This window comes from Lutjanus erythropterus, chromosome 4 (assembly GCF_056507025.1).
Source record: "Lutjanus erythropterus isolate fLutEry1 chromosome 4, fLutEry1.hap2, whole genome shotgun sequence".
NCBI lineage: Eukaryota > Metazoa > Chordata > Actinopteri > Lutjaniformes > Lutjanidae > Lutjanus > Lutjanus erythropterus.
In genome coordinates, this window is record NC_139320.1 from 13,963,973 (window position 1) to 14,035,572 (window position 71,600).

General features: G+C 40.3%; 1 protein-coding gene across 2 annotated transcripts; it reads right to left on the reverse strand.

Annotated features, from left to right (window-relative positions):
- Positions 1 to 31,154: 31,154 nt before the first annotated feature.
- On the reverse strand, positions 31,155 to 59,515 carry pxylp1 (2-phosphoxylose phosphatase 1). 2 transcript variants are annotated; one of them, XM_084717036.1, is made up of 6 exons: positions 59,412 to 59,515; positions 56,611 to 56,757; positions 43,455 to 43,643; positions 42,097 to 42,223; positions 33,922 to 34,061; positions 31,155 to 33,297 (listed from the first exon to the last, which is right to left on the reverse strand). In XM_084717036.1, the coding sequence occupies exons 2-6, from the start codon at positions 56,690 to 56,692 to the stop codon at positions 32,273 to 32,275; spliced, it is 1,563 nt and encodes a 520-aa protein (XP_084573162.1). In that variant the 5' UTR covers positions 56,693 to 56,757; positions 59,412 to 59,515; the 3' UTR covers positions 31,155 to 32,272. The 2 variants fall into 2 exon arrangements, with proteins under 2 accessions (XP_084573162.1, XP_084573161.1); XM_084717035.1 differs by lacking the exons at positions 56,611 to 56,757; positions 59,412 to 59,515 and adding an exon at positions 46,973 to 47,100.
- Between the last annotated feature and the right edge of the window lie 12,085 nt (positions 59,516 to 71,600).

Consider the following 71,600-nt stretch of genomic DNA (forward strand, 5'->3'; position numbering starts at 1 on the left):
ATGTCAGGTTTCAGGTGCTCATTTCCAACCAAAATTCAACCTCTAACATGTCAACCCACTCTTCGGTTTGAATGAAAATCTGATTTTGATTTCCAACTAAAATTTAACTCCTGTCCAATCTTAGAGTCTAACGTCTTTCTGACGTCAAATTGACGTCCTGTACCAGCTGGGTAATGTGCGTTCCTGCCCTTGAGATGATTTGTTTTGTATTACGTACAGTTTTATTGCTGTATAAAAGTCCGTACCAGCCCATATCTACTTCTAATTGGGTTCTTTGGGATGCCATCTGACCAACTGGGCATCGGTGGTCTAATCCTGGCAGCCCTCAATATGAAAAAGTTTAGGAACGACTGCTGTCAGTCTCTGACAAACATTATACTTTCAACAGATTGTGTAAGTGTCCTGTTAGGAATGATACACCCGGGTGTTCTTGCATGCGGTCAGCGTATCCTCGAAGCACAAAGGCCCATAGTTCTTACAGGACCCCTGGGTGTGAACGGGATGTTCCTGCTGACAGGGGAGGGATGGAGGGGGCGGGAAGACCAGAGCAGGACAGCGGGTGGGGTGGCAGAGGGTCTCCTCTGATCTCCCATAATCCCCCACTTTGTTTTGGACCCACTCGAAAGCTCTTGCTTGAACAAATACACACTTCTCTGACCGTCTAGCTTTCCGAGACACCTTCCCCCCTCCTCCCTGTTTCTCCCTCTCGTTTTCTCCTCCCTCCCTCATCCCTCTATCCCGAGACCCCATAGAGGGCCTGTCACCAGCACTGTTTTCATACTTTCATTTTTTTAGCCTCTTTTGTTTGTTTTCCAAAATAAAAGGCTCATTGAGTAGAGCGGTAAATGTGTGCGTGCGTGTGTGTGTATGGTTGTTTTTGCTCTTGCCAGTAGAACCTTAATGACCTGAGTTCCACTCTGCCCAGCTGTCTCCACTCTGCATCAGCATTTAATCTGCACAAAGGCTACAGGACCACCCCAATGGGTCACACACCACGCACACACACACACACACACACACACCTCGCTCACCAGGTAATTATGAACCAAGGGAGAGAACAGGAGAACAGTCATCCTTTCCTCTCCCCCCTCCCACCGTCTCTCTGTCTGTACTTCCCTGCTTCCCTAAGTCTATTCCCAAGGTTGAACACAGAAGCAATAAGTGTGTGTGGGGGTTTTTAAAGCAAACTTTGTGAATTATGAGGAGTAGGGGAGGCTGCACTGCAACTTAAAGAGCTGAGTTAGCAGATGGGAGACAATGCACCTCAGGGAGATGGCGGGGAGAGAAATGAAGGCCTGGAGATCAAATCAAGACCTCTAGAATCTCATTCGGAGAGCAGAGGAAGCACATCGCATTGGGGGAGACACAATAGAAAAACAAATCATGCACAGGAAGAAAGAAAACCTCCTTGGTGATATTTCCTGTCTTCAGGATATTGTTCCGAGGTGTTTTTATAAGGTTGAGGTGTGCTGTTGGCTTAATAGTGCATCCACACTGCAAAGAACTGCGGACACTGCGCAGTTCTTTCCTGTGAGCTTAAACAAACTGACCTGCACTCCTCGACACAGTTTGTCAACATCAGGAAGCTAACAGCCCTCTGTCACTGAGACATAAGCTGTGCAATATCAGTGATCGGGTTTCCATTAATGTATTTTACATGCATTTTGAAGTACTGCATTTGAAAGGGTTGATGGAATCAGTAAAATTTGAAAAAAAAAGTCCTCAATTTGACAAAAACCTTTTTACACTCACTTGAGGTGGTTTTCACTTTTTTTGAAAAAGAATTAATGTGCTTAAAAGGAGATGGAAACACTTTTTTCTGAATAAGCCCTCCAAAAAAGTCAAACGTCACCAGTGAAAAATACAAACAAATTACGAGACAGTTTTTAACATTTACAGCTATTTTTTTTTTTCATTTATTGTGTATATACAAATCTAATCTTGTTAACATGGACTGAAATGAACTTCTCCTGCATCTGAAAAATATTGACCGCCAAAAAGAATATGGCTGAAAGGTTTGTCAAAGATCAAAGATACGAATCATGCCTCCATATTCATATCTGCACAACACACACATGCACACAAGTTCAAAACTAAGTTAAATATGACTAAATATAGCTGAACGTTTGGATTCCTCTGAAGGCGGACGTGGGCAGGAGTCTTTTGTGAGGTATTAAGGCTCATTGGCGACATGTTTTTGAGCGATTATTTCCTTGAGGAGATTTCCATTTCTTCCTGTGGGTGTCAGTGATTGTTAGGAAGCAGAATGTAACATAATGCTGCACTGATATGAAAACACCAACAATGAAATACAGATAAAAAAAACAAACTAAATCATAGCTTTATGTTTACTGAAATAGATGACCTTGTTTTGTGGAAGCTGTTTTACATACTGAGAAAAAGTGAATGAAAGAAAAGAAAAATGAGGAATATCTGTAGGTTATGAGTGGGACTCATTATTTAGTGGCTCCTCTGCTTGTGTGGTCACCATTTAATTATTCTTGCCTTGATTTTGTAGCAGTACTGTCTGTTTCATGATATTTTTAAATCATTTGGGCTACAAAAGGATTGTGCTTGAGGACAACTGTGCAAAATGTACCCCTTAACACAGCTTAAGAATTAGAGTGCTTTAAGGGGAACTCAGGGCTTCAGAGACTGTTCTCTTATGAAACACAACAGCGTCAGTCAAAGATCTGGATGTGACGAGGTTTGGACTTCTGATGAGCTCAACCGGGGCAACTGATTAGAAGAACTGGAGGAGAGCCGCAACAATTCTGTGCAGAGATGACAGCTGAAAGTGGCAGGGAAGAGAACAGATTTAAAGTTTTGACACAACAACATGATTGGCTGAGGAAGACTGTGACTAAGTCTGGTTGGTTAACTTAAAAAGTGAGCACTGGCTGATTGAGAATAAGTGGGTAAAGAGAGAGAGGGGGAGAGAGAGACAGTTAGGGTGAATGAAGCATAAAGATGATCTCCTGATTGAATTTACGCTGAGCCTCAATTGTTTGCTAACCTTGACTAAGTAGCTTTTGGTGACTTTTATGTCTTTAATGGATAGGACAGCTAAAGTGAGGACAGTAAAGGGGGAAAGAGAGTGTAGGCATGACATGCAGCAAAGGGCTGCATGTGTGAGTCGAAACCACAGCCGCTGCCATGGACTCACAGCCTCGGCACATAGTACACATGTTCTATGTACTAAGCTACCTGGCCACCAGTAGTTATTATTTAAAATGTGATGAAGACAGTCCCCAAACTTTACTGATGTGATCTGACTTTATTCATGACATTGGTTTTATTTTTGCAACTTGATTTCTAACAAGTTTTGAAGGCACTGACAAATGATGTCTTCCTGCCGAAAGGGGCCCCAAGCACCTGGACAATTACTGTCTAGAGTGGATGTGATTGTCAGATTTTCTTGTTTCGGGAAGTTACAAAAGTCCCTCTTTGATTCAGCCATCAGAAAGGGGGTGGCAGACGCTTTCTTGTACCAAGACCAATCTCAAAACCACTTTTTAATGGTCTCCTCTTGGAAATGACTGCACTTTTACTTAGTCTTGTCTCAGTCTCAGAACAAAAGAACTTTAATTTTCTTTCAAGACCACAGCTGTGGGGATATCACTGAATTTCCTTCGCCTCGTCTCATATCAGTATTTGTCAACATCATTAATGTGACTGGACGTAAAACTTCCTGCTGCAAATGCAAGCAATAACTCATCTCTAATTTTAGAATTTTGTTACCATCACCAGCTGTCACCCCTCACCCTCCCCTTCACATGCACTCAAACAAAGTGAAAAATTTTAAATTTGGCTACCTAAACAACAAAAAATTCATTTACAAAACAGTGTTGAAAAGAAAACACACAGCAGAATGTTTTATTGGCACTTTGAAAGGAAGCACAAAGAAAGGTAAATTAAGTGTAAGTGAAGCTAGCAAAGATAGCTAGATAAGATATATTTTTGCTTGTAATAAATAATGACCAGACAGGCGATTTAAAGCTATGTAGCAAATGTATATATAGTTATATTACATCAGCATTTGCTAACGTCAGCTCCGATATAAACGCTACGCACTGAGGTAGAGCTCCCTCACTTGGGTGAGAGAGCTAGAGATGTGACAGCACTTGGCCTTAACTCGGTCTCAATTCAATCTGGTCTTGGTCATGATTTGTCTTAGTATAGGTGGTACTGACTACGACACTTTGTCTGAAGTTTACTGAAGTTTGAAGTTTTCAGGCTCCCATCCACACATAAACAGTAACACCACTTTAAACTAATTCTTAGTGAAGCACTGAAATTTAAGTACACAGAATATTTGACATTGTGCTAAAGCAGTGTCCATAATAAGTATTGTGGCAAACGTTCAGCAGCTTTTCATAAATCAAATGTTAATATGAGATTGCTGTGAATTAATGACAGACAGCATGTGGTTTATGCCATAATGGAGTTATGGTTTCATGATCAAATGTTTTAGTTTGCACACACATGCACACAGTGGGATGGATGTAATAGTCCCTACAGTGTGATCAATTGGTGGTCCACTGCAGAGCATTGATTGATCCCATGTTGAATGCTGTGTGTGTGTGTGTGTGTGTGTGTGTGTGTGTGTGTGTGTGTGTGTGTGTGTGTGTGTGTGTGTGTGTCTGCATGTGTATGATAGAGTCATTGTTGATATCATATGGCTGCCTGCTGCTCAGATCAATAGCTGTTTCTCTTCATAAAGTTGTTTTGACTGCATGTGCTATATGAAACCCATCTATACACCAGCCGGCCTCAGTCTATGCACTCCTCACACACACACACACACACACACACACACACACACACACACACACACACACACACACACACAGGGACAAAGCAGCCAACACTTATAAAAGCATGCTGTTTCTTCTTGAAGGCCAATTAAAATTCTCATTCTCGGTTCTTAAAGCGGCTCCACAGTAAAATTCCAAAGCATGTTTTTCATTATAGACCCATTGTTTTAGATTCATAACTTATGCAGAGCTTATAGACTCTGAGGTTTACACCAACAAGTTCAAATGTGTGGATAAAGTCTGTAGTCCTCTCCTGAGCTTTGACCTCATGACCCCTGATCATTCATTCATTCCTGACAATATAAAGACCTGACTGTCAACTCCTTCCTCACTTTGCTGTCTGTCCACCACCTCTGCTTCCTGGCTAGACGAGAGGAGAGACGGATGCAGTTACTAGGTTTTGAAGGATCTTGTTGATTATATGTTTTCAATTTTTGCGCTTGCTTTTTGAGGTTATGTTTAGCTTTGTTTTGTGGTCAGAGAGTTAGCAGGATATTTCGAAAACGTGTGAACAGATTTAAATTGTATTTGATGGAAAGTTGGGCCCCAGGCAAAAAAACAGCTAGTTTTTGGTGGGGGTCCAAGAGCTTTTGAAAATATTTCCTTTAAATAGCAAAATGGCATTTTCAAACACATCCAGTGGTTTCTCATGCACTACAGTCCTGCACTTACTTAAAGTGAAGAACCACTGAGCACGATGCAGCATAAAGATCAGCTCTATTTAGTTTTTGTGGAATCATCGTGCGTTTACATTTGATGCAAGACTGACTGGAGTCATGAAAAAAGAGAGAGGAGGGGGCCAAAAATTAAAACCTTTTCACTTCATGCCAATGACAGAAAAAAAAAATCAACTAGCAGCTCCACTGTCATTTGCAGAAAAAATAAAAACAAGAAAGTGATGGGACAAGATGTTGAGTCTTCACCTGCTGTCTGTAGAGAAGAACTGTTGTTTTTTCTGGGATCCCTCTTTTATATGTCAATGGCCAAATACAGAGATGGGACCAAGTCCTTCTTTTGCATGTCACAAGCAAGTCCTGAGTCCTGCAGAATAAGTCTCAACTCGCTGGGAATGAAAAGGATCAAGTGTCTGATAGGCACTTGAATAGACTTCATTTGGCACTTAGCAGATGATCATTTCAGATGCTGTTAGTTTTTAAAGAGGTTTACTTAAATACTTTTGAATCTTTGGGTTTGGGGGAAGGTATCAAACGTTTTAAATCAAAAGGCTCAAGTCCAAGTGAAGTTATGAGTCACTGAGTTGAAGTCCGAGTCAAGTTGTACGCCTTTTTGATTTTGTCAAGTCTAAAGTCTTCAAATTTGTTACTAGGGTCTCTCTCAAGTCTCGGTCATGCAACTCAAATCCACACCTCTGACAAACAACAAGTGCCGTCAGTCACAAAGTCCCATGAATAATCAGGGAAAATTGTTGATTGCTTATTTGCACAACATTTACAAATGAGCAAGCTACTCATTGACAAATTAACAGCAGCAAGTGAGACATGCTGGAGGTGATGTCATGCAATTTGTTTGTTACCGTTGGGTCTTCATCATTAAATAAGAAAACATCTTGCATGTCATGAGTCTGATACAGATAGATTAAATATTAAACATGATTTACTAGGTTGACACCAAAATAGATATTCAATAGCTTAAACCCTGATAACAATATTTTAGCAAATATTTATGAGGGATAAGGTAAAGACAAGGAGCTACAGACCATCTGGCTGAGACATTAGACTCCCACTGACCCGTCACCCAGCCAGAGCTAAGAGATGGATAACCCTGTACTGGATCAGAGTCAAACACGAAACACACTCCACTTACATCAGAAAACTATACAAAAAAACATCCTCCAGCCAAACAACATACCTAGTTGAACTACATCTTGTGGCCTACTGTCAGACAATCACACATGAATAGCGATGTTGTTGCAGTCAGCAGGCTTCTATTCGTATCACCGCTTCTCTGTATCTGTTTTCATCCGTGGCGGTCGGTTGTTTCCCCTCCCATCAGCAGCTCCAGCTATGCACTGTACAAACATGGTGCTGAAAAGCCATCCATCACCTCCTGCCTCTCACCCTCCCAACGCTACCTCGAACCTCTCTTTCCTGTAGTTGTGATTGGAACAAGGCAGAGAATTCCTGGGAAGAAAATGTCAGAGGGGAGAAAGTTAAGTTTAATTTGAGTGGATCTGCTTCCTGTACTTTCTCGCTCTCAATGGGGGAAAAAGTGGGGATAAAATGGATTGAAGAAATAATGAGATGAGAATGAGGGGACGTAAGATTGGTGTTAAGGTGTGAGGTGGAATGTCATCCCTCAGTTCTTATTAGTTTTATTTGTTTATGCTGCCTTTTTATCATTTGTTATATTTCTAAAGTTGCATCTGATGTTATGTTTTTCAATTTTTATGAGCTTCTTCCTCCAATGGCCCTTATCAACTTGTCCGCATATTCAATCATGATGATTAAACAGTTCATTTAATCACAGCAATTTAGCTCTTCATCCATCAACGCTGCTCTGACTGACAGTGATGAAGTATGAAACGTCTGTCACTGCTGCTGCCAGGACCAAACTCTGGATGAAGTTGATGGATCTATCTCGCTGCGGGCTGGATGGGGGGAATATGTTGTTTTCACACCAGGCCTGTCAAGCTGGCACGGCCCAGGGGTACAGCAGGTAACATATTCGCATTGGCATCCGGGCCCCAGGACAACAGCCTCAACCTGCGCTGACCCGGGCTCCTGTCAGACAGTGAGAACGCCATAGCCGAATTTCTGACAAGAGAAAATGACACAGCTGCCACGGTAAGATTTCTCTTTTAATTTAAGGTTTGAATGCAGAGCAAGTTTTTGAGCATGATAACTTTTGAACTTAAAAGGCTCAAGTCCAAGTAAAGTCACAAGTCATTGCTATTAAAAGTCCAAGTCGAGATGCAAGTCTGTCTTGATTATATCAGCTGAGTCTGAAGTCGTCAAATTTGTACCTTGAGAGTTATGTGACTCGAGTCCACACCTCTGGAATTTAACACAGCCTTGACAGCACCATTAGCATGGCTGTTTAGCCTTAGTCTAAACCCTTATGTCTAAAGCACCTGAATCTCTAAAAAAATCACCACATATCCATTGCAATATTTAAAACCACACATATTTTTCTTGCTGTCCTTGAAAATTGTCACAAACACTTATGATTTGTGAGACTTATTTCATTGATTGTTGTTATTTTAGCAGCAGGAGACTCCTGGGTAGCTTACATAGAAATGTCCAACCTCAAGAGGAACTTAACCTTTAAAACGTTACACGTCTGCTTAACCTGGGGAATGCTTGGTAGTATCTAACTCTCCCCCAATCAGTCTAACAGACCTAATGGGAAAAAGCCATGTGGCCAACCTTGGGGCCTGACTGTGTTGCATATCTTTAAAAAACACAAGTGAAATCTATTCTCCTCCATGTCTGGGGCCGTGCTCAATAACCACACTATAACTCTGAGCCACAAAAGCGGTAAAAAATATAAAGAGCATTACAGGATATGCATTTAGCAGCGTTCTCCAGTCTGAACGGCAGCCATTGCGGACAGGCTATCCATCCTGTGTTTGCCGAGGCCGCATTAGCGTAATAAGACAAGGTCGCTATCACGTTCCCCGCAGTCAATTCCCATCGTGAGCGCCCATGGCCAGACAAGGACAGCTGCCAAAGCCTCTCATGCAGCGGCTGCTCGTGTGTCCCAGGCAAAGCATGATGGAATCGGATGGTTGTTGTAAAGATTCCGAAGCAGACTGAGTTGAAAGGTATTCCCTGTAAAATCACAGAGGGCCTTTGGCTTTTTCTCACACACTACTCACTGAACATACTCTTTCACCTCTCTGGCTGGGAGAGACAGAGTGTGTGTGTGTGCGTCTCTGAAGGCTGAGAACAGAGAAGTAGAGAGGATGATACAGCATGCGTGTGTCTGCGCATTCATCCGTGCATGGCTGTGTATGTGAAAAGAGTGAGGATTGGGAGTTTCAGTGAACACATACAGGCTCTTTCCCTGACTTACACACATCCACTCGCTGTCTCTCTCCCTTCTATCTCTCTCACGCGGGCTCTCCTGTTGGGCCGGCTGACAGATCCGACCTGGCACTTTGGACTTAGTGTTTTCAAAGCACAAGACAACTTAGCGGGTTGCGTCGCTGTAACATGACCTAGAAAGGCATAAAACATAAAACACAGGCTTTCAGAGCTCCGTGCCGTCTCACTTTGTCCATTTCTATGGCTCTCTTGCTCCTTATTTCTGCCTCCTCTCCTCTTCTGCAGCTTAATGAGGTGAGGAAAAGTCAGAATGTGTAAGCTGGACCTAAAAATGCATGTGTGTAAGGGTGTGTGTGTTGGCTATGTGTGCATGTAAGGTGAAATACAGCGGCGGAGTGCTTGTTATGACAGGGTAACGAGTGAGACAGGCCAGAAGCAACTGGTCATGGAGAGAAAGAAACACATGCACGCTGCTACACTGGCACACACTCACATACCAACAGCACATGACAGATTTGAATCACATGCCCACTTGAGGTGCACACTCATTTTCTCACACATAACAGCAATAAATAAGCATGAACAGAGGGATTTTTAGAAACAGAGTTGGACCTTTTTCTAATGAGAAAACCAATACTCTTGCTCCCAAGCCAACATGGGACTGAAATATGTTATTGAGCTCTCCAGAAGGGATAAAAGAGATGGAAAGTTGACCCAAAAAGGTAGTAGAGTGTACTGCCACGGCCAAGTGTCTAGGTAAAGAAAATTAATCGTAAATTGTGTCGCTAACCACACCATAAGGACCTGTTTGAGTGCACACATCAGCAGTCGAGCTGCCTCGTAAAGATGGCTAATTCTGAGTGACAAATAGTTCAACACATGCAAACCAAAATGCGAGTCAGCACTCAATATCAATTACAGAAAATCCTAAACAGAGGCAAATAAAGACATACAAGTGAGCGGTATCGACAGAAAGTCCAATGAGTCATTAGAGGCCCCCGTGGGCTGTGGCTACTCAACGATCTGAAATGGCCACCGTGCACAGATGAGAGCCAGTGGCCTAATGAGAAGTGAAGGGTAAATAAACTGCACGAGTGGTGAGACAGGACAGACCGCTGCTTTGGTTCTTCTTTCAGCGTGAAGCTCATCATGAAGAAGGCAACTCAGACTCTTATAAATTAGGATCCAAAAAAGGGTTCTACCTGAAGGGCTGAGGTTCTACCCTTGGACTAGGGGTTCCATTAAGACGCCTTTTCATCCAAAGAACCCTTTTTTGAAGAAAGATTTCTCAATTTAAAGATTGTTAAAATGATGGATGACCATGGTATTCAATCTGTGGGAATCAATAATTTTGTGCCTCATCTGTTGAATACAATGTGGTTCTTTGTAGAACATGTGGAAGACAAAAGGGCTATGAGGGAAACCCTTACAAAATATATTTTTTGGATTCTTGGTAGAACACCCTATGTGGTTTTTTGTTAGCAGACTTAGGCTGCTAAATCATGGTTTAACTTTAAATTTTGTTGCACCAAACTTTAAATTATCTTAAAATTGGAAAGATTAAACTTAAGCCTCTCTTTAAACCTCAGTTTATTTTTTGCTCTTAATATTGGTTAAATTTAATTCTGTTGCACCAAAACTTTCAACTCCAATTTAAAATGTGGTCTAGAATTATCTTTAAACTTATACTTGAGGAGATTTACCTTTCAAAATGTCTGCCTTTTTGAGTTTTCTCCCAAAAGAGGAGAAATCAGTGCTTCTCTGCTGAGGTATTTAGCTAGCTAGGAAAGATAGCAAACAGTAGAGCTTTTTTTAAATTTACTTTTTAGCTAGCTAGCAAACAATACAACGTTTAGTTAGGAAAAGAGCAGCTGAAAGTCAGATCTTTTATACTTACTATGTACCAACAGCACTCAAACTTATTTTTCTTTGTATTTAAATTTGGGTAAGTAAGCATCTCCATATTGATTAAACTCTATTTAATTTTGGTTTGGATCATTAAAACCTGGATTTACTGATCTGAGATTACTTTTAAATCGTGCAACAGAGCTCTGCTTTAATTTAAATCTGGATTTTAAACTTAGTTTTGCTAAACTCTGATCAGAACTAAGCTAAGATTAAATAAATTTTTGTTGGTGCATCCCAGTTTTAGAAGGTTGAAAGGTTTGGATAGAGCCCTCAGAGAGGGTTCTTGGTGGAGCCATTTCACAAGTGTTACTTGTAGAACCTCTCACAGGGGGTTCTGGATGGAACTTTTCACAGATGGTTGTAGGTATAATCCTTTATGTTGGGTTCTAGGTGGAACCCTCTGAAAAGGTTCCAAGAGGAACCTTTATAAAAAGTCACCAGGAGCCAAAAAAGGTTCCTCTGTGGGGACAAGCTAAAGAAATCTATATGGTTCTACTTGGCACTTTTATTTCTAAGAGTGCACAAATGCAATCTGTCATCAAGTGTAATGACTCACTGCAGACACTCATCAAATGCCGACATGCTTGTAAAGACCATAATGTTCTCTAACGAAGCTCTGATGATGGTAACGATGACTGGTCAAGCATTAAGTGAGACATGGAGACAGGCAGTATTGCTCCTATGTACACTGAGTAAGCACCATCTCCCAGCACACACACATACACACATATTTCAGATGTCATTGGTACTGACGGGGCGGACGTGAGTCAGGATGAGACTAGGCAGAGTAGCCGACTCTCCCATTTGGGGAGCAGTGGTGGAATGTCAGGCTAAATAAACAGGGTGTCTGCTGGAGAACTGAACCAGCCCTCCCAACTCCTCTACACTCCCTATACAGCCAGGAGGAAGGGAGGATGGGGGAGTAGAGGGGTGGGGGGTTGCATAGAAAGGCACTTAACATTAAACATCACTTCATACATACACATGTCTGGGAACATGTAGACATACAAGGATTCGAGCGATATGGGTTTTGAAGGCAGATGCCAGTGTGTTTAGACTGAAAGCTGATAGTATCTGCGACATTTGACCATTTAAAAAAAAGCACAAAGAATCAGTGTTTCTATATTTTTTTCATGTTGGGATGAAAAAAACTTTTATATCATAAAGTGATGCTGCACCTTTTTTAATCCACACAGGCTGATGGGCTAAAGAGTCTCACCCATGAAAAATACACAGAGGAACTTTCTGCCCATGTCTATAATGCATTATCATGGATTATAACATGCTTTTTAAAACGGTCCCAGTTTAATTGTGCTAGTGGTCCTAGGTGTGACTTATGTGTTCATTTTTTGTAATTTCTTTTGTTTATTGTATGTTTGATGGTGCTGCATTAGGTTGTTCTGCCTACATCTGGTCTTTATCAGAGTTAATACATGATGTTATTATTACTGTTCTGTGTGCATATATCCTGTTTCAATAACTTTTGTTTAAAGCTGGATCGATATTGTTTGGCCATTTTTTGTTTTGGCAGAACAAGCAAAAAATCGACATTCAATATCACCTTTAAAAATTGGCAGCAGGTTAGCAAACACCAGCAACATTAGTATTCATATGGATGTTTTACACGTTTGGAAAAACAGCTGCCTGCTGCAGCTGGAAACTAGGTGGATGAGACCTGAGTTTGCAGACCGGAAAACTAAAACAATGAACTCGCCAAGAGTGGATGTTTATTGAATGTGCTCATGTTTTTAGTGAAAGGTGAAAGGGACAGATCAGTTCGCTACAAATGAAGATGAAAGTGATCGTTGTGCACTCCTGAGAAGGTTAATGATGCTAATATTGTCAGTTTCTTTAAGAAAGTGTGATGCAGAGAGAGCACAAATATGGACAGAAGTGTTGATGTGATAGAGTCAAAAAACTCCTTTGATCATGACTTAGACTTACATGACTTAAACTGCGCTACAGTGAGGAATGGAACCTGTGTTACAGTGACAGACAGAGAGATCTGTGCTGTATAAGCTTGTCTCTGCCATGTCATCTCCCTCTTCATCTCCTTGCAGCTCTCATGTATTATGGTGGGTTCCACTGAACAGGAAAGTCTGAATTTCCCAGTTCCTTATTGGCACTTTCACCAGTATGTTGATGTACAAGTTTGCTGTCTGTAGTAGTGGAAAACATTGTCAAATTGTTGTTAATAATTTTAGATATAAAGTATCCTTGTCATTTAAATTTATACAAAAAACCCTGAATATAATGCACAGTCCCTGTGAAGTAAACCAATTAGTGCATTAATAAAATATACTGGATAAACGAAGGGCTAAACCACCAGGATTTAGTGGCATATAGCAGTGAGGTTTCAGATTGCAACCAAGTCGCCTCACCCTCCCCTTCAAAGCATGTTGGTGAAGCTATGGTGGCTGCGAAAATTGAAAAAAAAAAACACAAAAGGGCCTCCCTCTAGCTAGTTTGTCTGTACTGGACTACTGTAGAAACACTGCAGTGCAACATGGTGGACTCTGTGGAGAGGACCCACACCTTCTGCAGATATGAGCAGCTCATTTGAGTAACAAAAACAAAGAATACATACAGAACTCTGTATGTGATTGACTCATTAGAAATACGAAAGACATGTGCACTTACATTCTGGTCGTACAGTATGTCAACACCATTCTCTCTCGTCTCTCCGTCCATTAGTACTGTACATCGGCTCAAACCACAGTCCCAAATCTATTTCTACATACAAATGCATCAGCACCACAATACATCATCCTGTGGTTTACACAGCACATAAAGGAAGACGGCAGCTGCCCAGTGAAAACATACAGTTGCACATATCAAACACACATCTCAAACACAGGGTCTGTTTAATGTCTTCGGCTGGGGGCTGAAATTGAGTAATTTCACAGAGAGAAAGTGAAAAACAGAGCATTGATATTTTTATGTGGGAGTATGTCATCTCACTGTCACATGACACAGACTGTTGTGTGTGCACGAATGTCTTAATACAACTGTGTTTACATACAGAGATGTGATAGCACCAGAGGTGTGTGTATGTTCATATGTATGAGTTATTGGTGTGTTATCAGCGGCTGTATTCTGGTCATGGAGGTCTCTACTTTCTGTGCTTGACTCCCACACGACCGACACTCTCTCCCATGCCTCTGCTTTGTGTCACTCTGCCACAAACTGACATATTTAGGCAAAGTCATGACTAATAGTCTGCCTGAAACATTAGCTAAAAGGATGAAAAAGCTCAAGACTGAAATACAGCGAGAGGGAAAATGAGGGAATTCACCAAAACAGTGATAATAGTCTTATTTGGATGAAGTGTTAAGACAAGGTGAGTGTTGTTATCCTCCTTGCTGGTAAGTGCTCAGTAAGTATGTAGACATCAGATTGAAAATTGTTTCCATGTAGAAACCTGAGCTATAGAAGAGGAGCTGTAAAGATTAATAATCTGCTGCTATAATGGGCATGAGGGCTCTTTAACATGAAGTTTGACCTTTTAAATTTTTAATTGGCCTATTTCTATTGTTAATGATAATGCTATTTGTGTATGTATGTGTGTTGTATAGTATAGGACAACAGGATTTGGCAATACTGTGCCAATACAGTAGGGTGATGTTAGTAAAACAAATTTGACAATCAAAGAAAACAAACCTAACCAAATCCAACATGCAAAAGTGAGGTTTTAAAAAGGACGGGCCTGTCCAACAAGGACCCAAACAAAACTGAACCTGACCAAAGATACTGACACACAGCTCAGAAACCCAGTGTAGTAAAGTGAGACCACACCTCATCATATTAGATTGAGGGTAATTTGGATCTGGTTCTAGCTGGTCTGCTAGTCTTGGTTCTGCAGAACTGAGTAGCCTCCAGGATTCTCTAGGACATGCAGATAAACATATCGGCAGTTATAACTGCCACTTAGCTAGTGGCCCCTTAAATAACATCCACTGAACAAGTGTTCAGTCCACCTTGTATGTGATGTCACTCCAGGTCCAAGTTACTTGGCTGGATGGATTTGTCAAATTGTCATGGATATGGTTTGACTTCAGTATGTCATTTTGATAACAGGTGGTCATGTATGCAGGCGTCCTACCTTTGTCTCTGTTTAAAGATGGCCTCTGATAGAGAGGATGCTTTCAGTTCTTTTAAACAGTCAGTCAATTAAGTTATGCTGCTGTACCCCGTGTATAAATGCACACAGTGTCTCTCTTAATGGGGAGCACTTCACCCACTTGTAACCTAATTTAACCTTAATTTTAATAACCCAAAGATTAACTGTAGTGCCCTAGAAACAGAGTGTACGCATGTAGTGAATTTGCCTATGCAGGCACATCTTACTATATGACTAAAGTGTTCTTTAAATAGCAGGAAAATGCTGTGCCATTGACTTTAGACCAGGTTTTTGTTTGTCAATGGTGCAATAACTTTCTGCTGCCTCAAGATAGAAATGCACCAACAATGCATCTGATCATACCTCACACAAATTAAGCCCAATACGCTCATGGGTGCAAGTACATTTGCTACAACGAGGGTGATGGGTGTGAAAATGGAAAACTAGCAATGACACTTTTGTGGCACTGCGCACTGTATGTAAGATAGGGATGTAATTTTTTGCCCACAATAGTCATCCCAGTAACACTGTGCTTCAGTGTTCCTACCAAGAATGTCACGTGTTTCTATTTTTAAATTAAAATGCATCACCTTATGTTGACAAAATACCGATTTTTACATCAAAGGCCTGGGTCAAAAGGTCAAGTCGTGAAGAGGAACAGATGAGTGAGAAGAAAAAAAATCTCTGATCTTGAACTTCATTGAAGCACAATGGATGCAAAGCACGCCCAGCACACACACACACACACACACACACACACACACACACACACACACACACAAATTCCTAAATTAAGTCTTCACCTCTAGTTTGCCTGTGACACATCTTCATGACAGTAAACCCCAGGACGGGGGGGTGAGGCGGAAACATCCTTGAAGCGCATTTTCAGCAGCCTGGAATGAGCAGATAAGCGAAAGCAAGTTCGCTAAAAGTGAAATATGGGAAGAGTTGACATGTAACCCGAGCGCGTTTCTCTCAAGAGCCCCGCTGGATCACTGCCCCGGGGCTGCATCCAACAAGGTGAATGGGAGAATCCTAATGAAGCTGTGAGGACTCAATCAATACCAGCTCAGGATGGGGGTGAGGGGGGGTCTGCAGAGAGACAGAGGGGAGGAGCAGAGAAGGGGAGAATGTACAAGGAAGGCAAAGACGGAGAGGGATGAATGAAAGCAGAAAAGGCAAGTGAGTAAGCAAGATAAAAGGAAGGGAAGTACAGGAGACAGTGAGGGAAACTGAAAGAGGAAGGAAAGAGAAGGAGAAGTAGAAAACATGTAGGGGAGAGAAGGGGAAAATAATGACATGTAACAAACAAAGAGAGAAGTAAAGAGAGAAAAACAAGAAAATGAGAAAGAGAAAATTAATGTTACAGGGAAAAGGAAGAAAAAAACATGATTAAGGGAGGAATAAAGAGGAGAGAAAAAAGGAGGCAAGGATGATGAGGCAGGAAAAGAGAGAAGAAGGTGAGAAGAAAGTAAAGAGTAACAAAAGAGAGACAAATAGGAAAGCATGGAGGGAGAGACGGAAGGAAAGAAAACGAGAAAGTTGATATATATAGATATAGAGGGAAAGATGGAGAGATGCAGAAAGAGATTGCAGTGGAGAGAGGAGTGTGAGTCTAAATCGAAGACACTTAGAGAAAGCCCATTGATTGTGGTCACGGCTGGCTGGGCCCTCCTATTTGGTTAGTCATCTATTTCTCCTGTATGCTGAGATCAAGCCTTTCTCCTCCTCCTCCTCTTTTATCTCTCCATCAGAGATGACTGGACCAACTAGACCTGCAACTTTCTACAGGGAGGAGGGCAAACTTATAATTACTCCCTCCAACTTTCTATAAGCAATTCTCTCAAGATCAGCGGGGGGCCTGCAGAAGGTTAACAAATCAGGCAACATCAGAGCTCTCTCCGTGATGTGTCAAGTAGTTGAACACACAGATTCATTCAGACTAACAGTGGGTGGAGAGGACTGATTGTGTCATGTTGTGTTAATACTCATTTATTCGTTCATTTTGTTCCATCTATCTGGGATCAGGTTGTGGTGGCAGCAGGCTAAGCGAGTATTCCGGAAGTCCTTCTCCCCAGAAATGCTTTCCAGCTCCTCTTAAAGGATCCCGAGTCATTCCCAGGCCAGATGAGATATCCAGCTAGTTCTGGTTCTACCCTTCTCCTCCCAGTTGGGTGTGCAGAGAAACCCTTCAAAAGAAGTCATCCAGGGTGCCAGAACCACCTCAGCTAGCTCCTTTCAACACAATAATTCTACTTAAAGCTCCCTCCAGATGTCCAAACTCCTCAACCTGTTGAGGAATGGACAGGGAGAAGGGTGCTGGAAAGACAGAAATAAGAATGGGGAATGAGAAAAGGCAAGAAATGTTAACTGCGTAAATACAGCGATGAAGAACTGTCAACAAATACAGTTATAGCAGAAGTGGGACAAAGGGATGAAGAAATCGAAAGAGAGGAACAATCGATAGAGAATGAAGCTGCGAGATTAGAGAGGAGGCTGGATCAGAGGAGGAGGAATTCAGCAAGGTCAACAAAGACAGAGGTGTGCGAGTAAGAGAAGAAAGAAATAGAAAGAGTAAAATGCATCAGCTGATAACCACAAGGCCAAAAATCCAAAAGTGCACTTTCAGGTATGAGAAACCAGAGAAAGAAAATAAAAGTCTGTCTTGGTTTTCACAGCAAAAGAAAATTGAAGTGGCAGCTATTGAGGTTTATCAATTATAGATTCTATCATGACCTGACAAGGCTGAGTTACCACTGCTGCTGGAACACGCTCACACACACACACACACACACACACACACACACACACACACACACACACACACACACACACACACACACCCTCAGCACTGCTGTCCTCACTCACATTAATAAGCCTTTTCATCCCAGCTGAATAGATACGTGTCCATAAACCCATGATACTGTATCATGTGGTTACTGAGCTACTTAGCCACCTGAGCCATAGATAAATCGGGTGTTGAAGGTGCGTATGTGTGTGTGTGTACGTCCGTGTAACCTCTGTGGGCAAAAACTTGTTAAAGCCTTCCTTCCAACCGGAGTTACTGCACAATTAAACAGGCAGCATGGACACGGGGAAATAGGATTAGAAGTTATAGACACACACTGTAGCCATCTGGAGGAAGCAGCCCAGCTACACTGATATACTTTATATTATATAATATCTATTCTTCCATTAGTAAAGCATACAAGATACCAGACGCTCATGTCCCTGAGGTCAGGGCTTACCTTTTTTCATTTATTTAGGGGCCTCTCTGCATGTAACTCGTGTGTGTGTATGTGTCTTTGAATATAACCGTATGTACTTTAATGGTGTTACTTAGAACTGTGCTTGCCACAGTGCATTAGCACGGCTTGTGGCATGTTAACACCCGGCGCTGTGGCATTAAGTGTCGATGAGAGATGATACGGCTAATACGTGTTTATGTTCTGTCAGACAGCTTGCTCTGTGAAACAGTGTGTGTGTGTGTGTGTGTGTGTGTGAGAAAGAGAGAGTGGGTGAGTAAGAAGGGCATGAAAGTCCTCCATCCAAACCATGTCAACTATTTAATTCGGTTCCTCTGAGAGCCAGGGCATCTGTCAAACAGAGACTTCAGCTGTCCTCTGCTTCTTAAGCTTTCCCAGAATCCTTGTCGGCATGTCTTTGCACATTGCTACATCTGCTTGGTGTTGGTCAGTGTCGCCTTACTGAGTAATGTTAGGTGCTTCACAATCCGCTCACGTTACAGTTACTAACCAAGGTATTCTCTTTTACAGTGACATTTTGGGGGTTGCCTTGTTTGCTGACTGGTTGGCAAATTGTGTCCATATTTACTTAGGCTTCTTTAAAGGGGAAGTTCACCACAAAGTCAAAAAAGCATATTTTTCTTTAGGCTTTTAGAGCTATTTATCATCTAGATAGTCTGGGTATGAGTTGTGGTGTTTTGGACATATCAGCCATAGAGATGTCTGCCTTCTGTCCAATAGAATGGAACTAGGTGGAGATAAAAAGCAAGCAACTACCTACCTTTCTAGTTATTGGAAAGCAATGCTGCACTGAGTTACTGTTACAGTAATGTAACAAGTAATTTAATATGCCACAAATTAATAAAACTAATGTGATTACTTTCCCTATTAGATATGAAAAATTGATTACATTTTTCAAGTAATGTGCGCCACTCTAACGCAGGTTTCTAATGCTGCCAATGCTGTTGTGGTCCTGACTACTAGCTCGCCAAGAGTTCTACCACACGTAGTCATCTACTTACAGTCAAATATTCCAAAAGGTGCGGAAAAATGTCTACTGAACATCGACAGTCTTGAGTATGTACAGTTTCAACCAGTGGTGAACACAGGTACACACACACCTACAAACACAATCTATCCACTTGAACGTAATTCCTTCAAGTCAGTCAAGTTTACATAAAGTCATGTTCCCATCATTAGGGCAACATGTGTGCAGTGTTACGTCCTGTGTGTGTTTGGACATGTACGTTCAACATCACCTTCCTATACTCTTAATTCACCCGCAATATTAGCGCAGTGTGTATATCTATGTTAATGGTGTTATGTCTAATAACAGTGATTTGTTATGATGGGGTTGTAAACTGTAGGAGGACGGAGGAAGAGGGGATGTGGAAGCTGGGATGGTGTTGAGAGAGGTTTTGAGTGTGTGTGTGTGTGTGTGTGTGTGTGGTTTGTGACCAGAGCGACAGGCGGATGACTCACCATCAGGAGACGACAGGGTCAGGACACATGACATGGGGGATGATGACTTCACTACCTCTTCAAAGATAGATGGAAACATCCCTCCATCTCCTCCTTCACCCAGGGTAGAGTGTAAACCTCTCCAAGGAGCAAACAGAGAAGAAACTATTGAATCATACTAATCGTGATACTGCATTATTTTGCCCTGACCTATGTTGGGGGCTCAGCAGGGTGTGCTTTGTTTGCCGTAGCCATTGATTTGCTCTCATTGTTTCGACAATCTCCCCACCCCTTTAGCAGGGACAGGGAAAAACAAGAGTAATGGATTTGTAATAATAATTCAAAACAGGGCTATAGATTTCTGCTGTAAAGCCAAGCTCACTGGCTGAATTGAGACTTATTGATCTTGTACCCATGGCGCTTCTCATTGGCATCAACAATAGAAAAGAACATCAGACTTTATTTTTGGAGGGTGAAACAAGCCATGCAGAGCTCTGCCACTACTCCAGTTTTTTATTTCACACTTTTAATTTCCCTCTATCATTAATGTACTCTTTCCCTTTAAAATAAATAAATAATAATAATAATAAAATTAATTAATTAATAGAATACCTGTCCACATACCATCAGAATATCCATTGGTGTCCTTGTCACTTTAATGTTGCCAACAAGAAGTAATAATGAAGAAATATTATGACCAAGCTACAACTTTTGCATACCTTCTTTAGTTTGTGTATTTCCCTCTTGTGTGCACAATTGGCGCACGTGCACACACACACACACACACACACACACACACACACACACACAAAAAAAAAAAAAAAAAAAAAAAAAAAACTTACAGGACTTTAGGGGTTCTGCACTGAGGCAATATTTACCATAAATGTCTTCTCTGATTAAATATTAAACCATGTCACAGACTGTTTCAAAGCTTTACCAAAGGCAAGAAAAAATAACTATGACACAGAAATACTGACAGTGTATTGTTGTAAAGTATATTTCAGGAGCTTGAAAAGTCAACAGCAGAAACAAGGCATAAATTAGGGTATTTTGTCCAAAAGACAGAAATAATAATTAACTTTAATTACATCGTTCTGAGCTCAAGTTGAAACTTTCAAGTAACTTGAAAATAATTTCAGAGTAAAGGCACTGCTGTCTCGTGTTGACTGGCACTCATTAAGGTGCTGTCTCTGCTTTGTTTAGTCAAGACTGAAATAGTTTGGGCCCCATTAGCCTGCTGGTTTGACAGGAGATTACTGCTTTTGAGAGCGCTCACTTTATTTCCTCTTTTATGTGACCCTGAATACATTTATACATAAATGCTCTTTAAATTTGTGAATCTATTGCAACATTATGAACCGTTGTGTAGTGTGATACTTCCTTCTCCTAGAGAAACTAAACAAAATTAAAGATGTTAAATGGTCATGTAGACATCAAAATCTACCATTTTGTCTTCAGCACAGTACCCCATCACAACATGCCCTCCTTTGCCCTTTATGTGCTGTAGCACTTTGATAATCTTTGCTTTGGTGAATTAATCTTGTCTTCTGGGCCTTTGTGTTGATGCTGATGTATTCATCCTCCTCACTCCACCCACAGTAATAGAAGTGAACTTTTGTGTCAGTGTACTGTTGTTGATAATGCCATCTGTGGTGAGGCTGTTCCTCGCCAAGGTGAGAGATGTGTTTTTCTAGGGCCACGTTGGTGTGAATGTACCACAGAGCCTCATGTGTCAGAGTCTCTTTGGATTGTATTTTGAATGCTTAAATGGATAGTTTGGATTATTTGAAGTGAGGTTGTATGAGGTACTTATCGACAGCCTGTCAATACAGTACAGTACACCTACAGTAGATGGCTGGCATGCCCCCGTTTAGGAGAAGCAAAGAGGAGCACCAGCACAGAAGCTAAGCAATATACTGCTGTAGATAGTCAGGACTGTATTTAGAATATTTTCTCTGCTTTACCTTGCTATCAGACAACTCAAATACTCTGCAAAGTAGGATTACTGATATTACCAATGGAGTCTGAGGGAGTGAGAGAGAGAGATAGCGATATCCAGCTTATAAAATGGCAGTTTCCCATGGGAAAAGGCTTTCTAACAGCAAGGTAAAGCAGATATAAACTTATATTCATTGTTTAGATGGGCCTTCCTTTAAGTGGCTCAAACACCTTTGGTTGCTGACCCTGTCCACAGCAGTACATTGCTGAGATTTCATGCTGGTACTCCGCTCTGCCTCCTCTGGAGGTGTGCTGACCACCATCTTCTGACTTGACAAGTACCTCATACAGTCCCACTTCAAATAATACAAACTATTCCTTTAAAGGCAGGTATGGTGAAGTGTTGGGCAACTATGTCAAAAGGCAAAAATGGTTACAGCTGTTACGAATGACCAGACAACGGGGTGGGGTGGAAACCCTCATAAAGAGGAATGAGACAGAATTAATTTAACAAATTGGCGTGATGATGGTGCACTCTTTCAGACAGCTTCTCCTCAAAGGTTTTTAATGGCGTTGCATTTAGTCAGACACACAAAAACCTGACGAAAGCTTGGGAAAGAAATTGTAACCAAGGTGTACTTAAATCAACTCCATGGATCTGGCTATTTGCTGTATGCATAGTAGCCAAAATTATATTTTCTGCATGCACAAGTACACAAGGTTCACTAGGGTCTGTGTGATGTAAACTGTGGACTTCCGCATACCTACAATTTGTTGTGACTGTGGGGTCAGTACGCTGCAACAAGCTACGGTATACAGTCTGCGCATTTGTAGAACACATCCTGCAAGCAGACTACAGGAACAGAACTATTACGTGTCCGTGGTGTCTGCAGCTCTCTGTGTACACATCAGTTTGGGAGTATATTCAGGCCCTTATTGAAGCTGTCAGATCAGCCCCCTAATTCCAATGTCAACAATTGGACAAGCATCACATTTGAAGCACATTGACACTTAAATCTTTCTGGCATTCCTCCAAGTTTGAAGAAGACAACTGAGCACCAGAAGTACACACAAATACACAACATTTTATTATTCATCAAGATTAAACTAGAAATATCTCATTTCTATGTAATGCATGGCTAATAACCCATTAAGATTTTAATCTCATCTCTTCTTTGCCACCTTTAAAATCACACACGAGGCCAAAAAAGGAACAGGGAATGTGTGAAGAGTCTGAGTTCGGCTTCTCGGTCCTTCTGTCTCTTTGGATCTCTCTCCCTGCTCGTCACTGTCTGGCTCTATGAGAATGAAATCACGGTGGCTGTATTGGCTTTCTGGAACACTCCTCAGCTCTCTGAATGGGAAGGTCACCCACAGCGTGGACGAGAGAGATTCAATTTAAAATCTGTACAGCTCACTGAGGAACACTCATCCTGTGCAAGTGTGTGTGTGTACATGCTCGGGTGTGAGGGAGAGGCCGACACACGGCGCAATCTCGTCAAATCAAAATTTGACACCACATCTGCGGTATATTTCTGCAATCATATTTCAGCGGAGCTGCAAATAATATTGATGAAAGTCTTGAAGCTCTATTCTTGGCTGTAGAAATCAACTTCCTTATTACTCATAAACACATGATGCATATTAACACATGCACATACACACACACACACACCCTTCCACAGGGCCCAGAGTGGCGCCGTCCGGGGCAGTGGTGGAACAGGTAGTGTCGCCCAGGGGTTGTGTGCTCAATCCACCGGGGGCCAATAGGGAGATTGTCCCACTCGGCCAGGAACCTGCCCACAAAGACAGGAAGTAGAACCCTTCCACCTGATACCGCAGCACTGCAGGGCCCCGGGAGAGAAACATTTCAACGTGACGCCTGTGATGGATTTGCTGCTATTCCCATAACGTGTTTACCTAGGCACACACAGACGGTGAGCTGCAGGCTGCTGCACGTACAATGGAGGCAAACAAGGCAGAGTGTAGCGAAGGCTGTACAGCAAATAAGGCCATGCTTCAGGAAAAAAGTGAAACAACGTGAAGGGAGTGGGAGTCTTTGGAGTCATTACTCATTGTTGTGTGTTGTCAAATGAGATTAACCCTTTCATCTGTTCAAGCCAAGCAGCCATGGAGCAGTTCTCACTTCAGTGACAGTCTGGCTCGTTCTCCTTTCTTCTCTCTTTTTCTTTGATGCAGTTCCAGTCCGGCAAACAAACTCACTCGTGTCCTTTCATCAGGCAGCAGCGTACCATAAAAAATGACTGGTGCGACCAGCACAGCAGCCAGCCGGAGCACATTCAGCATTGCGGGTCACAGTCTAACACAAAACCTCGGTCACAGGTCAAACCCAGCTACCCTTCCTCCTGCAAGACCTGTTACTCAGAAATGTTTACGGTAGAAACAGTAGGTTTTGTCAGTTCTGTTAGGAAACTTACCAGGAAGATTGTTGATTGTTGGGTCTCATTCCCCAGAATGGCTTGGCACAGTGTCTCGTGCACAGCAAATTAATGAGAAAGTCAGAAGGTACGAACAGAGAGCAGGGTTTCTGCAAATACAGGTGCCGTCACAGACCTGTCACAGACCTGTCACAGACCCGAGTTTATGAATTGTTTTCTGGGAAAATCAGTTTGCTTGTTGAGTTCTTCAATTTAACAAAAAACACATGAATGAAAAGGAACTATTGTAATCATATAACAAAAAGTTTTGATGGAAAATTAAAAAAGGTAAAAATAAATAAATAAAGTCATCAGTCATGGCAATGCACAGTCCTGCTATTGTTATATTTGCTTCATGCTGGACACTAAATCATGCCCCAACAAATGAATACTGACAAAATACTGTATTATAATATTTGTAAGAATAGCTGTTATAAAATTAATATTACTATTACAAATATAGCCTACCTTTCAGCCACCTTGAGGTGAAGGTGGCTGCACTTGGGGGCAAAGTGCTGTCGTATCCGCAACACCTCGACTTTCTTGAACTCAGCAGTATAGTTATATATATATAGCCAAAATAAAGACAAAATAACTAACTACTGAGAGTCAGAGACCACATGAATATTACATGAATATTATGACGCAACAAGTGTGAATAGATTGAGTGTGTAATTAATGTCTATATAATGGAATGAAAAAAGTTTTTTTAAAAAGTACTTTCTGCCATTGAAGTTGTTGTTTTAGTTAGTTATTTTTAAAAAGTTGTGGCCAAGCCTTTCACTGAATAGGCCTAATATTTAAATATGCTTTGTCTCCTATCTGTCCAATAAAAAATGTTAGAAATCAGCTACAGCTGATCCAGAACCCTGCGGCCTGAATACTGACCAGGACCAGAAGGTGAGAACACATTACACCTGTTTTAAAGTTCTTACGCTGTTTGCCTGTCAGTTTCTATAATGATTTTAAAGTTCTTTTACTTCTTTTTACGCCATTTCATGGTCTTGCACCAGCATATACAGTGTGTGAACCCATACAGCCTCCCAGGTCTTCTGGCTTGAGTCTGTTAGTTGTTAGCTGGACTAAAATCTTTGGTGAGGCAGCTTTTAGTTTTTATGCCCTGAGCCGCTGGAACGCTCTGCCTGACAATCTGAGGGCAGCTGGAAGCATCAAAGTTTTTAAAGAGCGACTCGATTGTCATTTTTAAATGGAAAGCCAACTCAGCTGTTTAAAAAGCAGTGACTAAGGTTACAGCGCTGATGCCCTCTCTGCCCGCCCCTCCCACGAAAGGAGTCCGATCCTCAGTCACAGCTGGGAGATGTATACCAACAGTGATGTTGCAACATTTACAAGCTCTTACTTTATAATCCAAAAAACAAAATAAACTCACAAAACTGTAGACTTTCTGTATTCAAGTTTCTCTTTTACCGAAGTAAGATGAGCTGGTTGGTGAAACCACAACTACCAGAGATACTGCTCCATAAGAAAACATGCATACGTGAGCCATTAGTGTAGAACTTAACTGGCCAGTTCACACATTATCTCATTAGTTTTATCTAGTCATACCATATCATCTCTCAATGGAATATCATTTATTGCTGTTGAAATCATTAAAAAATACACTGAAAGCCATAGTCATAGAAAACTGTGCAGTATTGGGTTTATGGATGAAATGACAGCAGACAAACCCCAAACTACAAACATGGCTGGATACCAGTACAGGTAAGCAGGAACATGTGTTTTTGTGTGATCTGACCCTCTCAGATCAGAGCTGACACATCTGTCCCTCTTTCTTTCCTGCCCCTTTCCCGGGATCCATCTGCAAGCCTCTACTTCATCACATTTTCCTCTCGTCTTTCCTCTCTGTCTTCTGCCTCTCCTCCTGTCGTCTCTCCTCTCAGCAGCATGTTGTACAGTCTGGGTCTCTCTCTGGGGGCTGCACACTGTGTGTATGTGCCTGGGATGGCAGACAGGCCTGACCCATTTACCAAGCGCTTTCCTCCCCCTCCTCCTTCACTCCATCTCTCACTCCTCGCCTTCGACTCGCTGTGCATTTGTATGCATCACTCTCACTCGGCTGTGTTTGGTATGTATGCCTGTTCCATTCGTCTGTCCATCTCATTTTCCCACTCTTTCTGTTTTTCCCTTCCTGAATGATTGGGGGGGTGGAAGGAGAGGGGGTCTTATCAATTTGCATTGGAGAGGGTGTTTTACAAGATGCCACACACACACACACACACACACACACTCCCAATCTCTGCTAGAGACGCACTCGGTCAGTCAGTGTGTCCCACAACTAAAGATAGAAGGGAGACGAGTGTGGGTAATAAAGACACAAATATCGCAGAAGACAGACGAGAGACGTCCTGGTGAACATCAGGGTGTGTGTGCATTCTTGTATATGGCAACAAAAGTGACACACACACACACAGACATATATTTTTTAAAAAATGGCAGCCAGGCTCACCTTAAAGGGAAAATTCTGTTTTTTTGTGTGTAGATATCCAGTCAGTGTTGCTGGTAAATGCTACTCTATTATAACATCTTTATTTAAGATTTCACAGGTAGCGTATTTCGATAGACCAATATCCTTTATCTAATAATGCTCCCTCTACAGGATTATAGGATTATATATTGTACCACTATTTATATAGCATGTTGAAATACTCTATTAACCACAAAGCAGCACATCAGCAACAACAGCTCAGCAAGGATTTGCATCATTACCACAACAGGACTAGCTTGAAGGTGTGTCTTTTAACTTGAGCTAAATGATCTTAGTTTGGGGCGAGTAAGTGTAATAAACACATAATTTCCTATAAATTCTTCACAATAAAAGTCATGTGTTATTTTATTATTCAAAAGCATTTATTATGAAGCAGCAAAATAAGGAAATGTTGGGGTTTCATCAGCAGTTTCTTAACATCATTAAACAGCTAACAGTGAACACGAAACTGTAAAAAAATCAGATACCTGAAACAGCGACGCAGAGAAGAAACTAAACTTCAAACCACACAGATTCAGTTAGAAGCTACAAAAATACTAACAGCTGAACGCAGAGTCTTTTAAAGAGTAGAGTCTTAAAGCACAAGGTTGTTTGGGGAAGAAAGGAGCATTGTCACAGGTTGGCCGTCATAGGTGAGACGTCAACGCAAACCCTTTGGAGGCAGTCTGGTCTGGTCTGGTCCATCGCAGAAAAGGTCCATCTCGAGCCAACTCAGCGCAGTCATTTACCATCAACACTGACTGGACATCCACATGAAAAGTGCAGACGTTTCCCTTTAAGAAAACGGCTGCGTACAGAGAGAATAAAAGTAAAATGCACAAACTCTTTTTTATTGAGTGTGTGTGTGTTTATGTGTGCTGTGATGGATGACGGACTGAATGAGCCCTTGATAGAGGAACGAGACAGTAATGACCAAACTCAATTAGCCCGGCTGTGTGTGTCTGCGTGGGGCAAAGCCTCTGGCCCACCACTTACAGCACAGAGAGACTCATAAATCCTGATTATTTTAGCTAACGAGAACTCACTCCCATCCCAATAAATCACAAACAGGTAAGTGCACAAACAAGGACCATCAAACACACCCTGCAGTCAAACTGTACGAGTAGCAATGCGCACTCACACTGAGACACATACATGCATATGTGGTGGCCGAGTTGTTAGCTTAAGTAAGGGGCTTAATAAAGCCTCACATCTGAGAAAACAACCGGTGGCACAGTCTAGACACTGACAGACGGGACACACACACACTCTGCAGACCCCAATTAGCTGACCCCACACACACACTCTTTTGGTCTCTTTCTCTCTCACACACGTCTCCTCTGTCACCTCATCTCCCAAAAATGCCTCCTTATGTGCTAAGAATATCACTTTTCCTTTCTCACCAGGTTTTGGGTTTGAGTTTGGTAAAATGCTGCAGTGTTCCTCTGATTTATAAAATGCTTTAAAGAAAAGATTTATTTTTTTTTTAAATTTTGGGAATACTCTTAGCCTAGTCACTTTTTTGCTATGAGTTAGCAGAGAAAATTGTACCATGTATCTACAGCTGCAGTCAGCAGTGAGTTAGCTTTATTAGCTTACCTGGTTCTACAAAAATATCCATCGAACACAACCAGAAACTTAACAATAACATGTTTGTTCAACTGGTACAAAAATTAACTGAGTAAAGTTGTGTGGGGGGGGGGGGTTTATACACCAGGCTACATGTCTCCTTTGTCACCTCATCTCCAAAACATGCAACCTCATGCATGGAAAATGTCACTTTCTCTGTTCACCGGGTTTTGGGTTAGACTTTCAAACTTCAGGTCAAATTTATTTATATAGCACAAAGTCATAACACAGGTTATCTCGAGGCACTTTCCATATAGAGCAGGTCTAGATTGTACTCTTTTTACCCAATTCTAATATTTTACAGACACCCAATAGATCCCACCAAGCACAAGCACTAGGTGACAGTGGCAAGAAAAAACTTCCTTCCCATCTGACATGATTCAGGCTTAATTGGTATCATTGGTAACACCTGTTTTGACCCTACAATTTCATATCAATATGCAGCTATGAAAAATACCTATTGTGAGCTTAAAAGGTGCTGGTGGGCCAGCAAGAAAGACTACCAACAAGAATGTGTATAAATGCATTTTCTACAATATCAAAAAATTGCTATAAAGAAAGTCTTTATGCAGGATCCCGAGAGTATAATATCACAGATCACTTTTATGTAAGGGATCCCAATGTTTCTGTCGCTGCTTTTAGTGTTGAACTGTCTAACTGTCTGCACTGCGTATGGGAAGATAATATCCGTGAGAATGAAGGCTACTGTATAATATGTCATTCTCACACATACTCTAACTGGCTCATTTCTTATGAATTATAGCCAAAAGGAGCTAGTAGAACCGGCCGTGGGAAGCTAGTCATTTTAGTGGTGGCATTAGTCTGAACCCGAGCTGCTCCCTCTGGTCAACACTTGGCTTCTTTCGCCCAGAGTCTGGTAGCTGTTGTTCCTCCTCCGAAACCTCTTCACAACATGAAATCTAATCTCCCTCTTTAATTTCTCCGACCTGTGGCTATAACTGTGGTTTTGGAGGGAGTCCGGGGCCTATTCCATGAGGTTACTGTCGAACCATAACCGCAACCTCTCCCTCTCTGCCATATTTGCGTCTTCTCAGCGTTGACCACAATGCATCTCTCCTACTGACTGAGCTGTCAGTCATCGGTCTTCCCATCATCTCTCCAAACACAGACACACACGGTGTTGCTGCTGGTGCAGGACAGCCGGTGTGCATTTGGAAATCTGTAGTCAGGATTCTGTAGCAAGACTGGGTCAAGTGGACATTGTTCTGGGGCCAGACAAACACGCTGCTGTACATGATGAGCCATGCAGAAGCGTGCGCGCGCACACACACACACACACACACACTCACCTTGATCTCTCTTTACCCTTCTCCTCACATACACACACTGAGAGACACCGGTGTATAAGCCAAAGCCGGAGGCAGCGTAACAACATCAAAGATTGAGCGAGTTGCGGCGGGAGAAAATTGCTGCTCCACCTCGGTCTGGCAGGATGACATCAGAGGTGTGGGTGGTAGAGGGATGTCAGGGGCCTGGAGGGAAAGGCGTTGGTGGTAGAGGGCAGGACAAGAGGGGGAGGAATCAGGTCGGCCGTGGAGGGTTAGCTCCTATCATTAACAACCCTGACGTCATGGCATAACATGGGGAATGGCCTGAGAGAAGGTTTGGATGTGACCGGGGAAAGTTTGGGAATAAATTTGCATCAACTTATGCGTTTTACCTCAACTTTAGGATTGAGACGTGAGCTGAAGTCTCGGGTGTGACTCAGCAGCAGAAGGGAATGTGATTTTTAATCCACTGGTCTTGGAGTTCAAATATTTTTATACTAGACATGATTTTAGTCTCTTTACTTAAACAATAAAATTAAGTGAATCCAATCTCAGAAAATCTCCATTATAAGCTCCTAAAGTTCATGCCAGTTACTAAAGCTGCAATGACTGATTAACTATTAAATTAATCAGCAACTATTTTCCTAATTTATTATTTTTTATGGTAATATAAAAAAAAGAATCTCAGTTTCTCAAATGTGAGTATTTCCTGGTTTCTGATCTTTTTTTTTACCTCCTAATCATTAAAGAAAGTAATTGTAAGTTGCAGCCCAACATTTCACAGCCTCCTTTAAACACGGCACATCTGCTCTCACGGTGTAACTAAATGAAAACTCTTGCCCCAACATTTGTAATCTGTGTACAGCATCAATTTGTGTGCCAGTTTTATTCACTTGCAAATAGCCCTCTCCCACCAGGACAAATGTAATGTCCAAATACTGCAAGTGTAATTTACCCATCTCACTCTTGTTATTGCATTTTTCCAGTCAATATTCTCCCGATTCTGAGGATTCTGAAAGGGAAAAAAGCAGTGCGAGCACGCTGAGGCACTTTTGAAAACGAGCTGTACAATTGATATCTTGTCAGTGTTGTATTATGTTCCTAATGATGATGACACATGACTTGTCTAGCGGTGGGGGAACAGGCACTCAAGGTTTTTACATTCATATAAATGTATTGACTATGTGCTATTCCCCTGCAGCACTGTTGACAAAGTGGATAACTGATAGTAGCAGATGGGTGAGACTGAGTATGGCTGAGGTTTGTGGACCTAATATGCCATCTAGTGGTAGAAGATTCATGTAAAAGACACCAATTAAAAAATGATCTTTTCACCTTAGCGTTCTGTCCTTTATACATACGCACAACATTTATAAACAAATGTGGACTTGCAGGGTTCTTCAGGTCAAAAGCTTTATACCAAAACAAGCATTATGAACCTTTTTATTAAATTCAGTTTCCTACAAGCAAAAGCAGTAAGTGGAATGTGATTGATTATTTCACAAATTAATATAAATACAGATGTATTGTAGTTGTAAATTAATGTAAGGAGAAAATAAACATTATAACCTGTCATTTTCAAAGTACCGGAATCAATTTTACTACAACAAAGAAAAAGTAGTAGTGTCAAAGTAGAAATAATCCCTACCATTGAACAGACGGCCTACTGCAATTAAGAAACATTAAACCCCTAAAAAATGCAGTGTGACAAATTAGTCATAAGGGAGCAATGTAGGCCAAACTAGGCCAAAGTGTAATTTTCATTGAAAAGATTTATTATACCCCAGGAATTATTAATCCAGCATAGTATATCCATCTTCAATATTCCCTTCTGTTGCAAGCATTTGGGAATGCTGGAATTGTACAATTCCATGGTATTATGGAATGTAGGACTAAAGTGGCTAAGTGCCATACAACTTCCCTTGTATTACTTATCTCTTAGATATGCTTACAAACATATAATATTAAAACAAAGAATGAAATGAAGAATTTTGTAGAAAGGTTAAAAAATTAAAAAGAATATACAATCCTGATTCCAAAAAAAGTTGGGATGCTGTGTAAAACATATACAAACACAGAATGCAATGATTTGCAAATCCCTTTCAAACTATATTCCCTGGAATACAGTATAAAGACAATATATTTAATGTTTAAACTTATAATCTTCATTGTTTTTTGTAAATATAAAATGATTTTGAATTTGATGCCAGCAACATGTTGCAAAAAAAGTTGGGGCAGATGTAACAAAAGACATTCTACACATACGTTTGGACCATTCTACACATAAATGAGTTAATTGGTAGAAGGTGATCACAATTGGGTATGAAAGGGGCATCCTCGAAAGGCTCAGCTGTTCATAGGCTGGGGTGAGTTCACCATTTTGTAAAAAACTGTGTGGTCAAATAGTCCAACAGTTTCAGAACAACATTTCGCAGCACACATTGGGTGGGAATTTCGCGATTTCACTATCTACAATCCATAAGATCATTAAAAGATTCAGAGAATCCGCATAAATCTCTGCCCTGAAGGGGTAAGGCCCTTGACCTTTGACCTCTCAGATGGCACTGCATTAAAGGCCAACATGATGGTATACTGGATACTACATGGGCTCAGAAATACTTTGGAAAACTGCTGTTCAGATGTTTTTTGAAAATCATGAGCGTTGCATCTTCTGAGCTAAATTTACATTTTACACAGTGTCGCAACTATTTTTGGAAAAGGGTTGTTTGATGTACAGTACTGTGTGTTTATGTCTCACTTTGTGCTCAGGAATGTCAAGGACTATGTGTAAAAAAATGTGACATTTTAAGACACTATGAGCAGCATAAAAGTGCACCATATTCAAAAGTGGAAAACAACTAAAAAACAAGTAAAGTACAACCATCTGCCAACTTTGCATCTGTACTCAGTCACCTCCTCTCCATCTGTCCATCTGTCAACCAGGGCGCCTGTAGCAGGCCTCCTGGTAGGAAGTAGCGTTGACAACACTGAACATGTCTCTCCTGACAAAAGACAGGAAGTTTTTCAAAGGGCAGAGGGGCTGACTGGCATGGCGGTCATGGGAGCGACAGAAGGTGGTGTGAAATGTCACATCCTCACCGTTGTACAGAACCCTGATGAACAGTTCCCTGTCTTTCGCCTTCGACTTTTCACCTTTGCCAGCTTTTTTCTTTGGTTGTCCTTGCATCGCTGATGGACTCTTCCAGAGTTCAAAGACTACTCTTGCGGCGAAACGTGGAAAACGGGCCGCATCCAGTCCCAGAGCGCTTAGCAACGGAGCCATGGTGACGTCATGGGCTGAAGACAGGGTGAAGACTTCCTCACCCCCTGCGCGAGGCTGCCGACCAGCTTCATTGTCCCTAGCAACACGCTCCATCTTAGTGGCAGTTCTGTTGAGGTAGGGGTACATGGCCAGGATGGCGTATTTATGGTAAAGCCCCACTCTTCTCCGATCCACCTCATCATCTAGCTGCTGTCGGCGAATCACAGCAAACTGTGCCATTGTCAGACATCCCTTGGTGCCATCTCCCAAGGGAACACATGGGAAAGAAATACTGTGGCAGAGATGGCACAGCAAAGAGTCTATAGGGTTTGCAGCTCTGAGCTGGCGGGTGGGCAGACCCAAAGTCCGCGCCATATCAGCGTAAGTCCTCTCAAGTTCAGTATCGCTCACTCTGAGCCGATACTGCCTCCTCTGCTCCTCCTCCAAGTATCTGTTCCTGGCGGGGCAGTCGCATGCCGAGCCGCAGAACAACGTGCTCCACTGGTGCCGCACAGTCAGTTTTGACCAATCAAAGCCCGGGAGGAAACCGTAAAGGAAGGCCAGTCCGCTCTGGAGAGTGCGGCTCTTACCTGTGGTCTCAACCCACACCTGGCGGGGTGACCAGTCGGAGGGGAGGAGATTGTGACGTTTGTAGGCTTGCTGTAGGTGCTGCCCGTTGCGCAGGTGCTGCACCACACCTGGAAAACAATGAAAACAAGATAAGCATTTGTTTGACAATACAATGGACAGTGCTTATAGGTTAGTGATAAAATGCTTATATGGCTCAAAAGTTTGAAAGAGAATCATTCATACACAAATGCTGTAATTATTCCACTTCCAATACTCATTTTGGGTCTTTTTATACATGACAGGATATGAAAAAAAACAATGGCAATCATGTTTTCTAACTTTACTCCTATGATACTTTGCCTACATTGGCAGGAACAAGAAAGTTATTTTTTCTCAGTGATAAAAGTAGTCTCCTCCTAACCCATGACATACTGCCAAAAACAAACAAAACAAGCTATATAAAAACAGTCAATAAAATGTAATAAATAGCAAGGCTTTCCATGTCATTACATCATATTCCTGTAATAAATAATGTCAATTAGACAATAATCTGCATGAGAAACAAAGAAAAAGAAAAAAATATGGTTATAATAATCATCTGCTTAAGACAAAAGGCTTTACTGCATGAATAAGACATTAACTTCTTGATTTATATGATAACACCGATTAATTTATGGTGAAGGAAATCAATAACCCTAACCCTAACCCTTCAGTTAAGATGAGAACTGTCTGGTCTTGGTGGGGAATCCTACCTGTCTGTGTGAGTTCTCCCATCTCACAGGCACTGTGGTTTGGCAGACGGGGAACAGAGCTCAGTGGTGACTCCCAGTGGCCGCGTCCTCCCAGGCCCATGTGACTGATGAAGGAGTTCAGCAGGGGGTGGGAGGGCTTCCTGAGGGCGGTAAATGATAAGAGATGTAGAGAGGGTCATCAAGTGCACATTATTTTCAGATAAGTGCACAGCTTCATCAGTATTCTAAAACGATAGTGAGAGTGGAAGGAGGTTCATTTCTGTTGTTTGGAAAACTTTAAACAATAGTGATGGATTAGTGACCGACAAATGGGTTGATAGATTAATCTCGACGATTATCTGGCATTTTGACCATATCAGCATGAGCTGACGCCTCCATGCACAAGGCCAACAAACAAAAATGATCAGCAAACACATCTGCAGGCAGCTTCGTCAGTGTGGCTGCTGTGGCACGCTGTTATCACTCCCCCTTGTGACTTTTGGGGAGGTGGTGAAGCTGTTATTTTTGAGCCCTGTAGTATAACTCATGCATCAAGAATTTTCCAAAATTTCCTCAGTCACATTCTTCTCCCATCATAAATAAAAGTAAATCAAAACTACACTGTTACGGGCTAACATTAAATATATACATTATGTTATAATGATTAGTGTCATGTAGTTGAATGACATCCTTTCAGACAAACTGTACCCCAATCTCTCTTTAATAACAGCCACGGTTTGAAATCTACAGCATAACCCAATATATTTTTCTATTTCATTAATTTAAAAAAACAAAACAAAAAAAAAACACCTACAACATATGTTACTGGCCAAGTCAACAATGTATATTAGATTGTAATGTGGAATAATGGAATTATTAGCCACCCTGCTCTCTAAATATCAACACTGGCCATTGAAATACATTGAACAACCACACAAGTTTTCACTTGAACAATAGTTTTATTTTAACTATTGGTAAGAAGCTAAGTTATGAATAATGAACTTCAACCCATATCATTATGCAAAACAATTCTCAGTACATTGGCAAACATCCATGCATTTCAAACTTTTTTAATTTTTTGTAATGTTTCAAAAAAGCACAGATAATTATAATCACTTTTATTTATATAGCACCTTTAAAGACTGGGTTTACAAAGTGCTTTGACTGATAAAGCAAAAGAGCAGGATACTCAGGAGGCAAAATAACAACTGAAGGACAAACAGGGGCAAGAAAAAATTAAGCTAAAGTTGAAGTAAAACTAAGATACAAGCAAAAGACACTAAAACAGTAAAAAAAACACAAAACAGTAAAAGAGACAAGAATAGTAAAACAAGAAAAACATACATGAAAATAGAGGAAGGAGATTGCAGACATTACATGATGTTGTCTCGTCAATATAAATAAATAAAAAGAATTAAATAGGATGACATCATGTAATGACAATGTAACTAAGTACAAATAAAATAATAAAATTAAATATATTTAAAAAAGATGACGACATCACATAAACACAAGTCTATAAAAATGGGTTTTAAGAAGTAATGTAAAAGATGTTACTGATTGTGCAAACTTTATCTCCTCAGGCTGGTCATTAATAATATGCATAGTTTCACACACTGTCAATAGAGAGCTTCCTCTTAAAACCACAGCTACAAATATTGACCTCTGAGAAGCAGTTACAACAACAGTTTTATTGTCCCTGTGGGGTTAAAGCCAGCGGGACTAACGTCATGGAAACAAACAAATATTCTGAGAAACATGCTGGATAAACTTCTTTGTTTCAAATCACATGATACTCATTTTCAGTGAATCATAGCTGTTCTCCACTGAGCCAGTTTTAATAACATAATTCAAAATATTTCAACAAACCACCCACAATCCTCTTCTCATGGTGAGAGAGAGGTTTTTTTTCCCACAGAAGACACTCTGACATGAATCTGACAAAAATTTAAAGTGATTAATTCTTAGGTCTGACCTTTCAGGCCAGGCTCTGTCCATGTTTTTTAAATTTATTTTTTTTATTTATTTATTTTTTTTATAGTAGATCGGGCTCAGGTGGGATATGAGGTCATTTCACTTCTGTCTTTTTATTGTGTCCATATATGTGTAGAGCACACATATGCCTCTATATGAAATACTGTTACTGATTATATTATAAATGCTATACATTGGATTTAATTTACATGCTTTACCCACATTTTATTCTGGTGTATTGTCATATGTGATGCACAATGACCATGTAGAGCATCAGGGAAAAGTTGGATCGTGGGGTTCCTGATGCTTTGAGCAAAGCTGCATTTTGGGAAGTGTTTTAATTTGATTACCACTACAAACAATGAGCCAAGAAAAAAGAAAGGGAGCTGTAAATATTTATTTACTTAGTTGCTGTTAGATCACGTCACTTTTCTTGAATTAGAGGGAGTGTGCATCAGACATAGCTTAGAGTGATATTAGTGTCAGTCTATGTCTGGGTCCGGGCTGAAAAAGTGACTTTGTCTGGCTGGGGCTAAAGCTTGAACACCTGGGGCTAGGACCGGGCTAGGGCTGGATCAATCAATCAATCAACAAATTATCACATGAAAAAAAAATACCAGTCATTTTACTGTCAATATACAAAAACCTAATAATGTTTCAAAGGATATTTACAGGTCAGTATGCAACAGCATGTGTGGGGCACTTCCTACATCCACCACCAGGTGTCTCTCTAATACAACACACTGCTGGATTACGGCACTGTTCAAAGTGTGTGGGAGGGAATATGGGATATGGTGATATAAAAAGATGAAAAGAATTTGTTGCCTCTGGACACACATGTATATATACAGATATGGGAGCACAAACACATCCACACACACACAGGGATGAGGGCAGCAAGAGGAGCAGTCCGTGATCTAATAGATTAGAGATGACTGAAGATTACAGTTTAATATAACAAATCTCTGGGAGCTGCAGCTCAGCTTGCTCAGATTAAAGGAGCACGCACACACGCACACACACACACACACACACACACACACACACACACACACACACACACACACACACCGTTTCCATGGTGATCATGGACTGGTTCAGAAACACAGCATAAAAAACGACCTTCTGTCATTACTCTTAAATCACTCTTGTGACTGTAGTGACTGACAGAGAGCAGTAAACTTAATCTGGCATCTACAACCATCAACTATAAAAGACAAGGCCACAAAGACGTAATTTCCCTTTTTTGTCAAAATAAAAGCTTCAAAGCACCACTCAGATGAAAACCCTTGCCTATGTTTTCTATTTTTAAAAGGACAGTTTCCTTTTGTTGTCACGTTGTGTCAGCAGTTGCTGTCACCATCTATCCACTCTCCTCCCTCCGCATTATCATACTTAAATATTCACTTACACAGTAATATATGCAGCACAAGGCTCATGAACACATGGGAGTGGTAAAACGAGTGCAGTATTGTGCCCACAGTGCTCAATTCTGCTTTGTCATCAGCAGATCATTTTACTGAGGGGAGTTTGGGACAATCTAGATTTAATTGGCTACACTGGGAGACTGGATGTCAACGAATGGGGACACAAGTGCAGACAAAGAACCAGCCTGGCTGTCTATTAGGTTGATTGTTGCTAACCAAAGATTACAGAGTCCAATTACATTAAGCAGGGATTATTATCACTGGATAGGACAGGGAAAGAGATTAGCAAAGGGGGAGGAAGGGATGGAGAAATGAGAAAAAAGTGGTAGTAGAATAAATGAGGGGGAGGAATAAACAGAAAAGGAAACGAGATGATGTGTTCTAAACGGGGAAAGTGTGAGAAAGAAAGAAAAGTAAATGGAATGACTGCTGCAGAAAGACAAAAGCCTTGACAAAGGCTGTAGTGGTGGAAGATGAAAAAGGAAAGAGAGATGAGATGTTCCCTGCTGAAGAGAGCTCAGTTAACCACAGACGGAGACAGTGGGTCGGCAAGCTGGTGCCAGCACACACAGGCACAAACACACACACACACACGCACACAACCGAGCTCTCTGTAAGCATTCAGCCCTGGGCATATGCTAGTTCAGATCCCTGTAATTACACCCTGGCCTCAATACAAACAGAACCATCTACAATTATTACGGGGACAGAGAAATATGAAACAAGCTTTTATTTTCAATCTCCATGTAAAAACAGCACATTCAAACCACAAATAATCCAAACACACTTTGCAGTTGAACTCATTCAGCCTCACACCGCTGAACATACAGCAAACGAGCAAACTCAAGCAGATGGAGCACAAAATGGTCCAGATACATGTTGCAGCAGCTCTGCTTGTGATTTCACAGCCTGCAAATGACTAAATCAAGTGTGTATTTTTTTTTTATTCATAATTAACATAAATGTCATAAGTCAGCCTTGTTTCTGCACAGTTTGCTTGCACATAACTCCAAACAACTCCCTGTTCTGCTTCCAAAGCATGTCCTTTTTGAGGATATCCCCATGAAAAGTACTGTGGATCACAAGATGTGCTGCTGCTTCTCAACTTTGTAAATTAGTCCTTTGTCATTCATGATGACTAGGTGTGGGAGAAAAAAAAATCGATTCTCTCTTTTTTATGAATCAACAAAATCGTTAGAATTCAACATCTGGGACCAAGAGGGTTTGTACCAAATTTTACAGCAATCCATTAGGGCTGTACAATTTGGTAAAAAAAGTCATATTGCAATTATTTTGACAGAGATTGGGATTGAGATTGCAATATGCAATATGATTACTGGAAATAATCAGTTTTGCATTTAAACTTTCATGTTCACTGAAAAAAGAAAACTATTAAAATCATGATGATGTGATATTTATTGATATTAACAAACATGTTTTCTTTCATCTGGACAGCAAGATTTTTAGGCCAGGTCATCTATGCAGTACTACAGTATCTCGTTATAAAAAAAAAAAAAAAGCTGTGATTCTGGTTCTGCGATTTGGATACTGCACTTAGCCATACTGCAGTTTTATTACAAGTGAGATTAACTGTGTAGCCCTGCAGTCCATCCACAATGACACTGCTGTCCCTAGAGGTACGATGTAATAAATTGACAAATAATGCAAATACCACCTAATCCTTCCCTAAAGTAATGGGGCTTAAAGCAGGGGAATAGGTCTTGCTCTCTTGTAATGAAATTATATATCTCATCATGTCCTTGTATGTTTGATTTAGCCTCAGATATGGTTGGTTTCATAAAGGCAAACCAACCCTAAATCTAAAATTTATGTTTTACTCTTTTACTGCACTGTTCTGTTTCACACACTGACAATTTGATATATTCACATCAGGGAGCGGAGTACTACAGCAGCTCACTGAGCAAGGGGAGCAAGCACTTGCTCATGGGCACCTCAGTGCTTTTTTTGTAGATGGAGGCAAGAGTCAATTCAATTCCTGTCAATTATTGAATGGAACCCAACCTCTGTCATAAGAGGCTTTTGTGCTGGATGGCCTACTTTCAGCTTGAGTTCAAAGATCAAGGGCACTGAAAACATCTAACAATTAGATGTACATAGCAGATGAGCTCCATCCTGCCAATCTGAAATGCAACTGTGTGTACACTGTGCCAGCTCTAAAGGATTACACCATGCCCACTCCATCCAGATGTGCAAAGCTGATGTGGCTGTAGTGAAAGCTTTGTGCAAAATTAAGTCATTGGCTAAATCTGTACTCAGGTACACAGCCCAAAAGAGGGGACTGGTCACAGGGAATTTATTGACCATAAGGTCTGAGTCATCCAGGAGGATGTGTGTGCACACATCAAAACCACTGACCAAAATAAATGTTCTGGATCAGAAAATAGTGGTTTGTTATTATGCTATGTGAGTACCCACATGAAGAGTTTCCATAAATTAAAGTTAATGTATTCACACAGAAACTGGGTGTGAAAGTGCTGTTTTCAGACTTCTTCTGAAGCTGAAATACAGAGGCAGGCTTCCTTTTAATAACTTCCTATCAGAAGTCTCATCTAGCCCTCTTGAAAGAGCAGCAGAGCCAATGTGAGCAGAGAGCTAACAGTAACTGAAAAACAGAGAAAAGATATGGAGAATAGAACATAATGAATTAAAGAAGATAACATTTAAATTTGTGTGTGTGTGTGTGTGGGTGTGTGTGTGTTTGTATTTTCCACCCACAATTCTGTGGGGAATTTCTGCAGCCGCAATACTTCAGCTTTACCGAAGCTGCTCAGTGAGCATGTAGCTCAAATCAAGCAAGATAAGACTGTCAACAACTGCGCCTCAACAGACCACACACACATGTAAATGTGTTTGTCTTTATGTGTGTATCCATTTGCACCAAAGCGCAGCAGAACAGATGTAGCAAACCAAATCCACCCGCTACCGCTGACGCATGCAATAACACTGGAAAAACAGGGGAATTGTGAACAGATATCTTCGACTGTATTCTTGGATTTAATGCCTGTAAAGACATTTACAGTTTCTTGCCCCTCAAACACCACAGAAAAAAATATTTTAGAACTACTTCCTATTTAGCTCAGCCTAACTAATTTTCTGACAGCTGTTATCCAGCCGGCAGTTTTTGTAGGAGGATATCAGCAGCTGTTGCAGTAATTGGTCTCTCCCACTTTCCAGCAGGTCCTCTTGTTAGGCATTAGGCAGAGATAGCTGTGGCTCTGCTTGAGAAGCCAGCTTATATCCCAGTGGCATTTTGTGGCCTTTACTCTGATCTAGATTAAATGAAAGCCTATATCTTCAGACTCTGGAAACCAATGACAAGTAAGGGTGCCCTGATTTTGTTTTGGGTTTTTTTTGCCTTTGCCTGTAAGCCATGTCAGACAATACTGAACATTTTTTTGTTTTGTTATTACAGCTGCTATGGCAGCATTATGAGACAAATCAGACCAGATATAGGGATGGGTATTGTTTAAAAAAATGACAATACCAATACCAATACCTGTACACTGAAAGCTCTACTGATACCAATGGAGTATTTTATTCAAGACCTTTTTAGAAGAAAAATGTTTGCGGTGATTGACTGCAAGCAAAATTATACAAATCATTTTTTTTCTACCAAAAAGGTACCGTTTGATTGAAGAAGTTTTGATACTATTTACCACCATAATAATAAACATAATAAACACCTTGTTCACTTGGAGGACACACAAGGCAATCCAAAGTAATTATAAGCATGCAAATCCTGTTGCTGATGAACTGCTCCTGTGGTTTAGTTAGCATGTGACAATGATATCTTCACTTTGAAACTGAGCTGGGAACAGGTTTTATGTGTCATCGATTGTCTTCACGATCTGCGTCGAGAAAACCTTAATCTCAATCTCCAGACCGCTTATTTTCACTGACTATTCGGCAACTGATCTGGGTATAATTAAGTGTAAGAATGCTCTTGATGAAGTATTTTGTTTTCTGTCAGAATAATATGTGGGTATCTGGCTGGATCAAAAAGTCATGTTTACATTTCACACTGGCACACTGTTTAGCAGGTTACAGCACAAAAATGGATACTGAGCTAATGTTGAAGTGAATAGTTAAGGCTGTCTTCATGTCTGTCCTTATGGTGACCTCATGTATTAGACACGCATCTGCCTCCACTCTCAAATCCCTTCATTCAGTTGATTACTCGACCCTAAGATTCATTACCAGTAAGAGTTATTCCACTCATCACTGCATCCTGTATGTACTCATCTTGTATGAAAAGGTTGGGTGGACATCTTCAACAGTTAAACATGACAGACACTGGTTTATATTCATTTATAAATCCCTAATTGGAAACTTACCATCCTATATCTCCTCCTTATTAATCTGGTCCAATAGTCACTATTCAACTCACTAAAGCAAATGACCAACGCTCTTAGTCCCACATGCAAACACTGAATTTGGGAAAACAGTTTTTTAGTTTCTGTGGGGTTTTTTGCCTTGTTTTGCTGCTGTATTTATTTAGTTCTAACTGTACTCCTGGCATCATGTAAAATGAGGGCACCACTTCAGTGATGTCTTGAGATTAATAAGGCTTGAATGAATGAAAAACAACCCAGTTCGGGCTTCACATGGCTAAGAAATCAGGCACAAAAAGATTCCTTTCAGTATGTTCACCCTCTACAGACACTACAGGGATGTACATGACATCATTCTAGAGTAATGTACTAGAGAATCTTATGAGGTCAAAATGCCACATATTGTGCTTCTATTATATATTGTGTAGTAAATGAGTGTATACCTGCTCGTGGACAAGGTGCAGTCGATTGCTGGCCGTTTGGTCTTGGGGATGGAGTAGAGTGGGTAGCGGTCGCCATGGCGAATCATAACCTGGACAGACAGCAGCTTGTAGTCAGCAGGACTGTGGCCTGTCAGAGGAGACACCCATCAGCATCCACAATTGTCCTATGTAACAAGCAGTGTAACTAACTGCTATTTTGGTATAAGTGACAGTTTTACCATTACTTATTTTCAATCATTATCAATTATCAATATCTATATCAACTTTCTAAATATTAAGACCATTGTTAAATTATTCAGACTATAGTTGGATTATTCAAGAAGTGTTCACTGGTTTTGAGAGGAAGACAACAAAGGATGCAACTACAGCCTTTAGAAATGTAATGGGTCTTACATGGAAAGGTAAAAATCAAAGCTGCTGATTAATATTTTCATCATCATTGGATAAAATTATTATTTGTAATGTAAAAGATGTTGCTGTTGGTGATGAGCCCACAGAAAATTATCACTCAACTTCAAGTTGAGTTTTCCTCAGCTCTACAGAGCTTTTCAGTGTCCTTAAACTCAATGTTTTTATGTCATTTTGCAGCCAGCAGATACTTTCAGTGCTGAAGCTCTGATAGAATGTACTTTGGGCTCTGAGTGTGTGTGTGTGTGTGTGTGTGTGTGTGTGTGTGTGTGTGTGTGTGTGTGTGTGTGTGTGTGTGTGTGTGTGTGTGTGTGTGTGTGTGTGTGAATAAGGAAGGAGAGACTGGGACACTTTGAAAATGACTGCAGAGAAAATAACAGCACCTGAAAAAAAAATCTCAAAGACATTATGGATTTTCTTCTATGGAGACAAAACTGCCATCCCAAGATAAACTGAATAAAATTCAATTAGCAGTGACTGGTATAACTTGTCTTATGCAGTGGAGGATATTTGTATGATTGCCTTGAGCCTTGCTGAGTTTTCAGGATGAGGACAAAAAAAAAAGAACAAGGCCCCATGCTGCTGTGCTGTAGAGAGCACTGCAGCATTATGGATGATGCAATCTAGTGGAAATGACTTTCGCACAATTAACACATCCCCCGAGTCCTCACACACTAAATTTGACATCAGTACTATATTAAGTATTTATACGCTGTCCATCAAATCGGGTGATTCTAGCAGTTTATCTAAATTTGTTTTTAATGCTCTGAAACAGTGATGCTGTGACACTTGCTGCTGCTTAATTGGACATCAGCAACCATCACTGGTCTCATATGAATTCAACTTTAAGTCATTCAGAAACACAAATCATAAATGTAACCAAGCTAAAAATCATATTTTACATCCACAGGCTTGCAGTATTTAGTTATTTGTCAGTGTGCATGTCTCACCCTCCCAGGCCTGTTCGGTACGGTTGGGAGTGTTGCAGTAGCCATAAGCCTCAGATATGGGATTGGGCTCCTCGGTGTGAGGGACCGGGAACACTCTCTTTCTGCTTTTCCCCAAAGCCACCCCAACACCTCCATCTGCAGCCTGGAAGGGACGCTCCTCCACTATGGGAGTGGTGGGGATCAGGTTCACTGTAGAAGAAGAAAATGAAAGGAAGGGTAGGGAGGTTTAAAATGAGTGAAAAGCTGAAAGAGTAAAGGCGAAATGAAGTAGTGAATAGAACAAATGAAAACAAGACTAAGGGCCACTGCATGTGTCCAATGCCAGGCTCCACAAATACACGTGTACCTACAATTAGGGGTGGGGGAAATTTCCGATTCTTAGATGCATCGCGATTCGGACGTGGACGAATCTGAATCGATTCACAAACGTCCAAATTTCGATTATTTAAATCTGTTAATTAAAGTGATACAGAAGCTTCTAAATAATGTGGAACTAAGAAGCGCGGTACGCGTCATCGCCGGGACACTTTGGGACGCGCACCTGGAGCGACACGCGCACAGCGGAAAACAAACATGGCCGACCGGCAGCCACCTCGCCATGAGGTCCGAACAGCTCCTTCTAATTTAAAAGCAGCCGTGTGGAAACACTTCGGCTTCTACAACGTCGACGGCGGAAGCGAACTGGACAAGAGCCACGTTATATGTAAGTTGTGTCGAGCTTAAATAAAATACTTTGGCAACACAACAAACATGAGAAGCCGTAACTCGATTCCACCCGACGGAGGAGTCGGGGAGACGGCAGGCTGCTGTTGCTGCGGCTACTAGTGGCTACTGTTGGTACTTTCCAGTTTGCACATATTTCCAATAGTTTAATAAAATATAATCGAAATGAATTCTTATTACAAATGCGCTGTTTTTAAGAATTGCAAGTGACGAATGCTTATTCAGTGAGACAAAAAGAAATGTGTTGTTGTGAAAAAGTGCATCAATATACATAAAGATGCATCAATAATTGTTTTATAATCGAATCGTAGCCCCTGAATCGTAATCGTAATCGAATCGGCAGGTGCCCAAAGATTCCCACCCCTACCTACAATCCTCTGCAATTATGGTTTCAAAATTTGAAAAATAGAGGTTGATGATTGGCTTGCTGGTCTGACCTCATTGCTATTCTACCTTCCTGTGTGCCCACTGCAGATTTGTTCCCAGCACCAACTTCAGAGCAAAGGCAGCTCCTGGACACGAGCGCGAGTTACACCTATATTTACACAAGAGGAGTTGTGCCCAGTGTGTATCACCTGAATCAGAGCTGGCATACTTCACTTAAAACCACAAATGTCAATCTCATGGTGACACTAAATGAATAGCCAGGGGATCACCGGGGGAACCGTGAACAAAAGTTAACAGTGTTAACCCATCCGGTAGATCTTGATAGATTTTGCTGAATAAGTGAAAACTTTGGATCATCAACATCATTTGCATTCATCTTCTGGAAACCATGGGTATCAATGGCAATACAAACTTGTTGAGATTACAGCTACCCCTTACTCAAGATTTTAGAGTAAGGGGAAGGTGGTCTTAGTTGACCAGTAACTGTTAACTAAACTGACTAAATCTTTTCTCACAGACTAATGGTTTTGTTGACTATTACAGGCAGCCCTAGTTGAGATATTTCACTAAAAGACACCAACTTAATGATGGCACTACAGGAAAAGTAAGAGGATTCATCATTTGGGAATCACAAATAAATGTCTGTAAAAAATCCTTGACAATTATCTGATATCCACTGAGATATTTCAGTCCAAACCAGGTAAGGCAAATTATCTAAAACCTGCTAAATGTGCAGAGCAGTTTAAAATTACAGACAGATTTATTAAAGATTTTACGGGCATTCATTCAAAAACAGGAGCACAAAGAGTAATGGACCAGTGACAGAGTGCCTAAAATTAAGGAAACCAATTCAACTGTAGTTCATCTCCATGTCAACTGCTCTGTGCCCCAAAACCCCTCACTGCTACCAGTGTGTTGCCTGGACACAAGTGACCTGTGACCCCTAGGAGAAATGGTCCAATGAGAGCAGAGATCGTGTGGGAACTGGAAGACCCATTCACAAAGATCCAAGTCTGAAGAAAAAGAAGCTGAACCCATACAGCCCTTTGGCAGGACAGATATCCAAATTCTGTTTATGTCTCTCTGTCTCTCTCTCTCTCTCTCTCACACACACACACTCACACACACACACACACACATCCAAGCTGGCAAGTCAACTCTGCAAATATTACATCCTGCTGCAAAGAAAGAAGAGAGGCCCTGCCTGCCCAATCATAAAGCACAAAGAGCTAATGGTTTCTCATTGCTATATCAACCCCTAAGACTTAAATTATCTACATGAGTGTAAGTGTATACGTAGTGTGCACTACAGTATGCTAGAATTACACCTACACACTGTCTTTCTCTGGCATTACACAGTTTTCCACTTCCTCTTCTCTCCAGATGAGCTCATTAAGTTTACAGTGTTGCAGACAGGGTGTTTTTGCAAATGTTCACTTTTTAAATAATAGTATGAGCCATTTATCAAGTAAAAACGCTAAATCTTTACTAGTTAGGGCTTCTAAAAAGTGAGGTATTGCTGCTTTTCTCTGTCACATTATAACTACAATTTTGATGGGCTTTGGGCATTTGGTCTGACAAAACAGCAATCTGAAGTATGATGGGCATTTTTCACTACTTCCTGGTGTTTAATAGACTAAACTATTGATAGTAAAAATCAATCAGCAGATTAAAAGATTGTTCAATAAACAACCACTTTTCGAGTTAAAATGAAAACTTTTGATGGGCCCAGCTTTTCCAGTGAGAAGATTTGCTGCTTTTCTTTGGTTGGACAAAACAAGCAATTTCAGGCTAATGACCTTTTTTCACTTTCTTAGCATTTTCTGAACTCTCATAAACCAAACAATGAAACAATTATTTGAGAAAATAATAATCTCGATGCTGAAACTAGATTTGAATATGCTACTCTAAAACTGAAATTATAATCAGCAAAGAAGAAACATCAAAAATACTTTAATAACAAAAGGACTTTAATAACACAGTCATTCTTTTCAATGGTGAGAAATTATTGTAACACTTCATCTGAACAGCTGATGCACAGCTGTTGAATATGGCTTCGCAATGGTTTCTTTTTCTTGCTTTCTTGAATGAGCACTGAACTCAGTCATGAATATTCATATAAACCAAAGACTACTTCAAGTGATTCATAATCAACACTGAAAAAACTTATAAACTGGGCACAAAAGCCTAGTCTCAAGTCAGAAGAAACACATAATCAAAGTCCAACATAACCAAGTTTTCTTGGACTGCACTGGGAACTACACCTAGAGCAGCACAGCAAGATATTTTTAAGTAAAGTAAGAGGTTAAAATCAATGCAGAGATCTTCTCAATTTATAGATGGTTACCAGTAAAGTTTACACTAAAAGAGTTTAGATTTTCTAAATAAAGATTTCTGTATAAACTCACCGCTGAGGAGGAAGAGGAGAAGGTGTACGGTCACAGTGGAGACCATTTTGACGACTGTTCTGTAGCTTGAGGTCCAGCCACACACACTGTAGCTCATTCATTACCACAACCTGTCCCCCTCTATGCTGTGTGCCCCATACTTTGCCACCCCCCCAGTCCCAGCTACCCATCCACACACACACACGCCTGCCCGGACTAACCAAACTTTTAGAGGCCAGCTCATTCACAGTAACCTACACAATGGGGCTTTTGTAACTTGCTGCCCAACACTACCAAGTGCATACACAGCAATAGTACACAGAGCACACTGTAGCACACAAACACACTCACATGCACCCACACTAAATGTGTTTCCAACTTTCCATCCACCTACATTAGATTTTACACACACAAAAGGAGACTGTCTGAGAGGGCTTTCAACAATGCTGACAACTCAGTTTAACACTGATAAATACTGTCCCATTTCTCTTGAATTTGATTGATATTACACCAATTAGACACACACACACATGCACAAACAGATGCCAACATCCTCACTCACAAACACAGAGCTAAACCTAGTCCACCCTGTTAAATCTTCCACCTCCGTGTGTTGGTGAAACCGTCATTATGCACAAACAGACGCAGCTTGACTTCCACCTGAAGGCATAATAAGCAAAGAGGGTGTTCTGCCTCAAAAATGCACACAAACAAAATTATGTCCGCTATCGCACCACAGTGATTAGGTGGTGAACAGGCACTCACACAATGTGGTTTGGCCTGAAATTAAGAAGGTGTGGCTCCACTTGCCAGACTCCAAAGTGTACTGTGCTGCAGTAACCAAAAGACCAGTGGAAAAAGAGCGACAAATATTGACACAGACTAAGTACTGTGTGGATTGATGGACGTGGCAGCCTGCAGCTGTCCGTCATGATAGACCTCATAATTCACAAACAACAGATCTGAAAGACACACTGGTCTTTCTGTTGCATGCTTGTGAAAAGAATCACATTTGGTGATTACTGATCACTCTTGCTCGCAAAGAACTAATGAAAAACAAAACTATTTACAACTGGAGGCAGCAGAGCTATGTGGCTTTATAAACAATCTGCAGTGATACAAACCGTAACTAAGCGCAGATTAACATTCTGCTCGGTAAATTTAATTAAGCACTAATGCTTGGCAATACAGCGAGGCAATGTACTGATAAGACCCCTGATTGCCACCATGCTGATCTGAATCCTTTAATATGGAGCATCTTCCCATATTGAGCGCAATTTGATATAAAATTTTAGTCTATATTTATTTGGCTCAGTGATTAGCGCTGTCACTTCTTAGCCAAGACCCAGCCCTCCTATGTGAGTGGGTTTCCATAACCACTTGAGAAAATGTTAAGTAAGTGAACTGGAAACATTAAATTGCCTGTAGATGTAAATGTAAGTGTTACATCCCTTTCAAACAAATAGTCTAGTTTAGTTGTCCCAGACAGGAAACAGGAAACAATAGTCTACAGCCATGGTAGCAGCTCAGTGATGCTCTACTTGACATACATACTCACTTCAGCATACCAACACGCTTACAATGACGATGCTAACATGCTGATGTTTAATAGATATAATGTTTATCATGTTCACCATTAACATGTTAGCATGGTTCTGTTAATTAGCACTAAACATGGAGAACAACTGAGGCTGATGAGTGTATCATTTGTTTTGCAAGTACTGCATCCCCCTCTAATGGACCACCATAAGACATTAAGTAAGGTTCCACAGTGTGCACTGAAAGGAGAGGAACTTGGCTTCTCTATTTAGGTTAGTGGTGTTTGAGTTTGTTGCCAGGACCGGTCAGTGGCATGACTTGTCTGGATTACGTTAACCCTCCATATTTGTTTGTGTTGCCTTCATGCAAATTTCCTTCCTGCATCCATGCTGTGCAGAAGAATACAAAGCACTGTCTAAGTTATGAAAAATTTTGCCATGTAGACTGGGATTTACAACAAAATAAATGGAAGAGACAATATATATTGTGTAAGTAACAATACAAAATCTGTCAGTATCATAAAATCTTCACACAGTTCAGACCTGTAACAGAGACTCTGTGGCTTCTTAACACTACAACCACCAAGACAGTCTGACAGACTGTTTGTGTTTTTATAATCCAAATAACTGTTTTTTGAAAGAACTGCAAGCTTTGTATGCCACGACTTTTGCTAATGGGTCTCATATGTTTTCTGAAGCCTATCCGGTACTAAAATAAGACACAAGATTTCTGAGCATTTATTACCTCCGATGATGCCTGCAATGAAATACAGGGTTGTTTTCCCGCAGCCATGATTTATTGTCATTAGTTATTGTTTATATTTATATATTCCATAATCACGGGATAAAGCTGAACAGAGAGAGAAAGAGTGAAGGGTACAGAGAGAGTGATCAAGACACAGACAGCCCGACAGACAGACAGAAAGAGAGATAGAAATTGACAAAGGAAACGACAATGAAGAGAGGATCATCAAAAAGACATTCTTTGGAAGACCTGTATGTGTGAAGTGCACCATAAAGGTTGAGAGTTTCTGCCTGAGGTGTATGCCTTTGGCGCCATGGCGGTCTCTCAAGGCGCTGATGCCGTGGTGCTTTCAAAGGTGCTGATCCTGCCTCTGTTCATTTGTGTGTTTGTTCATACTAGTGGCACTGTTTTACTGTTACTTTTGTTTTACTGTTACTTTTGTTTTACTGTTCTGCTGTTATTTTCTGCAGCTCTGAAGTTATTACTAGTTCGTAGTTTGATGGTGCTCATCTTGGGGGCTGGGGATTAATACTTTCCCAAAAATGACATTTTCTATCTTGGGAACAGAGGTGCATTATCCGCTGTGCAGCTTGACCTTCACTGCAGCTGTGATGATGACATGCCAAGTTCAGCCTGTGATCTGTCACTGTCTGAGTGAACACAATTCATTTAACACAAGTCATTTGATGTTTTCAACATCATGATACTGAGCTGAAATAGATTCCACATTTCATTCGCATTCAGAGGCTGCTGAGCACAGAAGACAGCCCACACTGCATGCACTGCAATGTTCAACAACGTAGGTTTAATAAAATTAATAATCATTCAAAGTTAAAAAGCAAAACTCTAAAAAAAAAAAAAAAAAAAAAAAGAAAAGCTTTCACTCACTTGGTGTGAGGCTTTGGTTGGATTCTTTGGGAGATTTTGGCATCTTTCTTCAGTGAGAAATGCATTTTGCACAGCCAACTACTGAAGGTAAATCCATATGCTGCAGTATTTCACCCAGATGTGTTATGAATAAAGTATAAATCCAGTATTCTTGAAGCTTTGAGCTTCCCCTGGAATTTAATCTGGGATTCTAAATGTGTCAGCAAATCTCAGTCCAGCGGATTTCATTCCTCCAGCACAGTGCACAATTTACAACTTCATTGTTTAATATTTTGAAGTATTTCCACACAATGCTGATGTCAGACATTATGTGGTACGTCAAGTTCAAATAATAGGGCAAAAAGGTACTGTATTAAGTGCATTAATGATCAGAGGTGTTTTAATTCATGGTACTTTGTTTTCATGAACTAATTAAATAAACTGCTCGGTGTGCTTGGCCAGTAACAAAGAGCAACAAAACACATGCCATCCTGCATGAATATTAAATGTTAAGAATAATATAGCACATGCTATGATATGATGATGATATTGAAGGCTAAAAGTTTTATATTACTCATTTCTGTAGAGTGTATCTTAGCAAATTGTCCATTCAATAGGAGACGTGAAGCAGCGGTAAAAATAAAAGAAAAAAACAATGTGCACGATAAAAATAAATAAAGAAAGAAAGAAAGAAAAAGCCAACTAATAAATTGAAATTGAAAGGTTTGCCAGTCCTGCTCTAGGCTGTGAAATTGTTTTATGTATCATAATTTTTTGGTATTTTCATTTAAAAAATGCATTTTCGGTGTGCTTCTGAGCACAATCAATTACATATGACGGTCTGGCAGACTGTTGCGGCACTCGGAGGGGGTGCTAGAATGCTGGCAGTCCTACTGTTAATGAAGCAGGATTCAGTACATTTGCTATCAGTCAGGCTCAGGATATTTCCCAAACCCACAATGTCCTCATTGTCTCTGGTCAGGTCGGCAGGTGTCACTGATTGTTACCACGGAAACGTGGTTCTTAGCTCAGAGAGGGGGGGTAGGGTGTCTAGCATTTTAGGCTTAAAATAAGTCAGTCATTATTTTTGTGAAATCTGCTCGACTTGCATTAGACTAATCTCAGAGCAAAATGAAGACTGGCCTTTTGTTCAGAAACGTTTTCAGATTTCAGCTGAACTCCAGTCTCTTCTCTGAAAGCACAGGCTCTGCAGCAGACGGCACAGACAGGGACAATCGGTCTGATTCAACAATGAGTGTTAACACTGAAGAAAGTAAGAATGTGTGGAATGCAGAGAAAGGAATTTGCAAGGTGCTTGGAGCTCTGCCTATTTAACACTTATTTTAATAACACTTGTTGATGGATTATTGTTTTGGAAAAGATTTTTCAAAAAAGAAATTTCATCACTTTCAAACAGCCTGAAAAGCATTTTGTTTGAAGTATATTTGGGGTCTTTTGTGTAAACTTTTGTTGCTCTTCTCTCTCAAACATGCCACATCTCATTTACTTCATTCTAGCTCTATTTTTATCACTGTACTTAAACCTCTCTCATCCTCACAGACAACCGACCTATTTCTCCTTTTATATCCTCCCATGACATCCCCGTCTCTCTGTGAATCTACCATCACTCCTGGAGCACTTATTTCCTATAAAGCTCTGCTCCACCTTTTCCTTCACTACTGCTAACGTCTCAAGATAGTTCCCTTTCTCTTTTTCAGTCCCTTTGATTCCCTCTCCTGCAGTTGTCCTCGTGTGCCTGTGAGCACCTCTTAGCCCTGCAATCACCCACGTGAGTCCCCATGTGTCAATCAGTGTGACGATCATGTTTGCCGCCATCCCAGTTTTTAATTGGAGGTAGCCTGGAGCCAGGGAGAGGCATTTACTCCATCATTGATCATCATCTGTCACTCAGTCTCTCATGTTAATGGTCAACTAACGATAATAAATACATGGGCTTTTCTTAAGAGCAAGGGATGGGGGGGTGAGACAAAGACTGCAGACTGGAATACAGACAGCAAAGAAGATGATTTAAAAAATTAACAGAAACATCGAACAAAAACAGAAGCTGACCATCTATTAAACATGAGGAGGAATCCCATATGCTTTCATCCCATGCTTCTCCTGGATAATGGCTCAAATCCTTCTGTACAGCATGTGTGATGAATTAATGATGACAGCAGCTTTTCTATAAAAGTACCACTGATCAAAAACCAGACTCAGTTCTGTTCTGAAAGAGAACCTTCCCACAAGAAACAGTCCCTTACTAACAAAAAAAAAACCTTCACCAACTCAGTGACACTTCCACTGTGGAAAAAAAGAGCATGTATGCAAGAACCCACACATTCACAGTTATTGGGGTGCTGTTTTCTCTCATCATAGCATCTTTATCTGCCTTGGAGTGTTTCATAAAAGGAGAAGATTAAAGGGCAGGAGGAGAGAGTGGGTTTGATAGCAAAGGTTTAATTATAACTTACACAGCAACCTCCTCTTAAACGATCACGCACACAACATTATCTAGTGGAGGAGGAGGGAGGGAGCAATGGCTGGGGAGGCAAGTGTGTACACAGGGTCGCAAAGAGCAAACACTTGTCGAGTATGAGTAAAAGCCTGCTTGCTGCTGCTATCTTTTTTTACACTTCTGATCTTGCCTGGCATTTAAAGCAACAGAAAAAAGAGAGGGGAAGAAAAAGATGAAGTGAAAGCTTTCAGGCGTTCCCACTTGCAGGCCAGGAATTATACCACAACAAAACAGCCAATGCCATGGATGCCCCAGACTGTGGCCGAAATGCCCCTTCTAAAATTAACTACCCACACGGCTGGTTTGGCATGCCCTGTTTTAAACTGCCCATTGTGCTCTTAAAGGTATACTATGCAACATTTCGCCATTAAAATGTCTAAAAACATGAGGCTTGTTTGTTGAGTTGTGTTTCCAAGGATGTTCAAATGCATTATTTAGGGAATTAATGGATTTCACCAGCTACAATCCAGAAGATCATTAACAGAGTCAGAGAATCAGGAGAAATCTCGGCACTAAGGAGCTACATGGAAAGCCAACACTGAATGCCTTTGAGTTTTGATCCCTCAAACAGCACTGAACTGAACTGAAATGAATGTATAAAGGATATAACTACATGGGCTTGGGAAACACTTGGTAAACACAATTTATCACATCTACAAATCCAAGTTAAGACCCTACCATGTAAAGTGAAAGCCATAAATCAACAACATCCACAAATGCTGCAGACCTCTCTGGGCCTGAGCTCATCTGAGATGGTCTAACGCAAAGTATAAAAGTGTGCTATGGTCTGACAAGTCCAAGTTTCAGACATTGTGACCTCCAGGTTAAAAATAAAAGGGACCATTCAGGTTGTTGACAGCCCCAAAGATCAAAAGTCAGCATCTGTGCTGGTATGGGGGCATGTCACTGACCATGGCATCATAGGTAACTGTCACATCTGTGAAGGAGCAACATATGCTGCCATCCAGATGACATCTTTTCAGAGACGTCCCTGATGATTTCAGCAAGACAATACTAAGACACATTCTGCATGTGTTACAACAGGGTGGCTTCAAAGTTAAAGAGTTCTAGACTGGCCTGCCTGCAGTCCAGACCTGTCTCCCATTGAAAATGAAAATGTGTGGCACTCCTGTTGCTCAGTCGGTAGAGCAAGCTCCCCATATACTAAGGCTATCAGTCCTCTGCAGGGGCTGCCGGTTCAACTCCATCCTGTGGCCCATTTGCTGGGTGTCATCCCCTCTCTCTTTCTACCCCCTTTCCAGTCACATCTTCAGCTATCAGCATCAAATAAAAGGCAAAATTCCTCAAAAAATAATCTTTAAAAAAAAAAAATAGAAAATGTGTGGTGCATTATGAAACAAAACAAAAATACAAAACTGGAGACCCCAGATTGTTGCACATCTGAACCCATATCAAGCAAGAATGAGAAAGAATTTCACTTTCAAAACTTAAATAATTAGTGTCCTTAGTTCCCAAACTCTTACTGAGTGTTGTTGAAAGAAAAGGTGATGTATCAGAGTGGTAAACTTCTGTCTGCAGATTAGATGACAGACAAATGATAAGTAAATGTATTAAATTATATATTTCACTCCCAAGTCAGTTTGACAGTGGTGGCTGCAACACTTAATAACACCATAAGAATAGCCTTCATCTAAGCTGCACATTAGTTTAATTGAATACACAAATATAATTATAGTCATATTTATAGTCTACCTGTGCTCTACTGATGGAGGAGTGATATTAAAAAGCCCTGTTTCTAAAGTATTTTTTTCCAGCTGAAAACGTCAGGCAGCCTTGTGAAAACACCGAGCTGAGAGTTCGAGGACACAGTGAGAGGAGGACTATTAATTTCAGCCTCCAACTGTTTTTAATGTGTGATTAATGTTGAGTATTACAAATATTTTACTGTGTGTTTTCCTTGATCATTTTAACCTATATTAAGTGCCTTTGAGGATTGTGAAAAGCGCTCCCTAGAAAAAATGTATTATCATTATTTTTATTCACAGATTTTTTTCTCTTGCCAGCTGTCCTTCCTGCATGTGGCAGTTCTTTCAGTCTGAATTATAATGATTATGATCGTCTTCTTTATTATTTGTCTAATATTATAGTTTGCTCTTCATTTCTAAAATATGCCAGTGTGCTGTCAGTAGTTTTGTCAATGCTGTGATTGGTCAGGTGCTGCCAGCGCCGCCCCATTTATATGAACACGCTTGTGTCTAGATTGGGAAAATCTGGGTTGACTCACCAAGTTGATAACCAGCTTTAGATGATCGTTCATCATTGACGGCCTTTGTTAGGTTTACTTAAGCCAGATCACTTAAAGAGACCCTGGGTATTATGAACCTGCTTTATAATACAGGCCTCTGGTGGAGGTGGACTGCTATTTTACCTGTACCAAACAGGAAGCAGCCAAACGGGTAATTACATTGGTAATGGCCAAAAACACTGATACCATCACTCATACATGACGGAGGGTGAATTAACAGTGTTATGAGTTGTGTTTAATTTGATGTGCATCTAATCCACCAACCAGTTTGTATTTTAGTGGGAAATTTTGAAACATTTCACCTCATTCACACTGTCTTCTCCCACTAGAACTGCACAGCTAACCAACAGAGGTTGGTGAGAGGACTGAGGTGCCAAAATCCAGAATGTTAAGTTTTTACAGAAATACAGCTTGTCTTTATGGATAATACTGATACCACATTGACAAGAACCATCAATGCATGATGCCTTTATCTTCTTGTTTGTAGAGTTATCTCTTTTTATGGAAAGGTAATGATTTGGTAAGATGTCATATTTCTTAAAGGGAGCTTGGTGTATTATTTTATAATACCCCATGTATATTTTTTAACATTTTATCAGCAGAGAGCTACAGAAACACCGACTTGTTTAAATATAGACATTGACTGTAGTTAGTCATTGGTTTGATTAATGGTTTACAGTCTAAGAATGTATGTTTGTATTGAATATTGACAGTTACTGATCAGAGTTATTATCAGTTAATTGTACTATTTCTGTTTTGCCAACATACAATGTAATAATCATTTAATATTACTGCATCATTGGTTTTGCAATTTGAGCCTTACATGTTGGCCATGATGCCCTAATACATTTGTATCAAAGCCTGAAGTGGCATTGCCCTAAAAATGTCTTAACTCTGGGCCAGCATTTGAGTTTAAATGGATGGACAGAATTTCAAAAAAAGCTGATGAAGGACAGCTCAGGGAATTTGGGCAAACATGCGGTCTAAAATGCCAGCTCTGTCACGCTAAATTCTGCTCTAATCTTGTGTGTGTGAGAGAGCATGATTTATACCAGTCTAATCCTATATGCTTGTCCAGACACAAGCTTACAATCACCACAAACACTTCCACAGCATTGGGGGTTTTTCAGGAATCGAGCACAAAATGGCTTAATCTTGCATATTTCACATCAAAATACAAATTTCCGTTTGTCCTGTATGCCCCGCCTGCTTCATCACCCTCTGTTTTTCCAATCACGCCTGTGAGACTTGCAAATCACATCCAGAGCAGGAGGGACTGTCTCCATTTACTGAGCGGTGGTTTCCTTGCATTCACTGTGGCTGGCAGGGATACACTGTCTAGACAATACGTACAGGAGATGCTGAACAAAGACGTGATGGGGAAAAGACACAATTGTGTACACCTCTACAGCAGATGAGAGTGTTGCCACAGACTCTCTGGGGTTTCGGAGCATCCAGAGGCCCACGGTTGGTGCTTATTTATAGTAAGTCTATAGGGGATTCTGCTTTGTTTTGGTATGAATGGGGTCTCTTGAATGGGAAGGCAATGAGAGGATATGCATATAGGAACACAGGCACACATGCAAATAAAAAAACAGGGGGCTTTTCCATATAACACAATGGTTTGGGGTGTTTTTACATTAAAATACTGGGCCAGAGTTTCAGAGAGAAAGAATGAATATGTAAAGCAGCAGAGTCAAGCACAAATACAAACTGTGCACTTACAGAACTGGAGGCTTAGACTGATGATGGCCAGCGCAGCCCCGCCCACCACCACCAGGAGGAGAAAGCGGTTACGAGCCAGCATCTTATCATGCGATTGGTCCGCGTCCCTCTCCGTCAGCCATCCAGGCCATGGCCCATCCCTGCAGTCTGGAAACAACAGAGTGAGTGAGCTAATAACGTATATAATGTGGCAAAAACTTTAGAATCCAGCGTCTTTTTTCCCCCCAAGGAAACAAATCATTTAAAAAATATTAATTATGACAGTATTTGTATTCGATAGTATTTGATGCAGACATAGGCGTTTTCAAAGTCTGACAGATTTGATCTGAGTTATGAGACAAAACAGAGGAGGACGAATACATTCTATATACAACAATCTGACTCAAAGTCTGAAATTTTCCACTAAGTTCCAAAATGGAAACTGAAAAGGATATACTGATATCTGATCTATCAGATTGGTCGCAGATGTAATAACCTTATTTCTTTTTTTTTTTTTTAGGTTACTTTTTTGCCTTTATTGGACATGACAGCTGAAGAGCAGACAAGAAAAGCAGGGAAAGAGAGGGGGGATGTCAACTTCAGCAACTGAAGTTGACAAACACTGATGGAAGAGCTACATTGTTTAGCAGGTCTGATTTGCTCAGAGAAAGACAGAGTCACGCATAGGCATGTCTCTCAAAACTCTTTTTTTATGCTACTTTCTTTTAACTTTGGAGCCCTGGAGCTATGTAGCAGTGACAGAGCTGCCTCATAGTCAAGGAAACAGGAAGTGTTTAACTTTTGAGATAAAGGCCATCAACTGTAAATGACTTCTGGTCTACCTTCCTCAATGTTTCTCGACTAGGTGACATTAGTAGATAATTTCCCATAACATCCTGTGCAATGTGAAAGAGGCAGCAATACCTCATTCTTTGATCATACTGAAAACTTTACACTTTTGTCACCTTGTTGCAAAAACATCAAGGGTACAAGGTTTGTGCAGGAATGAACCAAAAAGACAAACAATCTGCATCGTCTCATCATGACAAACTGTGCAAGGAAAATTTGGCAACTCACATGTTCTTTCTTAGATTTCCAGGGTCACACATGACTTGGACTAAAACATTTAGTTCTGCATTAAAACGTCAGATTTATTTATCCTTTTAAGACAGACAAACGCCTTAGGAAAGTCAAAATAAACATGTCAACAAACATAAACATCCTAAGACATTCAAAATGGATGTGTAAACAGGGTATTTTCTGCCATCTTAAAGGAGCAGTGACCTGTAGTGCTCTCCATTCATCTAGATAGTTTTGGTGTCAGTCTTGCCTTCTTTTAATATAATGCAACTAAATGACTCTCAGCTTGTGGCGCTTGAAGTGCCAAAAAGTACCCGTGAAAAACTCTGCAGCAATGCCTCTTTTCAGAAGCCATGACCTGGTTACTCAAGATAATCTGCAGACCTAGTTGTGAACAGTTTCATGTTGGAATGATTTTCTTTCTAGTAATAAGAAAGTAGTTCTGGTAGATTCTACCATAGAATATATAGTTCTTACATGAAACTGCACACAACAACGTCATAACAGGCTCATGATTTCTAGAACAACACAATGGTGGTGACTTTTTTCAAATGTATTTTCTTTTTTAGTTCATTGAGCACAACAAGCAAACTGCCATTAAGTCCCATTACATTCAAAAGAAGGCTGACATCTCTATATATCAAAACTCGGCAGCTCACAAGAAGTATGAATGGCATTATAGGTAACGTGACGGTCTGTACCACTCTCCACCATAAACACAGCATTTATACACATCTGTGCACAGTTTGTGCAGGGGCAGAGAGTTGGATGCCAAGCAAAAAAACTGCAGTAAGTGTAGCCCTACGCAACAAACCCTACCATTAGACGGTCTAAAAATATACTCCCAGTCTGGAGTGTTGAAGCCTACGTCTAACCAAGGTAGTTACAGTAAAGCGATGCTTCAGGCAGAACTGGATGAGCAAATATGCCCCTCCTGACCCATTTCACTGCCTGCGCACACAACTCTTCAGGATGCGCCACACCAAACTTCAAGCAAAATTCTGTCAATTTAATGATCTTACTTAATAAAGGTAGTAACATCACATGTATCTTTTACTAATACATGTAACGCCCCCCCCCCCCCCCCCCCCCCCGAAAAAAAAAAACACACTTGTCATCTGCCAGGCTGTTTGCTATCGCCTTTTACAATGGGGGAGCATTGACGTGTCTCTTTTATTTCTCATATGAGTTTTAATGCTGAATTCAAGCGAGGAGTCTAACAATTAAACACTGAATCTGGTTTATCCGTTTGTCAAAAAGCAGCGCTGATCCAAATTGCTGGAATACTGACCACTTCTTGTCAAGACAAGGCACTTAGTTTACCGTTGTTGAACAGTGTCTGGTTACGACGCTGCTAGTTAACGTTAACTAACGCTAGTTAGCTTACAGTGAGCTAGCCCCGCACATTCACTAATCTTGTATTTTAGCTAAACAATCCCACCAGCTGGTTTACATGGAGAATGATGCAGACGGAGCCGTGTGTGTTACCGTGGACTTCTCCAAACTTTATTTCTCGCTACTTGTTGCTTTCGTGTGCAGGACTCGAGACAATGTTACCGTGTTGATGATGTGTAGCTTTGTGTTGCCATTCATCGAGCGAGCCACCGAGCCAAGACGTTGAAATGCCACTTAAACAATCCTAACGTTACTCGTTGCAGAAGACTACCGAACAAAACACCGAATGCATTTTCTCAAATCGTCCCAGATGCTCCACAAAACCGCACTTTTGACATCTTTCTTACCTGCAGGAACTGAGTTCGTGTCTCACAGACACAGACAGACGGGTGAAGCACTTGAATCCAGCGCTTCGGGTTCACCAGCACGACCGACTGCCGACACAGTGGCACAGACCGGCGGCAAGTCTCACATAATAAGCAGCATTACTTCCTGCGAGGACTTTCAAAATAAAACTGTTAATCATAAACTGCTACGTTCTGCATATTACATTATGAGATGCAGAGTGTAATACCGTCAGAGTTTGCCCTTTAAATACTTCTTAAAATGTATTTAAATACTTCTTAAAATGTATTTAAAGAGTAAAACAATTATACTACTACTATACAACAAAGTATAAATTCCCTTCACAGCAAATCCATATCTTAATACATTAAACTTACATCTGTCTGCTATTACCCATTTAAAGACTTAAAAATACTTTTCATACAAATTGATTAGTAATTATTTGGTAATTATGTTATTCTACTGTTAATAACAATAAAATTACAATAAATAATTATTGTTAAGTATTAGTAATGCTATAATTAGTTATTAGTTTGGGTAATATAAATAAAAAATAGATTTTGTATCACAGCCAATAGAAGACACTAACAATTCTGATTACATTTGTAAACTATTATATTATTGGACACATCTCAAACAATGTCATTATAACATTACAAATAATCAGTTAACATTATTAATTATAATTTCAGTATTTGTTAACATTGAAATACCTATTAACTAAGGTTTAATTATTAACCAAGTTACAATTTATTAATAATTGTTATTATAACGTGTTACCAGAATATGATGTCCTAATCCTCCCTCATTGTCAAACACCTCTCATTAATAATCCAGCACATACTTTCCTATTTTGTCCCTCCCAATGTTTGAGCAATAATAATTCATGAGTTAGACCTGATAAACATGCCTGAGAGTATCAAACCATCTGAAAATGAGTGCAAATCATATCAGTGACCGAGGCTAACTCAATACACTGGGGCAGTTGAGGGAGATTGTCAGTGCTATCTGTTAGAAATGAGCAAAGTGTTATGAAAAGTCTAACAGTTGTAAGATACACCAAGTTTTGTTAGAACAGAAGCACATCAGAGCCAACAATATTATTTTATTTTGAAAGCAAAACATGCTGTTTTCCGGTACTACTTTGGTTTTCTGTATCTAACTTTATATTTGTGGAAAAGTGGGTCTAGCTGGCTGGTTTGTGGGCAGACAGCCCAGCCAAAATCATAACCTCACTGCCCCATCTACTGGACCAGCGGCAGCAATGCACATGTTGCCTTCAGGGCCTCCTCCCTCTAGCTATATTGGATGTGCTGTACTGAAAAGCTTTTGTAAATTAGAACAAAATAGACTTTATAGGCACTAATATTTTTTGTGAATGTGGTTTTATAAATAAGCAATTACAAACCATAATGCTGACAATTTACATCAAAATTTAAATCTTTTTTGTATTCTGGATGGAGTTTGAGATAAACAGCCATTTTCACATGAAATAGGATAAGCACAGGTGTTACCACTGACACTCACTGAGGCTCTGTTCCATTCAGGTCAAACAGAGTCAGGGTGCTGCTATACATGTTGACATACTTGAAAAGCTATGCTTTATTAATGAAACAGGACCTTAATTAGTATCATTGGTTACACCCGTGTCTACCCCACTATTTCATAACAATATGGCTGCTGTGAAAAAAAGTCTATTATGGTAAGGACCTTAAGACCTTTTCTCTCCATCAATTAGCTTGCAAGCAAATTCTGCCTTTAAGCAAAACCTGACTGTCCCTTTCATTGACGTTGTTGCCGACCATTTATCACAACAGTGAGCAGCAGTCTCTTGTGCTTGGACTTCTCTGTGAATCTCTATACTCACAAAGTTAATGATGACCTTTAGTACTGAAAACAGTTATTGGCACCTACGTTAAAAAAAAAAAAAATGTAGTTTGGAAATATATTGGATCTACACTTTCATAGAAATGACCTGAATTAAGGATCTTAGTATCTTTTCAGTCAATAAACACAAAATAAATCAAGACTAATAAGACATGTTGATATACATTATATTATTATGAATATTACACATAATCATTATTACACATAAGTGTTTATTATTACACATAAACACTTTCTTTGCTATTTGGCAAAGAAAGTGTTCAGTATGAGCCATAATAACAAGAAGGGGAAACAGTGAGGAATATTGCTTCATAAACAAACTTATGACCGTTGTTTCTTTCAGATAAACTGCTGACCCAGCGCAAAATAAAGAGAAGGAGGGTAGTATAAAGGAGGAAATAAGGGACCCTGTGCTATTGCTATTTCTTTACCTTTATTTCTTTATCTTGTATTGTCATTTCTCAGTCCAGTTTACCTTTCTTCAGTGTCAGTTTTAGTAAAAGTTAAGATATAAGTGCAAAACTGTGAATATTACTAAGAAGTACAAAATGCTTTCTTCCTGCCTTTACAAACAGCATCGAGCCACTTTCATTTTTGACACAATTTTGGATCCAAAAAAATTTGCATTTGCTGACAAAGGAGATAACACACGCTTGAAGAATCTATTTTAAACCCTTCATTGCTGGATTTTGAAAGAATAAATCTTGAAAAACAGTGATTGTTTAGCCTGCATAGTGGGTATGTATGTATGTAGCAAATTCTGCTGATAAAACTTGCATCCTTTTATTTAAGAACATTTACTTGTGATGGAGTAATTTTATGTAGTGGTATTTATACTTTTAGTATAGAGTCTAAATATTTCTTCTACCACAGAGTGATAGGTGACAGTCTCTTCTCTCTTTGTGTAGTCACAACACTATAAATAGAGCCAGACTTATATATTGGTCGGATAATATTATCAGTCCACTATTGGTCTGGAACAGCTATATCAGTCTATATATCGGTATGGGCATACCTTTTGTCCATTTTACAGAGTGTAATGGTAATTGGGGTTTTTTGTTTGTTTGTTTTCATTTTTGTGGGCTACATTTTATGTACGTTTGATTTTTCTCTCTCAATCTAAGTCATTGTATTTGTGATTTTTAAATTCTTAATACTCAAAAGAAATATGAAATATGGAATACTGCACGGATGCTCCTGTGTGTTCATTGTTTTTTTTTTGTTTTTGTTTTTTTGTTTTTTTGTATGTGGTGGTGACATCTTTCAAAGTATTCTGATAACATAGGCTTTTGGGAAAATAGACAATCCTGTGAGAATTTGGTGCAAGTTGTGTGTTGCTCTCATTGCCAGGTAGCAGCATATTTCTGTGTGCCTTTTTTGATACGACAACTTTGGGGATTTTTAATCATATAATGATCATTTTAATCCTGTAGGTTTCTTTAAATTGTGCTTCAAGGTGACTAGGAATTATTTCAATAAAAAAAAAACATCCCCAGAGTCAAGTGTCTGGATTTTTATCTATATTTAAATGCTGATTTGTGGAAGTTTATTTAGAAATACCTCTTGTAGTCCTTTGGATTTGCAAATGTGCAGCTTTTAAGTTATAAATTTGGTATAAAGTTAACAGCTTGATCCTTTCCAGACCGCTCCTGTCAGTCCTGTAGCTGCTGCTGCCTGGTTGCTACTAATCAGTGTCATCCTGCCTGCAGCACACCACTGTCTGCTCATGTGGTTAGCAAATTCTGCAAAGAGGCACTGAGTTTACTCACATTCAGCCTCAGTCAGAGCAAGATGCTGAGACGTGACTCAAATACTGAGAGAACAACAAGCTTATAATGGTGCTCGGTTACCAACAGAACAACACAGTGTGTCATATCACATTCTTACTTGGCTCACCTGGATGAATCACAGCTAAATGGATGCCAAAATCCATTCTTCATTTCCTCATCTTTCAGACTTTGTCTGCTAAGACGTACAAATCAGCCAGTTCATTACTGCATGTGTTTGTTTTCATTTGCCCTCAGTTTACTACAGGAATTGATACTTTTTTATACAAATTCTTACATCACTGTAGGACATAATAAGTATACATGAGTTTCACATGTAATTTGACAGTGTGTGGAATAAAAATATATACACACCCTTGTATAAATTCTGGCATTTCATCACTCAAAACCTAACTCTCTCATCTTCTCACAGAATTTCAAAAGGTTACTTCATTCAGCACTGAAGCAGTTCTATTGATTTACTGAAAATCGGCATTAGCGCAGTTTGTTGGGTGAACATTATTGATGCAGGGCAGCAGGTAGAACGTTGAGCAGCCAAACCTTCTGAGCAGTTCATTTGTCTGCATCTAATCTCTACCTTATATTCAGGAGGTGTAGCCTTTATTAAAGCTACAATAACCAATTTATTCTTGGCTGAATTGATGCAGAAACAAGCTGAAAACACAAAACTGACTTATCACATTTTAAGACGATAAGACAGACTCGTTTTCATTCATTTGAAGTTGTGTATCTGTTCATCTAATTAATCTCAATCTGAGGTCTAATATTCACTCTTAGCTCCACTTTTGTTCTCAACTCCAGAGGGAAATTTCTTCCTCTTCAGCTGCTAAATGCTCTGATGTGTTTACCAGCTAGCTGCTGACTTGTATAGTGGATTCTTAGAGCTTTTTAGCTGCTATGGTTGAAACAACATTTTAATAATAATGAGAGTGAAACAAAACAGTAAGATAAACAATGAGCTAAAATGCTAAAAAGTTCTGTGAACCTGAAAGAAGGAGGAAAGTGATATTCTTTATAGGCTGATTATTACACTGTTTTCGTTTGACACATTCTGTTATCATTTGACACATTATTATCATAAGTGTATTGATTATAGCTGCTTTAAAGGAACAGTCACACATTTTGGGAAATACAATTGTTTACATTTTTTCCAAGAATTACATAAAAAGATTCATATCGCTCTCATATGTGTCCATCACATAAAACTACAGCCAGCAGCCAGTTAGCTTAGCTAACATAAAGACTGAAAACAGGGAGCCTGGCTAAAAGTACATATTGCTATTAGTATACTTTGTTTTTTGTCTGGATTACACAAATGAGATATAACACACCATTAATCAATCTTAGAGGTAGTGATATGCAGATTTTATTACCTTTGGACAGAGCTGGGCTGACTAAGCCAGGCTACTGACAGCAAGAAAGCAAACGAGGGTATTTCTCAAAATGTTGAATTATTTCTTAATAATGTCATTCTGCAACTTTGTCTCCTACAGCAGTGGTGCTCAATCTTTCCAGGTCCATGTCGAAGGTCATTAAAGCGTTCACAGCACTGACAGCTGCTTCCTGTCTCTCATTCTGTGCTGCTTACCATAATATTATATTTTATTTTAGTCTCCATAACTATCTGGTGCCCCCCATAAATTAACTCACAAACCCGAATAATTAATCTTGTGACAATGCTGTCACTTGAATTTTTTTTCCTTTCCTGTAATTATTATTTTTGTTATCAATTAATCTGCCGTTCATTTTCTCTATTAATCACTTAGTTATTTGGTCCATAAAATGTCTCTAAAATAACTGTAAGGACTGCTATGCAGACTTGTGGCGTGATTCTTCCTTTGAAGAAATTACACAGGAGGTGGAAACGGCACAATATGTCAGTTCTCACACTAACAGTAGCCTGGCTGTTCATACCAGAAGCAATTCTGCTCCTCTGCTCTTTTCTAATGACACTTAGAGGTTTTAAACGATCACAAACAGCAGTGATAATATTCCTGAGGATGGGCAGATTTTTTAATTCCATCATATGAGGAGGAAAAAAAATCAGGGGAATTAAAACTCCAGGAGAACAGTGAGTAGACAGGCGGGAAAATGAAAAATGTTGCAAACAGATGAGGTGCATGTTTTATCATTTATCATAATTGGATAATTTCTATTATGTTGCCAGATTTGCTTGTGCTGTGCTGAAAAAACAGACCAGACACTGAAACTGTCACTGCAGATCACAAGCCATCTGAGAAGTCCCACTGGGCGCCAAAAGGAAATGGGCAGCCCTTTCTGGAACTTTTGCCTCCTGTCTGAAGTTGTTTGGCCCCATGGCATTTGCTGTTGCTCTTGAATGTAAAGAAGGGTCCCAGAACAAACTTAGCTAAGTCTGTGATTACTGATGATTGAATCAGACATCCCAGAGGAAGCTCCCAGGCCTTCACTCGATTATTGTCTATAGCCTCCTGACTCCTCTGCTGCAGTAATATCTGAAGGTACGGCAGTCATATGAGCCGAGCTGCTGAACGTGCAACCACTTAGCTTGACCTTTTTCCTTCCCACTCTACTCTGCACCAACAGAAGTCATGGGACAGGGATGACAAGGATGATGTGGGTGATTGGGAATGGCATGTCTATGCGTGTGTGGGTGTGTTATGTGTTTATGTTGCCATGTGGAATTCAGCTGATGACTTTAAGAAGCTAAGTGTAAGAGTGCGTACGCCAGTGTTACAATCCAAAGTGTGCCCTTTATATAGTAAGCTATAAGTGCTAATGCTGTGTTGATATAATTTTGAGAGAATCCAAATCATGCATGGCAGCCAGGCGTGTGTGTGAACATCATGAGATAGTGATTTGCAGTGAGTGCATGCCTGGTAGCTGCCTTGATTCTTTTCCAAAAGATCATGAGTTTTATTTATCAGTATATGAATGGATATGATTATATAACAAAATATATCTTGTTATCCTACTACCAGTCTTTTTTACCAACTGCATCAGAAGAATGCCCTTTGATATTTATCAAACAAAGTAAAATTATGGCCTGACCTAAATTTCCCTCTGGGATTAATAACAGTCTTATCATTTTATCTTCTGACCACAGCGTAAAACTGATAAGTCAAACCAGCTTGTGTTTCTTCAAGGCATACTTATAGTCTAAGACAGCCTGGATGTTTTGTCATTAATTTTACCTGGATTATTTTCATACTGGAGAATTACTAAAAATAACCACAATGACCAAAAAGATGAGAGTACAATCTGTTGATACATAAATATGTATGTGTATTCATATAAAAATCAGGAACCGTTTCATTAAAAGTTACTAAAGAGACAGTGAACTTGAAGTGATTGTTTGTTCAATAATGTTAATCTTGATTAACTAAAGGAGACAAAACGCTCCATAAAGCTGAGAGGAAGTGCAGAGTTCGGTGATGATTCTCTGTAGTTTTGTCACTATGATGTTTCCTGTCAAATAACAACCATATAACCAATTGAATAAAGGATACTGACTTGTGGAGATTTAAAGTTTGAATTTAAATCATGCTTTCTTTTTAAGACATGATATGTTTCACAATGATCGCAAACACTGTAACTCTTCTGGTGCTAACATCCCTGCTAAAAACATGTTATAAGGGTTATACATGCAATCTAAGTTTGCACTGGTCTACATACATTGGGATGAATTAATGGACATATTTGTGACTTCTGCAGTGAGATATTATTTTAACAGTGATGGTTGTAGGCTGCTAGGCTGATGGATAGACCTTCAACCATCAATGAAGCATTGATGCAACATTGGATATAAAGATTCACCAAATCATGTCAGAAAATGCAGCAAACACATCCTTCTTATCAGCAAAACCTTGAAGCAAAGCTGTTTATGTTTCTTTTTGTTCTCCTAGAGAAAATAAAACATCCAGTTCCTCTGATACAGACATGAAAGTGGATTCAGCAAAACGTTCCATATCAGCGGCAGCCATCTTGATTGTCTAAATGCTGCAGTCATCATATAAAATCTGCTCCACATTAGATAAACGGTCTTGACTATCCTGACACGGGCCAGGTCGAGTGGAAATTATACATGAGCATGCAGATTTGTCTGGTTCCCATGCTTGTAGGCTGCAGCACCTTATACAGTACTAAACCTTTATCCCTTTAACCCCTTGAAACTCAGAGTGGGAACTTCAAAATACCAGCAATCAGAGAGTGCATGCTGTACCTGTGAAGAGGGCAAACTGGTCCTCGTCCAGCACGGTACGGGAGCGAGGGCACATGTGAGCAAAGCATGGGTATCTCTGTAATGACTAACAGCTCCATCATCACGTGTTACAAACATAAACCCAGTGCCCTGAAGATGGTTAAAGTTTAACTGCTGTTTTCCTAATGGATTTCACTTGTGTATAAAAACAAGCACAGTTCTTTTCTCCTCGCAACAAAATGCACATTCTTGACTGCAGAGTGGCGTATAATACTTTTTACATGCGCACTTGGAAATAAACCTGCATTAACACTCAACCACTTGATGGTAAGAGCCTAGTATTAATGTGAAATGTGTTTATCAACGAAGTACTATATCAGCAGCCCAGGTCACCAAACAATGGTTGATCATTGATGCTGTGTTGACCTACCACATGTTCTAGATGATTAATGGAATAGAAAGTCTGGTTTACTTTTTTCTTTCCTCAGCATTTCTTACTAAACAGGCCAGAAAGTGTCAGTTCCATGTATAATTTTGAGGGTATTGACAAATATTTAATGCCCAAAATTGTGAATTAACAAAACAAATTCATGTTTATGTATGTTCATGTATTCATTACGCACGTCTAACCTAATAACCAGTGTTTCATGGATAAAAGGCATTTAGCCTAAACTAGTCTCCTAATATGGTGGCTGTGATGCAGAACTTGCCAGAGATTACTTCACAGTGAGGGATTCCCCAAATCAATTTTCTTTATAAGGGAGCACCCTAATATGGTCCCTGCACAGCTACACATTCACTGTCTCCCCCTACTATAGAAAGGACAGGAACCTGTGTGTTTGACTTCAAGGGACACACATGTTGTCAGCTGTGTTTACGACATATTCACAAGATGTGGTTGACATGTATGGTAACTGCTGATATGTCACTTTATCTTGAAGCCAGACAATTGATCTTTTTTTATTTCAGGAAGGGACAAATTTTTACAGATGTCAGACATACAGATACCAGCATTAGCATATCAATAATAGTACACTGCCAACAATGCGTGTTCAGGACAGGTCCACAGGCTCTGCCATTTTCATTTCCCATTCCTGTCCCTGCAATGGATTCTGGTAGCGCTTGGATGCTTTTCGAGAGACAGGGTGTCACTTTGGCTGCGTGAAATTAAGGTTGAGGCTGGAAACAGGGAGATCCAGCATGAATCCCCACCTCTGAGAAATCTCCCGAAAAATGTTTACACTGACCACTGCTGATCTAAAATGAAGACAGATTTAGATCTGTGACAGTAATTGCTATGCCTATGATAATATGCTTCAATAAAGTCCAGTAAAACATTCAGCACATATATGCTGTGTTTTCAACCCTAGACAGATTTAGTAACTGCATGGATTATTTCTTGCCTAAAATGTTTTCAAAAACACATTTCAGTGACCCATTTTCATAATGTAAGAGAGAGTTTCCAAACAAGCTACAACGTCGGTCCACTTTGAAGTCAGGTGCAGCCATAAGCGTTGCTGTAGGAGGATGTTGCCTGTTGTTGTACAGTGTGCATCATCTCATGTCCAAAAACGCCCGGCACACACGTACCATAATAGTTGGCTAAAGTTTGCTAACTTAAGCCACCATAACATAGCTTACTAGTCATACCAGACTAAGTAAGGCTGTAGCAGCAAAACCCCTGCATGTATTGAACTGAGAAAGAGTGTGCAAGTTATGAATTCAGGTTTTTATTTGCAAGAGGAAGAATGTGTTATTTCTATTTTCAATAGCATTTGTAAGCAATGATGCTTAGCTTCCCAATCCTTTAAAAAAAAAACTACTGATAAGTACAATATTTCCACATTGTTCAAAACATGCTTTGGCTGCTAGATTTTAGCTGTCACCCTGTTTGTGCTCAGAGGCCAACCAAAAGCCCCACAAAGAATGTTTGCTCTCAAAGTTCAGACTAACATTTTATTTGACTATTTCCAGACAGACCTGCACAGAAAACACCAAGATGCTGCCTCTACTTTGACAGCCAAAACAAACACCAAGCAAGCAGACCAAAAATAAATTCCTGCACAAACAGACACCCACAGCTCATGTATCCGGAGTTCATGTTACCATTTCTCTCTTAAAAAAACAAACCCATTTTCTCTGTGTTGCAAATTCTGCACTTGGGTTACTTGGATTTACACTGTTCAGTTCAATGGGCTTGTACATGATAGTCACACATATTCACGAGTATCTGGTATATAGACAGATTTTTGGGAACCTGGCCTTCCTACTAAGTATGAGATTTTGGTAGAAGTGACAAAACAAATCTCATTCGCTTGTCTAAACATAAGCAACATGATTGGTGCTGATCATACTGTCTACATTAAGAAGGGCAGGACCTACATAAGCACTATGCACTCTTACCAGCCTACATCGAGTAACCAGCAATGAAAATGGCTGCCAAAAAACTTTTTCCCGTCTCAACTACTTTGGTGCACTTTTCAAAGATCTGCCATTAAAGAACATGGCTGAATGAGAGCAGGCCTGGCCACTTTAAGATAGCAATAAGCACCCACACAGAGAAAATCAGTTTAACTACTTTACTTTGTATTAGCATCATTAGAGCAGTGGTTGTACAGTTGATGCTTTAAGAGGTATGCAGAGGATATTGGCCGGACTAGATCATTAGTTTGCACGCCATCCAGTGTGCACCAGGCCAGGCACTCAGAGCCAAGAGGCTGTTTAGCAGCTACAAGGATAGTAATGTCTGTTAGCTGGTCGGTCATTTAGTGAACCCCACAAAAAAAATTTGTATGAGGCATCAAAATCTTGAATAGGGGTTTGGGGTTTTTGTCATTTCATTCCCATTAACATTTATGAGAAATATAGATTATTGAGTTAAAGGTCCAATGCATAAGATTTGGGGTGACATACTGGCAGAGTAGAATACAATATTTTTCAAGTTGAATTAGATAAGAATATTCAATGATTCAGGGTTTTCACTAAATTCCTATATCAGTTTACACGAATATGTTTGGGTGGTGCAGTGGTCAGCACTGCTGCCTCACAGCAAGAAGGTCCTGAGTTCGATCCCCCAGCTCCCTGGCTGGGGCAGGGCCTTTCTGTGTGGAGTTTGCATGTTCTCCCCGTGTCAACGTGGGTTCTCTCCGGCTTCCTCCCACAGTCCGAAGACATGCATGCTAGGTTAATTGGTGACTCTAAATTGCCCGTAGGTGTGAATGTGAGTGTGAGTGGTTGTGTGTCTCTATGTGTCAGCCCTGCGATGAACTGGCGACTTGTCCAGGGTGAACCCCGTCTCTCGCCCAATGTCAGCTGGGATAGGCTCCAGCAGCCCGCGACCCTTACGGACTAAGCGGTTACAGAAAATGAATGAATGAATATGTTTTACCTGTAAGACTCATGTTTTAATGCCTTTTGATTCGATTTGTAAACTTCACAGTCTGCCATGCTGTCGCATCACTCATCTCACTGAAGGGTCTCTGACAGATTATTTGAATGTACGACTTACAGGGGGCAACCCAAATAATATTCATTACTTTGTTTTCATCAGTGTATAATCACCTGAAAAGAATTGCTGTGGTTTTGTTACTTTTTTGAGCACTTTATATCTTCAGAGGATGAGGGTCCTCTTACATGGAGGCCACTATGTTTAACACCATGGGGGCTGCAGGGGTGGGAATCTCACAATTCAGTTTCACTCCCTGTTTATTTCTATACACAATATATTTTTGCTAACTGTGTGACTACTTGCTACTTTTGAAGCGTAGTGTATTTGATATGATCTATAAATACTTAGTTAGACAGAACTTGCAAATGACTATTGTAGGTCTCTTTTCCCTTCAACTTCACTGAAGCCAAAATGCTTCCATATGCTAGCTTTTAAGCCAAGGGATGCAGGTCTGGTGGTATCCATTTGCAGATGCTCATGCTTGGCCAGAATGCTTAGAATTTAAACAGAATGCACATGTATATGTCTGTTAGGTTTCACCATTAAATTGGTTAAGCCATAAATAACATACAGCCCGATCTTAAAAAAAATGTTACAGGTGACCATAATATCATTAATTGGGTTGTCAATTTCTGATTATTAATTTTTCTGGATTGATTCATAATCTTCCAAGAGAGAATCATGGTGCACCACATTAATATCTCCCTTTACTACAGTAATCAAGAATGGACAAAAGGTGACTGTGGTCCTCCCTGGCCCCCTTTTGCAGCGCCCCTGCAGTTGCTCAACCACTTTGGTCCAGATTGAAATATCTCACTGGACTGGCTAACTCAATTTACTTTTAGGATCGTACCTTTTGTACATTAATGTTGATCTAGGATGAAGATGT

Coding starts and splice junctions, on each gene's coding strand:
- pxylp1 (XM_084717035.1), bottom strand. CDS start 47,069: ATGAGCTACAGTGTGTGTGGCTGGACCTCAAGCTACAGAACAGTCGTC. Junction 42,224..43,454: donor TACCGAACAGGCCTGGGAGG/GTGAGACATGCA, acceptor CTCCTCTGACAG/GCCACAGTCCTGCTGACTAC. Junction 33,298..33,921: donor GGGAGAACTCACACAGACAG/GTAGGATTCCCC, acceptor ATTGTTTTCCAG/GTGTGGTGCAGCACCTGCGC.